Raw genomic sequence first — 72,089 nt, 5'->3', positions numbered from 1 at the left:
TGAAGAGTCCTGATATCCTGTCAGACACATCTTTAATTTTTGCACCTGGAAGACAGCACATTTCTCTTGAAGTTATATCCGGTCTGCAGATAGCAGCCTCTGTTCCTCTCAGCAGGGAATCCCCCATGACCACCACTCTCCGTTTCTTCTTCACAACATTTTTCTTTCTCCATCCAGGAGGACTCTGAGGGCGTACAAGGTTGCTGTTTGTTGGCAAAGTCTTATCCTGATGTATTATATATAGACTGATGCACGCTCAGTGTCTGGTGTAATGCTGCTGCCCCTCATTATATATAGACTGATGCACGCTCAGTGACTGGTGTAATGCTGCTGCCCCTCATTATATATAGACTGATGCACGCTCAGTGACTGGTGTAATGCTGCTGCCCCTCATTATATATAGACTGATGCACGCTCAGTGACTGGTGTAATGCTGCTGCCCCTCATTATATATAGACTGATGCACGCTCAGTGTCTGGTGTAATGCTGCTGCCCCTCATTATATATAGACTGATGCACACTCAGTGACTGGTGTAATGCTGCTGCCCCTCATTATATATAGAGTGATGCACACTCAGTGACTGGTGTAATGCTGCTGCCCCTCATTATATATAGTATATAGACTGATGCACGCTCAGTGACTGGTGTAATGCTGCTGCCCCTCATTATATATAGACTGATGCACGCTCAGTGACTGGTGTAATGCTGCTGCCCCTCATTATATATAGACTGATGCACACTCAGTGACTGGTGTAATGCTGCTGCCCCTCATTATATATAGAGTGATGCACGCTCAGTGACTGGTATAATGCTGCTGCCCCTCATTATATATAGACTGATGCACGCTCAGTGTCTGGTGTAATGCTGCTGCCCCTCATTGTATATAGACTGATGCACGCTCAGTGTCTGGTGTAATGCTGCTGCCCCTCATTATATATAGACTGATGCACGCTCAGTGTCTGGTGTAATGCTGCTGCCCCTCATTATATATAGAGTGATGCACACTCAGTGACTGGTGTAATGCTGCTGCCCCTCATTATATATAGTATATAGACTGATGCACGCTCAGTGACTGGTGTAATGCTGCTGCCCCTCATTATATATAGACTGATGCACGCTCAGTGACTGGTGTAATGCTGCTGCCCCTCATTATATATAGACTGATGCACACTCAGTGACTGGTGTAATGCTGCTGCCCCTCATTATATATAGAGTGATGCACGCTCAGTGACTGGTATAATGCTGCTGCCCCTCATTATATATAGACTGATGCACGCTCAGTGTCTGGTGTAATGCTGCTGCCCCTCATTGTATATAGACTGATGCACGCTCAGTGACTGGTGTAATGCTGCTGCCCCTCATTATATATAGACTGATGCACGCTCAGTGTCTGGTATAATGCTGCTGCCCCTCATTCTATACAGACTGATGCACGCTCAGTGACTCGTGTAATGCTGCGGCCCCTCATTATGTATAGACTGATGGACGCTCAGTGTCTGGTGTAATGCTGCTGCCCCTCATTCTATACAGACTGATGCACGCTCAGTGTCTGGTGTAATACTGCTGCCTCATTATATATAGACTGATGCACGCTCAGTGACTGGTATAATGCTGCTGCCCCTCATTATATATAGACTGATGCACGCTCAGTGACTGGTATAATGCTGCTGCCCCTCATTATATATAGACTGATGCACGCTCAGTGTCTGGTGTAATGCTGCTGCCCCTCATTATATATAGACTGATGCACGCTCAGTGTCTGGTGTAATGCTGCTGCCCCTCATTATATACAGACTGATGCACGCTCAGTGACTGGTGTAATGCTGCTGCCCCTCATTATATACAGACTGATGCACGCTCAGTGTCTGGTGTAATGCTGCTGCCCCTCATTATATATAGACTGATGCACGCTCAGTGACTGATGTAATGCTGCCGCCCCTCATTATATATAGACTGATGCACGCTCAGTGACTCGTGTAATGCTGCGGCCCCTCATTATGTATAGACTGATGGACGCTCAGTGTCTGGTGTAATGCTGCTGCCCCTCATTATATATAGACTGATGCACGCTCAGTGTCTGGTGTAATGCTGCTGCCCCTCATTATATATAGACTGATGCACGCTCAGTGTCTGGTGTAATGCTGCTGCCCCTCATTATATATAGACTGATGCACGCTCAGTGACTCGTGTAATGCTGCGGCCCCTCATTATGTATAGACTGATGGACGCTCAGTGTCTGGTGTAATGCTGCTGCCCCTCATTCTATACAGACTGATGCACGCTCAGTGACTGGTATAATGCTGCTGCCCCTCATTATATATAGACTGATGCACGCTCAGTGACTAATGTAATGCTGCTGCCCCTCATTATATATAGACTGATGCACGCTCAGTGTCTGGTGTAATGCTGCTGCCCCTCATTATATATAGACTGATGCACGCTCAGTGTCTGGTGTAATGCTGCCGCCCCTCATTATATATAGACTGATGCACGCTCAGTGACTCGTGTAATGCTGCGGCCCCTCATTATGTATAGACTGATGGACGCTCAGTGTCTGGTGTAATGCTGCTGCCCCTCATTATATATAGACTGATGCACGCTCAGTGTCTGGTGTAATGCTGCTGCCCCTCATTATATATAGACTGATGCACGCTCAGTGACTGGTGTAATGCTGCTGCCCCTCATTATATATAGACTGATGCACGCTCAGTGTCTGGTATAATGCTGCTGCCCCTCATTCTATACAGACTGATGCACGCTCAGTGTCTGGTGTAATGCTGCTGCCCCTCATTATATATAGACTGATGCACGCTCAGTGTCTGGTGTAATGCTGCGGCCCCTCATTATGTATAGACTGATGCACGCTCAGTGTCTGGTGTAATGCTGCGGCCCCTCATTATGTATAGACTGATGTACGCTCAGTGACTGGTATAATGCTGCGGCCCCTCATTATATATAGACTGATGCACGCTCAGTGACTGGTATAATGCTGCTGCCCCTCATTATATGTAGACTGATGCACGCTCAGTGACTGGTATAATGCTGCCCCTCATTATATATAGACTGATGCACGCTCAGTGACTGGTGTAATGCTGCTGCCCCTCATTATATATAGACTGATGCACGCTCAGTGACTGGTGTAATGCTGCTGCCCCACATTATATATAGACTGATGCACGCTCAGTGTCTGGTGTAATGCTGCTGCCCCTCATTATGTATAGACTGATGCACGCTCAGTGTCTGGTATAATGCTGCTGCCCCTCATTATATGTAGACTGATGCACGCTCAGTGACTGGTATAATGCTGCTGCCCCTCATTATATGTAGACTGATGCACGCTCAGTGACTGGTATAATGCTGCTGCCCCTCATTATATGTAGACTGATGCACGCTCAGTGACTGGTGTAATGCTGCTGCCCCTCATTATATATAGACTGATGCACGCTCAGTGACTGATATAATGCTGCTGCCCCTCATTATATATAGACTGATGCACGCTCAGTGACTGGTGTAATGCTGTTGCCCCTCATTATATATAGACTGATGCACGCTCAGTGACTGGTATAATGCTGTTGCCCCTCATTATATATAGACTGATGCACGCTCAGTGACTGGTATAATGCTGTTGCCCCTCATTATATATAGACTGATGCACGCTCAGTGTCTGGTGTAATGCTGCTGCCCCTCATTATATATAGACTGATGCACGCTCAGTGACTGGAGTAATGCTGCCACTACCCATTATATATAGACTGATGCACGTTCAGTGACTGGTATAATGCTGCTGCCCCTCATTATATATAGACTGATGCACGCTCAGTGATTGGTGTAATGCTGCTGGCCCTCATTATATATAGACTGATGCACGCTCAGTGACTGGTATAATGCTGCTGCCCCTCATTATATATAGACTGATGCACGCTCAGTGACTGGTGTAATGCTGCTGCCCCTCATTATATATAGACTGATGCACGCTCAGTGACTGGTATAATGCTGCTGCCCCTCATTATATATAGACTGATGCACGCTCAGTGACTGGTGTAATGCTTCTGCCCCTCATTATATATAGACTGATGCACGCTCAGTGACTGGAGTAATGCTGCCACTACCCATTATATATAGACTGATGCACGCTCAGTGTCTGGTGTAATGCTGCTGCCCCTCATTATATATAGACTGATGCACGCTCAGTGACTGGAGTAATGCTGCTGCCCCTCATTATATATAGACTGATGCTCGCTCAGTGACTGGTATAATGCTGCTGCCCCTCATTATATATAGACTGATGCACGCTCAGTGACTGGTGTAATGCTGCTGCCCCTCATTATATATAGACTGATGCATGCTCAGTGACTGGTATAATGCTGCTGCCCCTCATTATATATAGACTGATGCACGCTCAGTGACTGGTGTAATGCTGCTGCCCCTCATTATATATAGACTGATGCACGCTCAGTGACTGGTGTAATGCTGCTGCCCCTCATTATATATAGACTGATGCACGCTCTGTGACTGGTATAATGCTGCTGCCCCTCATTATATATAGACTGATGCACGCTCAGTGACTGGTGTAATGCTGCCACTACCCATTATATATAGACTGATGCACGCTCAGTGTCTGGTGTAATGCTGCTGCCCCTCATTATATATAGACTGATGCACGCTCAGTGACTGGTGTAATGCTGCTGCCCCTCATTATATATAGACTGATGCACGCTCAGTGACTGGTGTAATGCTGCTGCCCCTCATTATATATAGACTGATGCACGCTCAGTGACTGGAGTAATGCTGCTGCCCCTCATTATATATAGACTGATGCACGCTCAGTGACTGGTGTAATGCTGCTGCCTCTCATTATATGTAGACTGATGGACGCTCAGTGTCTGGTGTAATGCTGCTGCCCCTCATTATATACAGACTGATGCACGCTCAGTGTCTGGTGTAATGCTGCTGCCCCTCATTATATATAGACTGATGCACGCTCAGTGACTGGTGTAATGCTGCTGCCTCTCATTATATATAGACTGATGCACGCTCAGTGTCTGGTGTAATGCTGCTGCCCCTCATTATATATAGACTGATGCACGCTCAGTGACTGGAGTAATGCTGCTGCCCCTCATTATATATAGACTGATGCGCGCTCAGTGACTGGCATAATGCTGCTGCCCCTCATTATATATAGACTGATGCACGCTCAGTGACTGGTGTAATGCTGCTGCCCCTCATTATATATAGACTGATGCACACTCAGTGACTGGAGTAATGCTGCCACTACCCATTATATATAGACTGATGCACGCTCAGTGTCTGGTGTAATGCTGCTGCCCCTCATTATATATAGACTGATGCACGCTCAGTGACTGGAGTAATGCTGCTGCCCCTCATTATATATAGACTGATGCGCGCTCAGTGACTGGTATAATGCTGCTGCCCCTCATTATATATAGACTGATGCACGCTCAGTGACTGGTGTAATGCTGCTGCCCCTCATTATATATAGACTGATGCACGCTCTGTGACTGGTATAATGCTGCTGCCCCTCATTATATATAGACTGATGCATGCTCAGTGTCTGGTGTAATGCTGCTGCCCCTCATTATATATAGACTGATGCACGCTCAGTGACTGGAGTAATGCTGCTGCCCCTCATTATATATAGACTGATGCGCGCTCAGTGACTGGTATAATGCTGCTGCCCCTCATTATATATAGACTGATGCACGCTCAGTGACTGGTGTAATGCTGCTGCCCCTCATTATATATAGACTGATGCACGCTCTGTGACTGGTATAATGCTGCTGCCCCTCATTATATATAGACTGATGCATGCTCAGTGTCTGGTGTAATGCTGCTGTCCCTCATTATATATAGACTGATGCACGCTCAGTGACTGGTGTAATGCTGCTGTCCCTCATTATATATAGACTGATGCACGCTCTGTGACTGGTATAATGCTGCTGCCCCTCATTATATATAGACTGATGCACGCTCAGTGACTGGTGTAATGCTGCTGCCCCTCATTATATATAGACTGATGCACGCTCTGTGACTGGTATAATGCTGCTGCCCCTCATTATATATAGACTGATGCACGCTCAGTGTCTGGGGTAATGCTGCTGCCCCTCATTATATATAGACTGATGCACGCTCAGTGACTGGTGTAATGCTGCTGTCCCTCATTATATATAGACTGATGCACGCTCTGTGACTGGTATAATGCTGCTGACCCTCATTATATATAGACTGATGCACGCTCAGTGACTGGTGTAATGCTGCTGCCCCTCATTATATATAGACTGATGCACGCTCTGTGACTGGTATAATGCTGCTGCCCCTCATTATATATAGACTGATGCACGCTCAGTGTCTGGGGTAATGCTGCTGCCCCTCATTATATATAGACTGATGCACGCTCAGTGACTGGTGTAATGCTGCTGCCCCTCATTATATATAGACTGATGCACGCTCTGTGACTGGTATAATGCTGCTGCCCCTCATTATATATAGACTGATGCACGCTCAGTGTCTGGTGTAATGCTGCTGCCCCTCATTATATATAGACTGATGCACGCTCAGTGACTGGTGTAATGCTGCTGCCCCTCATTATATATAGACTGATGCACGCTCAGTGACTGGTGTAATGCTGCTGCCCCTCATTATATACAGACTGATGCACGCTCAGTGTCTGGTGTAATGCTGCTGCCCCTCATTATATATAGACTGATGCACGCTCAGTGACTGGTGTAATGCTGCTGCCTCTCATTATATACAGACTGATGCACGCTCAGTGTCTGGTGTAATGCTGCTGCCCCTCATTATATATAGACTGATGCACGCTCAGTGACTGGTGTAATGCTGCTGCCTCTCATTATATATAGACTGATGCACGCTCAGTGACTGGTGTAATGCTGCTGCCTCTCATTATATATAGACTGATGCACGCTCAGTGACTGGTGTAATGCTGCTGCCCCTCATTATATACAGACTGATGCACGCTCAGTGACTGGTGTAATGCTGCTGCCTCTCATTATATATAGACTGATGCGCGCTCAGTGAGGTGAACAGAGTTCATCAGCTCTGAACTCCGCTCACCATATTCACGTTGAGACACTGATGTTTCTCTATCACGTGAAGCTCAGTGTCTATTACTTGATTTGGCCTTTTTGAAGTGTCCTTTACTAGTTTCATCGGTTTCTCGCTCAGTTCGCTATTCTGGGCGCAGTTTTCCCAATCCAGATGTTTTAGCTTCATTTATTATTTGCGACTTTTTGAAATTGGGCAATTTTGTTTTCTGCATTTAAAAATGTGCAAGAAAGTAAAGAGGAAGAATCTCTTGATTTTGCGTAAAATTCACTAACCCTCATCAGCCATTTAGACCAATTTGTCTTAAAGTGGCAACAAATACCAAAAGAGAATAAAAGTCACTTAGAAAACCTCTGTTGTGTTTGTGATCATCCTTTAAAATGCAAAAATAAAAGTCCACGGATTTCGGGCTCCTCTGGAATAGTGGAGGGGAAATGCGCAAACATTGAGACTCTTTTAATCACAAATGATGAGTTAGGTAAAGACATCTCGCTAAGAAACAATCTATAAAACCAAATGAAGGTGCAAATTAAAACAATGAATAAGGCGCAAACTTAAAAGTTGCCATTAGATCTATTTTTACTCTGCGCCTTTTTTCCAGACGATGAAATGAACCAATAAGGTTATACATGATTTTGGAGGAATCTGCGCAGCGACTTTTCTCGTGGGCAATTCTCCTCCTCATTTCCCTCGTTTTTAACATTTGCGATTTGTAGACCTTGGGCCGAGCGCTCTGCGACTACTGTCTCACATCTTGATATTACCTGTCCCAGGTTGTTGGCCCCCCTTGCAACTATTACACCACCGCCTTCTCCCAAAAAAGGGATCAGATCAGATCAAAAACATGTGAACGCTTCCTCCTCCTTCTGGTGACAGGTGGTATTGCAGCCTGTGCGAGACTACATGAATATGAGAGTTGTCACGTGGCGGCAAACAAAACGTGGATTATGGTGGCAGCTGTGGTGGCAGCAAGTGTCCCAACTTCTCACTCCTAGCAAACCGTGGTGCAAAGATGAATAATCTCCTGACAGAGAACAACTGAAGCTAATATTATACCATTTATACAGGAGCTTCTCACAAAATTAGAATATCATCAAATAGTGAATTTATTTCAGTTCGGCAATATCAAAAAGTGAAACTCATACTGTATATTCTATAGAGTCATTACACACAGAGTGATCTATGTCACGGGTTTATTTCTGGTGATGGTGATGATTATGGCTTACAGCCAATGAAAACCCAAAAGTCATTATCTCAGGAAATTAGAATAATTACCAATAAACACCTGTAAAGGCTTCCTAAGTGTTTATAAAGGTCCCTTAGTCTGTTTTCAGTAGCTCCACAATCATGGGGAAGACTGCTGACCTGACAGATGTCCAGAAGGCAGTCACTGACACACTCCACAAGGAGGGGAAGCCACAAAATGTCATTGCTTCAGAAGCCGGCTGTTCACAGAGTGCTGGATCCAAGCAGATTAAGGCTATGTGCACACATTGCAGATTCTCCTGCGGATTTTTCTGCACAAAAACCGCAGCTGCTGGCAGAAGCCGCAGATGCGGTTTTGCTGCGGATTTCATGCGTTTTTAAGTGCGGTTTTTTAAGCAGGAATTGTCTGCGTTTTTCACAGCATCACATATCAATAAAGTTTGACAAAAAAAAAAAAAAGGAATTTCTATGTCCAACCCTTTTCTTTTCAATTTTCCTTGGTGCTTTGCTAAATATTGTCACACGCATGTACACACACACTCACACGTACTCACACACGTACTCACACAGCGTACACACGTACTCACACGCGTACACACGTACTCACACATGCACTTCACATGTACTGTACACACACACATGTGCTTAGATACACGTACTCACACACGTACCGTATTTTTCGGACTATAAGACGCACCGGACCATAAGACGCACCCCAATTTTCAGTAGGAAAATAGGGGAAAAAAAATAATGTGTCAAATGGGGGTCCGTCTTACAGTCTGAATTCAGCTTACCTGGGAAGGGATCCGGCACAGGTAGAGAAGTAGTCACAGGGGTCATTCAGTGGTCCAGGCTCGTGCGGTGGCGGCTCTGTGCTGGGGCAGGGGCAGCTGTGCTGGGGCAGGTTGGTTGTGCTGGGGCAGGGGCAGGTGGGCTCTGCGGTGGTGACAGCGGGCGGCGCTCTGCGGTGCGGTGGTGACAGCGGGCGGCGCTCTGCGGTGCGGTGGTGGCAGCGGGCTGTGCTCCGGTGCAGGGGCGGCGGCTCCACCGGCATTTCTTCGCAGCCCGGAGGCCCCCGCACTTCCCTTGCTGGCCGCCGCCATGTTGCGGTGGCCTCCGGGAGCATGGACGCCGGTAAGATGGCCGCCGGTCCGGGGACGGCGCATGCGCGGGATCAGATCTCATCCCGAGAACTCGCGGGACGAGATTCAAATCTCGGCAACAAGATCTCGTCCCCCGAGATCTCGGGACGAGATCTGAAGCTGCGCATGCGCCGTCCCTGGACCGGCGGCCATCTTCCCGGCGTCCATGCTCCCGGAGGCCACCGCAACATGGCGGGGGCCTCCGGGCTGCGAAGAAATGCCGGCGGAGCCGCCACCCCTGCACCGGACCACAGCCTGTTGCCACCACCGCACCGCAGAGCCCCGCCCGCTGCCACCAGCCACCAGGTTAGTACCGTGTATTGCGACCATAAGACGCACCCCCCACTTTCCCCAAAAATTTTGGGGGAAAAAAGTGTGTCTTATGGTCAGAAAAATACGGTACTTCACATGTACACACTCACACACGTACTTAAACACATCCCATAGTCCGGCGGTCAGGTTACTGTGACGGACTCAGATTTTGCTGTTGACGCTCTGGGTTGTGGCACACACTCAACCAGGGAGAGTTGATCCCGTGACGAACCACCACCTATACATGTAGTGTCAGGGGCAAGAAAAATGGTGTGAGCCACTACGACTGCTGTAACTAGAAGGCCGGCTCAAGGAAGACACAAGTGTGTCTGACAAAAGGGTACGTGCAGGATACAAGACGAGACAAAGTGTGGTCACAGACTATCCTCATTAACGCGTGTTTTCAAGGGTAATAACTATTTAAATACTTAATTATGAGGACAAAGTGATACACATCAAGGTGCATGCGACTACACGCCAACATCCAAGGCATGTTATGTGCTAGGTGGCACGCCTGGGTTCAGACAAGGGTTAGGTGGCATCTGACTCCTGACATCTGGCAACGATCAACGGGTTCAGGACATCATGATGTGGACATCATCTCCGGACATCAGGCCGCAGTCATCAGTCTCTGGACCTATGTCAGCCATCGGCAGACTATGGCCATCCGCCAGGCAAGCCAGGGTTCAGTCAAGGAGGTGCGTCAGTTCCAGACATGGTCCAAGGCAGGATTCAACACAAGGTCCTGCACGTGAAGAGAGACACACCAGGGGCAGGGTTCAAGACAAAGAGCAGAACATAGGCAGTAACAGAGAGGTGGGTACGGACAACGGTTCAACTCAGGTCATACAGATCAGAACACAACAGACATAAAAGGTTCAGGACAGAGCAATAATAGAAAAAGACTTGTGATAAAGAAGCACGAAACGCACAGTGCGAGAAACAGTGTGGGTGCAAGAGAGCATGGAAAACACGGCTGAGGCACAGAGAGGAGGGCACGGGTGCCACCAGGCGCGTGCAAGGGGCATGCCGCAACAAGGCAGGGGTAAGGTACAGAAGACGCGTGCAGGACGTCACAGCAAAGCCTGGTAGAAAAGGTGAAAGGGAAACTGCACGCGCCTTCAAAAACAGACGCAAAAAGTGCGCTAGGAACACAGGCAAGGTACAAGAGCTGGAGAGTGGAACGGAAGCTGAAGAACAGAGCAGAGTCAACGACAAATAAGCGTAACGTAAGCTAGAGACTGGAAAACACAGATCATAGGAAATACCAAGAAGGACACCAAAATAATTTGTTGAACGTAGAAATTTATTTTGGGATAAACAACATTTGACAAACATGTCAACCTCTTTATTTTGAATGTGAAAGAACGTTATGGACACATAAGTCCATTTCAGCAAAAATGAACAAAAACTGATCAATCAAAAAGATAACTTTAAATTATAGCACTGGGGGTAATATCCATACCCAGTACTGCAATCTGATGCGGAGTCTCCCACTCTTTCATTTGATGCTGCCTGCAACTGCTGGGTGAAGCTGTGGTGTTGACTCTCTTGGCGCACAGGGGCTGTCGGTTGCTGACCCTGTTGTCTGGGCCTGAATAGGCCAAAAAGCCCCATCCAAATCTCTTCGTAGTTGAAGATCGGAGCAGGGTCCTCTAGAGCCGTTAGGGACATCTGGACCATACTCATGAAAATCGATTGCCTGTCCGGTGGCAGTGATCGCGTTTTGCTGGCAATTTGCAGCGCAAAAAAATCATACTGGTCCTCTGAAGTGGATTTTTTAATCAACTCCACAGTATCAGCCTTGACACTGGGATCTTCATTTTTTTTTTTTTTGTCGGCTCTCCTGCCACCGGACAGGCAGGTTGTTGCCGGACGAGATGTTCCTGCAGCTGGTGTTGCAGATGTTCCATCAGATGCAGAACAGGTGGCAACGGCAGAAGCTGGTTCCACACATGGTGAACAGATGTCCCCAGCTCCAGAGGACCCTGCTCCATCTTCTGACTCTTGTCCGGTCTGTTTAGGCGGTTCAATGTACCCTTGAGTGCTGGAAAAAAACAAAAACATTAGTATGGTATTTGTCAGGAACACCGCACTGTACTTGCTCACTGAGCCAGTGCGCGTGTCCTGAGTGTCAGCGCCGGCGTGCAGCCTCCGCTGAGCAGTGACTCACCCGCAATGTAGGGGTACCGGGGTCAGGTACAGCCAGAAAGTACCGATGCACAGGACCTGTGGATGCTGAAGTTTAGGAAGCCAGCATAGGACCTATGGTCATGTGACTGCAAGGGGGCGGGGCTTAGCGTCCTGCACACAGAGAAGGAAGAGAACTCAGAGTCCAAGCAAAGCAGAGGTTATGCACAGTACAGACCAGCGAGGTACAGGAGGGATAAACATACGGGAGGTCAGACAAAGCCAAAGGTCATACACAGGATCACAGTACAGTACCAGGGATGAGACAGAGCGGATAATCAGGGCCAAGCAGAGATCAAAACCAAACAGACATATAAGGTACCAGGCAGAATCCAAAGCGATATCCAGAGAACAGACCGAGTCATACACAGAGAATCAAGTAACCAGAACACAGCACAAACACACTCAGGGGTCACCACACAATGCCAAGGGCGAAAGTATAACTGACGGGGATGGGAGCGTCCTGAAGCTATAAGAAGCCTCCCCCAGAACCAGGGAGAGGCCACAATCATAGCCCCAGGTGTGCAGGTAAGCCTGCATCGGGATCACAACCTTTAACCCCAGAAATGCCAGTCATCAGCACTGGTTCCATACATTAACCCCACGTGTGCGAGTCAAACCCGCACTGAGATCATGACAGTACCCCCCTCTCAACGGGGGGCCTCTGGACCCCCAGGCTTGCCCGGGTACTTAGCATGGAAAGCCCGCACCAGGCGATCAGCATGCATCAACCGGGCCGGTACCCAGGACCTGTCCTCCGGTCCATACCCCTTCCAATGAACCAGGTACTGTACCGACCGCCGTACCAACCTGGAATCTACGATATGACCAACCTCGTACTCCACCTGCCCCTCGACCAAAACCGGAGGAGCAGCAGACTCGGAGTCTCCCCGGACTGCTTCAAATGGTTTCAATAGAGATTTGTGGAAGACGTTAGGGATCTTGAAAGAGGGTGGAAGGCACAGCCTATACGCCACTGGATTGATTTTTTCCACAATCTTGTACGGGCCAATGAATTTGGGTCCCAACTTGGCTGACGGCATCTTTAACTTAATGTTTCGCGTGGAGAGCCAAACTTTCTCTCCCACCCGAAACATGGGACCAGGTGTTCGTTTCCTGTCCGCGAAAAACTTATACCTGCCTTGAGACCTAGATATACGCCGCTGGACTTCTGCCCATGTATCTTTTAACCGCTGAACAGAATCCTCAGCCCCGGGACACCCCGAATCCAGACGAGAAAACTCACCGAAATGAGGACTGAACCCATAGTTAATCAAGAAAGGGGACCTACCAGTGGATTGACTCACCCGACTATTGAAGGCAAATTCAGCCAACGGCAGTGCATCGCACCAGTCTAGCAGAGGTTAGACACCTGAGGATCGGTTCCAGGGACTGGTTAGTGCGCTCCGTCTGCCCATTGCTCTCAGGATGGTATGCAGACGAAAAGGACAGAGACATACCTAATTTTTTGCAGAAAGCACGCCAAAACTTAGCCACAAACTGCACACCACGATCAGACACCACATTCAGGGGTACCCCATGCAACCGGATCACATGCTGCACAAACAACCTGGACAACGTCTCAGCTGACGGTAGTGCGGACAGGGGTACGAAATGAGCCTGCTTAGAAAACCTGTCCACCACTAGCCATACCACTGTATTACCCTTAGATGGAGGGAGATTGGTAACAAAATCCATGGATAAGTGAGTCCATGGCCTTTCGGGCACTGCCAAGGGTATCAGCTCCCCTGCCGGCTGGCTATGAGAGCTTTTAGAACGAACGCAGACCTCACAACCAGCAATGAATTTTTTTATGTCCGAACCAAGGGTAGGCCACCAAAAGATCCTAGCCACCGCCAGACGCGTGGCTGAAATACCAGGGTGAGCACTCAGCTTGGATTCATGGAACTCCTGCAAGAGTTTCAGGCGAAGTTGCTCTGGGACAAACAACTTCCCCTCCGGCTTGGCCGCCGAGGCCTGCGACTGGGCCCCCTGAATCTCCCGTTCCAATTCAGATGAGACCACTGCTATCACAACCCCAGGGTGAAGAATGGAGGACGGTGGCTCAGGGGGCGACACCGGCTGAAAACTGCGTGATAAGGCGTCAGCCTTGACATTCTTAGACCCTGGACGAAATGTAATCGTAAACTGAAAACGGGAAAAAAAAAGTGACCAACGGGCCTGTCTGGGCGTTAGTCTTTTAGCAGACTCAATGTACGACAGATTTTTGTGATCCGTGATCACTGTAACCGGGTGACTGGCCCCCTCCAAAAAGTGCCTCCATTCTTCAAACGCCAATTTGACCGCAAGAAGCTCTCTATTGCCTGCGTCGTAATTTCTTTCCGCAGCAGAGAACTTCTTGGAAAAGAAAGCACATGGCCTGAGGTTGGTTAGAGTGGCAGGCCCTTGGGACAACACCGCCCCCACCCCCACCTCAGAGGCGTCCACTTCCACGACGAATGGTTTGGACGGATCTGGCTGCACTAACACAGGAGCAGACATAAAACATTTTTTCAGCGTTGCAAAGGCCTCTTTTGCGAGCGAGGACCAATTTCTCACATCCGCACCTTTGCATGTTAGATCCGTGAGAGGTTTGACCACTTGCGAAAACCCCCGGATAAATTTGCGGTAATAATTGGCGAACCCCAAGAAGCGCTGAAGACCCTTAAGATCTCGGGGTTGCACCCAATCCGCAATGGCCTGCACCTTCTTGGGGTCCATTTGAAAACCCTCACCGGATACAATTAACCCCAAAAAGGACAACTCTTGTACACAGAATACACATTTCTCCAATTTGGCATACAAATGATTTTCTCTAAGCCTTTGGAGCACAGTTCGTACATGTTCCAAATGAGAATACTTGTCGGGGGAATATATCAAAATATCATCTAAGTAGATAACGACAAAACGACCAATGAGATCGGAGAATACCACGTTGATGAAATTCTGAAATATGGCAGGGGCGTTGGTAAGACCAAACGGCATGACTAAATTTTCAAATAGTCCCTCGGTCGTGAGGAACGCGGTTTTCCATTCATCCCCCTCCCGGACCCTTATCAAATTATATGCCCCCCGAAGGTGAAGTTTAGAAAACCACTTTGCCCCTGATAGCTGGTTACATAAATCGGGAATCAACGGAAGGGGGTACGTATTCCGTACAGTAATTTGATTAAGCTCCCGGAAGTCGAGACAGGGACGTAACCCGCCATCTTTTTTCTTTACAAAAAAGAAACCTGCCGCCACAGGTGAGACTGAAGGACGTATGTGTCCTTTGTGCAGACTTTCAGTAATGTACTCCTTCATAGCCAAGCGCTCAGGACCAGACAAATTAAACAGACGGGCTTTGGGTAATTTAGCCCCCGGGACCAGCTCAATAGCGCAGTCAAAGGGTCTATGTGGCGGTAACGTCTCGGCCTCGCTTTCAGAGAATACATCTTCGAAGTCCTTCAGGCATTCCGGAATACCTTCCAGCTCGACAGATGATACAGACACAGATTTAACAGGTTCAACCAGCAGTGCGGATTTATCACACAACTCAAAATCATTAAACCCCCATTGAACAATCTCCCCTGTTTTCCAGTTAATAACTGGGTTATGGTGTTGTAACCAGGGCATGCCCAACACCAACCCTGCAGGTAGATTGTCCAGCACAAAACAATTTATGTTTTCCACATGAATAGCGCCCACTCTGAGCGAAAACACATCAGACATAAAGCGAGTTCCCTCCTTAATGAGGGGAGATGAGTCAATGGCCATCACCTTGATCGGAACCTTGAGCCTAACTGTCCCTATCTTGCAGTGTGTGACCAATTGGGAGTCAATGAGGTTAATAGATGATCCGCAGTCGACGAAGGCTGTAGAGGAAAAAGAACTACCGTCCACAAATAGTTCCACAGGCAGTAATACTTTAGAAAACGAGGAAAATGGTACCTGAGGGTCTGAGCAGCCTCCTCGTTGACTACCCAGACCTAGTCGTTTCCCGCCGACCGGGTTTGAAGACGGGCAATTCGGGCACTCCCTTTTCCAATGTCCCGTTTTACCGCAGTAAAAGCATAACTGCTTGTCCTTCCGGCGTTTCCTCTCCGTATCCTTCAGGGAGAGGGCGCCTACATCCATGGGCTCAGGGGCAGTCTCTTTTCCACTGGGGAATAATGGAGTATCCACCTGCATCACCCCTCTGGCCCGCAGCCTGCGGTCCATCCGGACGGCCTGGGTCATGGCGTCCTCGAGAGAGTTAGGTGGGGGATGTAACGCCAAGGCATCCTGCAGCCGCTCGGACAAGCCTCTGCGAAAGAGTCCTCGGAGTGCGGCGTCGCTCCAAGAGACCTCTGCCGCCCAGCGGCGGAACTCAGAACAAGCACACTCAGGGGTCACCACACTATGCCAAGGGCAAAAGTATAACTGACAGGGATGGGAGCGTCCTGATGCTATAAGAAGCCTCCCCCAGAACCAGGAAGAGGCCACAATCATAGCCCCAGGTGTGCAGGTAAGCCTGCACCGGGATCACAACCTTTAACCCCAGAAATGCCAGTCATCAGCACTGGTTCCAAACATTAACCCCACGTGTGCGAGTCAAACCCGCACTGAGATCATGACAGTATTTAGCCATGCGGCATAGAAGCTACACTTTGGACACAGCCAACATCCCACTCATCTAAAAGCGCTGCTCCCTTTTTTTGCACCTTGCTGGTAAAGCATGTTTTGAGCAAAGACATGCGAAATCACCTGAGGCTATAATTACACGTTGAAACTTAGCTTGCGTAGCAAGAGCGCCTACGCCAGCTAAATAGACATGCTGCGGTGTACAATAAAGGTGCAACACGTCGTGCTAGGTAGGCCTCACCCCTACATCTTTGGACGCATTGTGTCGAGGGGATTTAAGGAAATCCACTTCAATTTGCTGGAACATCTGTATCCTGGCAATTGAAAGATGGAACATGACGCAGCGTTCATTACGCAACGCACCCAATTTGTACTAGACACATGGCAATTCTTGGTTGTTATTTGTAAAAAAAATTACGTCCGCACATTCCGGCTTGATATCAGAAATTGGAATTCTTCGAAAAAGGGGAAGTGGTTCTTGCTTGGCGACGATCCACTTTTGGAGCAGTTGACCATAAACTTGGTGAAACGGTCCCTTACAGAGCGCCACCGCTGCTTGACATCTCTCTCTACATCACAAACCAAAAGACAAAAATTTTGAAATTTTTGAAGATATAAAATATTGCACATCGTAAAAAGTATGCAAATTACCAATTTGCGACTGTACGCCATTGGTGAATTGATCCCAGTCGGGATACATCTGGCGGCAAGTTTTGGTCCAACAAAGGTCCCTATAATATCGGTCCTTGTAGGTCTCCTCTGCCTGGTCCCAGATAGCTGGATAGTCCCGGACCTAAAATGTATACACAGTAATGTCTTAACATGCTGTAACCGACACCAAATTTTTGATTAGTTAAATTTAGGGAATATGCCACCGATTTTTAGTGCGATCACCTGCCTGTACCGCCATCAGGGGATTATCTACAGCATTCTGCCATGCTCTAGATATGCCAACAATGTTAGATTACACCAACGAGTTAGATAATATACTAAACACAATCCGGTTACAATGGGTGTTGCAGTCCGGTAGGGGGGCCTCACATTTTCTACTGAAGCCGTCCTGCTTTGTATATCTCTGTGACAATTCCCGGTAAGTGTAATATAAATAGTCGGGCCATTATCTACAGCATTACAGAATGCATTACAGAATGCGATAGATAAGCCCCTGATGGCGGGGACCACAGCAGATAGGTGTACAAATAGGTGACATATTCACTTTTCATCGAACCACAAACCAAATCCAAGCCCTATGCCAAATCCCAGCAAAAATGACTACCATAAAGATTATTTCAATTCTTAAAAAATGATTTTGGGGTACCCTCTTTCATATTCAGACAGGCTACGCAGACAGCTGCAGGATGATCTGCATAGCCTTGGATGGGGCCGTGGATATTGATCCCCCCCCACCTGGAGGTAAATATGATCCCGCATCTGCAAAAGATAGTCCGCGTCTATAAGATACGTAAATTCTTGCGCCTACCCACTCTCTTCCCACTCCCGTGTAGTGCCGGGATATGGGGTAATATAGGGGTTAATGTCACCTTTTAATGATAGGTGACATTAGGCCCGGTTAGTAATGGAGAAGCGTCAATAAGACGCAGATCCATTTTGAATCTAAAAGTGTGAAAAAGTAAATAACCACTAAAAAAAAAAATAACACAATGGAGGGCCAGGAAAAAAAACGCTCAAACATAGAGTACAATCTTTACAGCCTTGGAAGGGGTTAATATCCGTGCCCCCTTTCACAGGCTATAAAAATCATTCCGCACCTGTCTGCGTAGCCTTTATGGCAATCACAATCAGGGTACCCCACCTAAAAAAAATTACGTGGGGTGCCCCTATATTTTATGGCTAGAAAGACTAGCAGACAGCTGAAGTTTGATATTTATAGCCTTTGAAGGGATTAATATCCAGGTCCCCTTTCCCAGGCTAGGATTATCTGCCAGCAGCTGTCTGCGTAGCCTTTCTGGCTCTAAAAAAAGGGGGACCCCAAAAAAAAAAAGACGTGAGGGTCCCTCATATTTTAGGGCCAGAAAGGCTAAGCAGACAACCGCGGGCTGATATTCATAGCCTAGGAAGGGGTCATGGATATTCCCCCCCCCGGCTACCAATATCAGCCCGCAGCCGCCCCAGAAATGGCGCATCTATAAGATGCGCCAATTCAGGTTAATGCCACCTTTGATTGTAAGGTGACATTAACCACGGTTAATAATGGAGAAGCGTCAATAAGACGCCGATCCATTATTAATCCCATAGAGAAATTTTTTTTTTAAAAAAAAAGCACACAATTGAAAAAAAATTTTTTAATTAAATAAAACACATTGTTTTTGACCATGTTTTCATTACACTCCTAGAAAAAAATAGGAAAAAACAAACCAAATTTATACAACCTGGTCCGACGCAGTCCATAAGCGAGGGTCCCACGACGATCTGCCATGGAGAACAGTCACTTCTGGAGATGTGACCATTCTCCATGGTTGCATAAACACACTGACAGGAGCTCTGCTCCTGCAGTGTGTTACTGCGCATGCACCAGAGTTTACCAGAGTTCAGTGACTCTGGTAACCTTTACGGCATTGCTGCGTGGGAAAGTTCTCACGCAGCAAGAGAGCCGTAAAGCGATGTCCCGGAGAGCCCGAACACCGGGAAACTTGGCGGTACACTGCAGGAGCACCGCTCGAACACAGCCAAGATCGTCGTGGGACAATCGATTATGGATTTCTGCGGACAGGAAGTATAGATTTTGTTTATTTTTTTCAATTTTTTTTTAGGGGAGCAATGGCTTCGGGGAACAAAATGTGCTGTATGGTGAGTATGTAATGTATGTTGTATGTCGTGTTATGTCATGTAATGTTACATGTATTGTATATGTCCTTTTCTGTTTTTTTTTTTTACATGCACAATTGTGCTCGGTCACCGCAGGGACTACTCTCCCATCCTATAGCCGGATGGGGGTAGCAGTCCAATACGGCAACTGAGCACAATTGTGGGGCTACTGTCGCATGGGGACTGATGCACACAGACTGACGCACACAGACAGACACACACATACAGACACAGAAACATACATACATGCATACATACCAAATCGATAAGACACCCCACATCGATCCCCATGCGACGGTAGCCTTCCATGACGGCGACTTCCTTCCCTACATTACACTCCGCCCACACACTTCCTCCCGCCTGACATCACTTCCCTATGCAGCGGTTTTCACACCCAAATCCGCAGCAAAAACCGTACATATGCGGTATTTGCTGCGGATTCAAAGACTCAATACAAGTGAATGGGTGCAGAACCGCTGCAGAATCGCTGAAATAATTGACATGCTGCGGATTGTATTCCGCAGCGAAACCGCGCGTTTTTTTCCGCACCATGTGCACAGCGGTTTCCCATACACGTTTTTCCATACACTTTAAGGGTACTGTACTTTGTTGCGGAAACCACAGTGGTTCCGCAGTGTAAAAACCGCTGCGGAATCGCGGCTGATTCCGCAACGTGTGCACATAGCCTAATGGAAAGTGGAGTGGAAGGAAAAAGTGTGGTAGAAAAAGGTGCACAAGCAACCTGTGAGGCGTCGGATTCCTGGCACTGCACAGCGGGAGTCCAGAGCCAGACATCCTGCGGTCTCCCATTCTTCCTCGACCGCTCCGGGTGTTGCTCAGCAAACACGGCGAGCCAGGCTTGCTGCTCAGACTCGCTCTGACTCGCTCTGACAGCCTGGATGTTGCTGCCACCTCTGGTGCAGCAATAGCAGCGCAACCTGCTCTGCAGGGAACTGCTCCTGAGGCTAAGTCCTCATGCCGTGCTACTGGGCATGCCCGCAACGTGCCCTCTCAGTGGAGAGCAGGGGTCACATGCTCAGGTCCTACGTCGGATCTGATTGGTCCTTCCCAAGCTAATAGAAGGTCCCGGAAGCGCATCGCTATAAAAAGCCCGCATGGCGGCTCAGCGATGCGCTAGTGTAGCATATTATGCTGTGTGTGGACTGGTGACTGACGCATTATGAAACCCCTTCCCTCGGATATTACGAATGGTGACAAAGAGTTGGATAGTCAGTCTCAGCTTGTGGCAAGCTACACGCCACGTGATCCTCGCCTACACTAGCGTCCGTCGGCGCCCGTGTCTCAGCGCCGACTTCTGCGGCTTTACCTGCCGCTGCGCTGCACTAACCGCAGCTACTCTTGGTCGCTGTTGCGACGCCACACGCAGGCCTCTGTGACATTAACAGAGCCGCGTCTCGGCATCACATTGCCTCTTGCGATTCTGTGCCAGAACAGAGCCGTCCTTAGCGTTCGGGTGACGTTAACCCGAGCGCAGTACCTCATTGATTAGGTGCATCTGCCATTGTTCAGCAGCGGTCTTGTCACCTACCGCACGGTGGACTCCAGGCGGCGAACGCACCTCCTGTTATTTTATATTTGGTGCGTTCCGCCATCCTAACACAACCGGGATAACCGCAGCCTGGAAAGGATTGTTAAGAAAAGGCCATTCAAGAATATGGGGGAGACTCACAAGGAGCAGACTGCTGCTGGAGCCATTGCTTCACACCACACACCGACGTATCCAGGACATGGGCTACAAGTGTCACATTCCTTGTGTCAGCCGCTCATGACCAATAGACAACGCCAGAAGCGTCTTACCTGGGCCAAGGAGAAGAACCGGACTGTGGTCAGTGGTCCCAGAGTCTGGAGGAAGAGTGGAGGGGCCACAATCCAAGCTGCTGAAGGCCTAGTGTGAAGTCTCCACCATCAGTGATGGTTTGGGAGCCATGTCATCTGCTGGTGTAGGTCCACTGTGTTTTATCAAGATCACAGTCAGCGCAGCCGCCTACCAGGACATGTTAGAGCTCTTCATGCTTCCCTCTACCGACAAGCTTTATGGAGATGGAAATGTCATTCTCCTGCAGGACTTGGCCCCTGTCCACACTGCCAAAAGTACCAATACCTGGTGTACAAACAACAGTATCACTGGGCTTGATTGTCAGCAAACTCATCTGACCTTAACCTCATAGAGAATCTATGGAGTAATGTCAGGAGGAAGACGAGAGACACCAGACCCAACAATGCAGACGAGCTGAAGGCTGCTAACAAAGCAACCTGGGCTTCCATAACCGCTCAGCAGTGCCTCCATGCCTCAGAGGGTCTTCTAGGCCCATTAGAGTAATTGATGATCCCCCTAGACCATCAGGGACAATGAGGCTCCTAATGAATTATAAATAGAAACTATCAATGTCCCTGCAGCATCCAGGGCACAGAGGGTCTTCTGAGACCACTAGAGTAATTGATGATCCCAGTAGACCATCAGAGTCAATGTGTTCCCCATCAAGGAGTTCAGGAAGGATTGAGGCTCTTGCTGGACTATAAGAAAGACTTTCAGAGACAATGAGGCTCCCATTGGACGATTAGGAACGACAGTGGTGATCCCACTGGATCATCAGGGACACTAAGCCCCCCATCAAGGACTTTGAGGCCATACCAGAAGTGATGTGGTTCCTGCTAAACTATAAGGAAAGGCTGTCAGAAACGATGAGGCTCCCACTAAAGCATCAGGGGCAGTGAAGATCATTCTTGACAATTAGGAACATTGAAGATCCCACTAGATCATCAGGGATGATGAGGCCCATATTAAATACTATTAGACAGTATCAGGATGAAACATAAAGAATATCAGAGGCTCCCACTAAGGACTAGGGGAATAAAGATTCCTACGGATATAAATAATGAGATCTGTCGTGGATCTTCATAGCTAATAATAATAATAACTCCTTTCATATGTTAAAATTTCAAACACCAGACCACTGGGGAAAACGAGTCCCTCACTAGACCAATGGGTACAATGAAGCCAATGCGGTTCCTACTGGGATATTGGGAAAGAAGAGTGGTTTCTGGTCCACCAGGAAGAATAACATTGGTGCTCAGGATGTCCGCTAGCCCATCAGGAATGAGGAAGCCCCCACAAGAAGTTCTGGGGGAACCTACAACCATCTATAAAAGAAGACACTAATTTTAGCTGATGCTACTTGTACCCCTCTCGCCTCGGTTTGGAGGCGCTGTTTTAATGTAGGTTATTTGTAGAACACAAAGACAAACGCATTTTGGTTCATTAGTTTTATTGAATTCAGGTAACTTCACCATATGACACAGAACTCCACAGATCGGACATCACAGTCCCACGGCCTCCTGCACCGATATGCTGTACTCCACACACATCCGGAGCTGCACTCACAAAAATGATGGCTACTGTCTGGAATCTGACAGGCGTCCCCTGGTGGGCGATGGTGTTATATCATGTCACTGTGGATACATCATTGCTAAACCAGCAGGGGGCAGCAGTAACATCCAGCAATGAATGTGGAACCAATACATTGGAAATGCAGATTGAGTGGTGACTGGAGTACAGCATATAGTAACTAGGGGGGCAGATGGTATCAGGGCTTTACAGAAAAAAGACTGGCTGTCATCTACTAACGTGATGTCTACCATCCTTATCGGCTGCTGCCCAACGTGGGCAGAGGGTCTGTAGCTCCTTCCTTCTATGAACCGTATGGTAATCATAGTTTTTAATAGCACCATTTCATTAATGAATTATTAATGTGAAAAAAGTAACATTTTTGTTGGGTTGAACTTGTTTTCATTTTCTTTATCATTATATATGTATACACACACACATATGGGGTTTTGCTGCTTTTTATTGTATAATTGTTCTTTTTATTGTTTTTGCAGCCTTCAGTGTGCAGTATACTGTAGATGTAAAAAATGACTTACCCTCTCCGGGTGCACTGTGCTGATTGTCTGCAGCAGTGACTTCACATCAACAGCGCTGCAGCCAAACAGCTTAGTGGCTTGTGCTGTTTACATCTGCAGAACTGCTGAGCTCAGTGATTGGATGCAGCCGAACAACAGACCCGGGGGCCGTGGTGAACATTCAGCACTGGACCCAGGGAGGGTGAGTAACGCTCAGTTTGGTTAGTTTTTTTAACATATAATTGAAGCAACAAGCAAAACTTTATTTAGGGTATGTGCACACGCTGCGGATTCCGCTGCGGTTCCGGCCGCTGTGGACCCGCAGCAGTTTTAGCTGCGGTGTACAGTACCATTAAAATGAATGGTAACCAAAAACCGCTGTGTAGACGGTGCGAATAAATCCGCGCGGATTTGCTGCGGTTTTGAAACCACAGAAAGAATTGACATGTCAATTCTTTCTGCGGAATCCGCAGCGGTTTCCTATCTCCACCATTGTGGAGATGGTGAAACCGCAGGACCAAACCGCAGGCAAAACCGCAGATAATCCGCAGGTCTTTTGGTTTTTGCAAAATCCGTGCGGATTAATCCGCAGCGGATTCCGCAGCGTCTGCACACACCCTTAGAGTCGACAACTCCTTTAATTCTCCGAATTATTACAATTATGGCTGTGAAAAAATATTTGTTGTAAGTCTTGTTACTTTTTCACTCTAAACCAGCATTTTTTTATTTTTTTTTTAAATAAAAAGTTATTTGTTTTTCTTTCTGTAACATTTTATACTTTAATCTGTCAGGGATTGTTTTAGTGGGATAAGTTCAAGCTTTCATTGTCGTAAAATAACAAATCTTTTCCAATTATTTATTCTGTTTTCTAAGACTCAAACTATTTTTTTTTTAGGAAGTTTCTCATGAAGGATAAATGTGATAACTGTATAGTTTGTGCATCTGCAGAACTTCTTTTTTTCTACTAGCATTTTGTAAGGGGTAAAATATTCTTTTTATAGTTTTCTAAAAACTTTAAAAAAAAAAAAAGTTTTGTAAAGTTCCGCTATGGAACCTGACTATGAAATGATATGATCGCTTCTATAAAACCCTGCAGAGAGAAGTAGCAGAATAAAGCCCTTTTCTGACCATTGTAAAAACCTGCAAAACCACCTACTCTTTTTAGGCTTTTAATAACGTTTTTACTTTTGTGCCTTTCTGACTTTTACCGTAGTTTTTTTTATTGCTGTTTTTTTTAATTTATAGACATAATTTCACCTTTTTTTTAGACTGTTTAAGGTGACAGTTTATTAAAAAAAAAGTTACAAAAAATAATTTCCTTTTTGAATATTAGTTGATATTTCTGGTAATTATAACCTTTCTGTATTCACTTTAATTTTCAGTTATTTTATGTGCATTTTTTAATTTATGCTCTTAACTTTTTTTTGTTTCTGGGCTATACCTTTAAAAAAAAAAACACTATAAAACTTTATTATTTTACACTGTAGTTTTTTCACACATATATGTGATCCTGGAGATCATATGATCAATCATATAATCAGTATACAAAAAAAACACGGCACTCCAGAGAAAAACAGAGGAGAATTGGTGCTCAAGTAAGGTTTCCAACCCATAGACATATACAAAATTACTTGGCACTCAAAATCGGAGAAGCAATTTTTTCTTTATTGCGCATCCAGACAAAATGTCTGGATGTACAATAAAGAAAAAAATTGCTTCTTCAATCATATGATCAGTCATATGACCAATACAGTAAACCGCTCTGTTTCTGTCGTTAATCCATAAGTGGTTATGAAAATACACAGGACGGAGAGCGTGAAAAAGACTTCTGTCTTTAAGATCCCGGCAGCCACTGACCATAAAATTACAATCACAAAATGCGAGGTATTCGAAAATAAAAAACAAATTAAAAAAAAAAATCTCTTAATTTTTCATCCAGTAACCACATTCTGTCCTGCAAATCAGAAGACAGTAAAATTCCTTTTATCCAGAATTTGATAATCTGGATCTTTCATTACAAGTAGCCCCAAACTCCATTTTATCCGTAAACAGATTTGTATTAGTTTGCAGAATTCAAAGTGCCAGAAGTGCAATGTTTCGCCTCCTTTGGAGGGTGCTGGAGTTGGCGTCCGCTGTGGTCCAATTTTACACATTTTTATTAGTAATGTCCAAATCCTGGAGAAGATTGTCCAATTCTTATTCTTATCGATTCTGTCGTGTCATCAGCAGTTTATAAATCCACCACAAGATGGCGCCACTGAAACATCGCTGCATAGACCAGAGGTCTTGAGATCCCCTCTGATATCAATCCAAACAGTCCAGAGTTCCCAGATCTCCCTACTGTATCCCCGGCGGATTACTGGAGTCCTCTGGTAAACCATAGGAAAACTGAATGTGGCGTCCGAAGGACAGAATTTCAGCTCCGTGGGCGAGACAGCAGGTCCAGAGCTGTATATAGGAAGATACAGGGTTAACAGACATTTAGACCATCACCACAAATAACTATTGCACCAGACAATCCTCTGTGAGCTAAACAGCCCAGACTGACACATTGTACCAGACTTGTATCTGCGGCTGCCGATTAGCTCACAGAGCATTGTCCACACCGGACACAATGTTTCCACTTCTCAGCTGAGATCAGAACTAAATATGTGCAGCTGTTCTGCCTCTGAATGGAAACTTCATTCAGTAACAGCAGAGATCTTGAGGCTATGTGCACACGTCCGGAATTCCCGAGGAAATTTCTACCGGAATTCCATGCCACGGGAAATATGCGAGAACTCCGCATTTTAAATTCCTGCGATTTTCCCGCGGAAAAACTAGCATTTTCCAAGCGATCTGTAGCATCACTTGGAGAACTGATTGACAGGTTGGTCACACTCGTCAGACATAGTGTTTGACGAGTGTAACCAACTTTTTACTATTCAGGCTGCCTATGCTGCATCAGTAGTAAAAAGATCTAATGTTAAAAATAATAAAAAAAAAAAAAAAATGGTGTTATTCTCACCTTCCGGCGTCCCTCGCAGCGTTCCCGATCCACGCGATTCTCCCGGCAAGTCCCGTTCCCAGGGATGCCTTGTGACAATGACCCCAGATGACGTCCGCGACGTAATCAAAGGTCATTGTTGCAAGGCATCCCTGGGAACGGGACTTGCCGGGAGCATCGCTGAGGCCTGGTGACGCTGCGAGGGACGCCGGAAGGTGAGAATATCACCATTTTTTATTTTAAGGCTGGAGTCACACACAACCATTAAAAAATCGGTCCCATTTTAACGGTACGAAATCGCACAAAGAATTCTTGGCCAGGGATCCGTCTGTCATCCCATTTTCCGGCAAGGAACCAATTTTAATCGCATCTAAGCATCAAATTGACATCCAATGCCAATGCCTGATGCCCTATCCTGTAGACCTGGAGAAGTTGTGCGATTTAATCGCAAGTCACACGTTTGGTGCCTTTTCCATGCGTTTTTTTATCGCATCCATAGACTTGCATTGGGGAATCCGATCCGAAAATCGGTGACAATCGCAGCATGCTGTGATTGTCTCGGTCCGAGGATCGGATGCGATAAAAAATCGCATGATGTGAGCTGCCCCATAGAATAACATGGGTTCGAATGCAATGCGATTTTTTATCGCATTGCATTCGACCGTTTTAATCGCTAGTGTGACTCCGGCCTAATTCTATTTTTTTACAGGGATATGGTACCCAGAGCCCGGAGGAGAATCTCCTCTCCTCCAGACCGTGGGTGCCATCCGCAAATTTTCCACTTACTTTTCACATGGTGGGCATAGCCACATGCGGAAAGTAAGCGGAACAATGCATTCCTATGTGGGCGGAATCCCCGCGATTCCACACAAAGAATGAGCATGCTGCGTATTTTTCCGTGATGCGATTCCATCATGTAGAAATACGCAGCATTAGCACAGCATGTGCGGAATCATATAGGATTGCACGGGATGCTTTTTTTTTGCGTTTTCGTGGCAAAAACAAAAAAAACGCTACGTGTGCACACAGCCTGACAACGACTACTAACATAACTGTTAGGCCGGGGTCACACTAACCGACGCAAAATACGGTCAGTATTTTACATGCGTAATACGGATGAATGGCCCCTAAACAGTGCTCCGTGTGTCATCCGTAATCAAGGTGTGGTCACGTATTTTGCGCGTGTCAGCATCTGTATGTAATCCGTATGGCGAGATTTTCTCGCCGGCTTGCAAAATGGACATATAATGGAGCCCTATGACAGGGTTTATAACAGAAACCAAAGAATAGATATAGACACATAGAATGCGTATATAATAATAATAATATTCTTTATTTATATAGCGCCAACATATTCCGCAGCGCTTTACAGTTTAACAGTTTCAATGTGTCTATATCTATTCTTTCTTTCTTTATTAAACCTGTCAGTGTGAGTTTACTGTATCGCGCACTGAATTGCCGGCTTTGCTAAAAGACACCGGGTGCGTATTTCTCGCAAGTCACATGTGTGGTCCGTGTGTAATCCGTATTTTTTGCGCACCCATAGACTTGCATTGGCGTGCTACGGGCGTAGTACGCTGACAGTCCCAGCATGCTGCGAGTGGCACGGAGCGGAGGATACGGAGGAGAAATATACGGCTGGTGCGAGGGACCCCATAGAGAATCATTGGTCCGTGTCTAATGCGGGCTTTTAACGCCTCTCACTCGCCCGTATTCCTCGCCAGTGTGACTCCGGCCTTAGGCCGGGATCACACATGCGAGAAACATGGCCAAGTCTCGCATGCTAATACCCGGCACTGCCGCCGGCACTCAGATCGCAGCGTTTGGCCGCATAACAATACATGGAGCCACACGCTCCGCTCCCGAGTGCCGGCGGCAGTGCCGGGTATTAACATGCGAGACACGGCTGTGTTTCTCGCATGTGTGATCCCGGCCTTACATTTCACGTCAGGATCGCTGCTTGCTGTCAGTAAATGGAGCATTCATTCTTCTTAGTATCTAGAAGCAGAAAGCCCTCCATAGATCTAACACATCTCACAGCTGGAGCTTTGCTTCTAATGTATCCAGTGTGTATCAGGAAAGATAAAGTAAATTATTCTGGGGTCCAGGCTGTTTAAGTCAGAAAGGATTGTACAGATGGGATACAATTGTAGCAAACCATCAGCCGTGAGAAGGACAGACTTCAGGCACAGTATAGCAACAAGAATATTCCAACCACTGACTGCAAGCAGGGATCTTGAAAATGCCTAGGAATTGAAATGCACAGCTACCGTGCCTGCGCTCAGCCCACGTTAGCGGAGAGTGCAGAGATTGGAGTAAAAACACCAAAAGTCACATTGCGTTACTCAAAAAATGTTACAACTCTTTAAATGTTTTATGTCAGAAATCTTCCATAAACAGATTGATGAATCGGCCCCAAAGATTCTGCGTCTTACGTTCTACCACCTCTTTTACTCACCAGGTAAAGTGTGAAGACTCCATAAAACAAGAGAATTATCCCAACCACCACATACAGCGCGGTGTAGTACACAGACGGGATATACACGACCACAAAGTACAGGTTAATAACGATGATCAATGCAGTGAGCAGAATGGCGATTATTTTACTGACTCTGCAGAGACAAAAGGCACAAAGATCAGAAAAGACAGAAAGTATGCAGCTGTCTAATATATCTACACAGAGACTGCACCAGCAGAATAGTGAGTGCAGCTCTGGAGTATAATACAGGAGGTAACTCAGGATCAGTAATGTAATGTATGTACACAGTGACTGCACCAGCAGAATAGTGAGTGCAGCTCTGGGGTATAATACAGGATGTAACTCAGGATCAGTAATGTAATGTATGTACACAGTGACTGCACCAGCAGAATAGTGAGTGCAGCTCTGGAGTATAATACAGGAGGTAACTCAGGATCAGTAATGTAATGTATGTACACAGTGACTGCACCAGCAGAATAGTGAGTGCAGCTCTGGAGTATAATACAGGAGGTAACTCAGGATCAGTAATGTAATGTATGTACACAGTGACTGCACCAACAGAATAGTGAGTGCAGCTCTGGAGTATAATACAGGAGGTAACTCAGGATCAGTAATGTAATGTATGTACACAGTGACTGCACCAGCAGAATAGTGAGTGCAGCTCTGGAGTATAATACAGGAGGTAACTCAGGATCAGTAATGTAATGTATGTACACAGTGACTGCACCAGCAGAGTAGTGAGTGCAGCTCTGGAGTATAATACAGGATGTAAGTTAACCCAGGATCAGTAATGTATGTACATAGTGACTGCACCAGCAGAATAGTGAGTGCAGCTCTGGGATGTAATACAGGATGTAAGTTAACCCAGGATCAGTAATGTAATGTATGTACACAGTGACTGCACCAGCAGAATAGTGAGTGCAGCTCTGGGATGTAATACAGGATGTAAGTTAACCCAGGATCAGTAATGTAATGTATGTACACAGTGACTGCACCAGCAGAGTAGTGAGTGCAGCTCTGGGGTATAATACAGGATGTAACTCAGGATCAGTAATGTCATGTATGTACACAGTGACTGCACCAGCAGAATAGTGAGTGCAGCTCTGGAGTATAATACAGGATGTAACTCAGGATCAGTAATGTAATGTATGTACACAGTGACTGCACCAGCAGAATAGTGAGTGCAGCTCTGGGGTATAATACAGGAGGTAACTCAGGATCAGTAATGTAATGTATGGACACAGTGACTGCACCAGCAGAGTAGTGAGTGCAGCTCTGGGGTGGAATACAGGATGTAACTCAGGATCAGTAATGTAATATATGTACACAGTGACTGCACCAGCAGAGTAGTGAGTGCAGCTCTGGGGTATAATACAGGACGTAACTCAGGATCAGTAATGTCATGTATGTACACAGTGACTGCACCAGCAGAATAGTGAGTGCAGCTCTGGGGTATAATACAGGAGGTAACTCAGGATCAGTAATGTAATGTATGTACACAGTGACTGCACCAGCAGAGTAGTGAGTGCAGCTCTGGGGTGGAATACAGGATGTAACTCAGGATCAGTAATGTAATGTATGTGCACAGTGACTGCACCAGCATAATAGTGAGTGCAGCTCTGGGGTATAATGCAGCATGTAACCCAGGATCAGTAATGTAATGTATGTACACAGTGACTGCACCAGCAGAGTAGTGAGTGCAGCTCTGGGGTATAATACAGGACGTAACTCAGGATCAGTAATGTCATGTATGTACACAGTGACTGCACCAACAGAATAGTGAGTGCAGCTCTGGAGTATAATACAGGACGTAACTCAGGATCAGTAATGTATGTACACAGTGACTGCACCAGCAGAGTAGTGAGTGCAGCTCTGGAGTATAATACAGGATGTAACTCAGGATCAGTAATGTAATGTATGTACACAGCGACTGCACCAGCAGAATAGTGAGTGCAGCTCTGGGGTATAATACATTACATTATTGATCCTGAGTTACATCCTGTATTATACCCCAGAGCTGCACTCACTATTCTGCTGGTGCAGTCGCTGTGTACATACAGGACGTAACTCAGGATCAGTAATGTAATGTATGTACACAGCGACTGCACCAGCAGAATAGTGAGTGCAGCTCTGGGGTATAATACAGGATGTAACTCAGGATCAATAATGTAATGTATGTACACAGTGACTGCACCAGCAGAGTAGTGAGTGCAGCTCTGGAGTATAATACAGGATGTAACTCAGGATCAGTAATGTAATGTATGTACACAGTGACTGCACCAGCAGAATAGTGAGTGCAGCTCTGGGGTGTAATACAGGATGTAACCCAGGATCAGTAATGTAATGTATGTACACAGTGACTGCACCAGCAGAGTAGTGAGTGCAGCTCTGGAGTATAATACAGGATGTAACTCAGGATCAGTAATGTAATGTATGTACACAGTGACTTAATTTTGCATGATTTCCAGTGCTGCAAATTTATGGAATATTGTGTAATCTGAGATTTTCAACTGCTTTTCTTATTAGATTGTTGCACATTCATGTTTGTGTTAAATCCACATGATACTTACATGCCATTGGTGAAATCGTGCATCAGGGGGCGCATGCTGGTGAACGTCAAAATCGGGAGCAGAGCAAATGGGAGCTGGAAAAAAATAAATAAAAAAAAATGACCCGTAGTCCATCATCTCCAGCTCTACGCTCTGCTCTCCTGCCTGTCTCTGCTTACTTTCCTGCAGCGATGACATCACGTACAGCCACACAACTGCTGCAGCCAATCACTGGTCTCGTGCGCTCTATGCGGGCACAGTGATTGGCTGGATGTATCTGATGTCATCGCTGCAGGGAATTAAGCAGAATGTCAGGGATTGCAGCAGGACTGCAGGATATAACAGGCAACGTCTAGGAATAATATTACAGCAGCACGAGGCATTAAGTGCCTCAATATCTGGTGATATCCTCATTTACCAAGATGCTTTGCAGAACGTTAAGCAAATCGTTCATTTTCGACAGGTACGAGATATCTTGAAACAAAGCCACAAATATGGTGGGTATAATGGCGCAGGACCTGGTGAAAAGGACTCGGTAGAAACGTGACCATTTCAGGTTCAAGAATCCCTGGATATAATAAAAATGTAGGTTATAAAGTGCGAAGATGGAGGAGGAACAACAATGACATCACAGCTGAACCGTTATACCGCTATAATCTACAGTGTCTCCGTACGTGACGCAAAGGGCAAAATCTGCAGAAGAATCTGCAAGGAATCGCGGACATTTCCTTCACCTTTCTAAGATATTTTCCATTCGGTTTCTTCTTATTTTCAAGATCTCTACTTGCTGTCAGTGAATAAGAACAATCCAGCAAGTAACAACCTAAATAGATCTAATACTTTTCTGAGGGTTCGCTGCAGTGTAGATATTAATACCCTTCACCCATCGGTGGTGGTCCTGAGGGTGGGATTGCACTTTGATTTTGAAGATAGTCCAGCAATGTTAAACCCCTTTAAGTCACAAAAATAACACATAGGGGACAGGTATCGACGACCAATATATTCACCTCCATCACAAACTGCCCGGCGTACGTCCCCGTCATCGTGGAGCTCTGCCCAGCCGCCAAGATGCCCACTGCCCAGATGTAGAGGGCGGCAGGACCAAAGAAGCAGCCGAGGATAATGCCCTGTGCAGAGGGAGAGGCGGCATCAGAAGGGGCACAATGGGAACAGTGGTCAGATATATACAGACAGTGATCATCATTAAGGAGGAGTACACCCCGACTTATTGGTCAAAAAACTATATATTCACTTCAGATTCAATATTTTCTATTAGAAAACAAACAAAATTGATTGAAGACAAGATTTGATATTTTGCACCCCACCAAAAAAAGTTATTTTTTCAAACAAATTCACTCAAGACCATGTTGCAAAAATGAGTGCACCCCAATGAAAGCATTAGGCGTAAAGCTAAAGTTTAGACTACAAAATTCTAATCAACAAGAATTCAACGACAGGAAAATCTAATTCTTCATTACACTGATGACCAGCAGACGGGTGACTGTAAGAGGGCAATACTTAAAGAAAACCCCTTCCCACTTCATGTTGTCAGCAATGGCACCACATGGAAGAGAAATGTCACAAAAGCAGAGAAAGAAAATTTATTTTCACAAGAAAGGTGAAGGATGCAAGAAGATCAGGAAAGGCTTATAATTGTGAATACTGGAGCAAAAGTGATACAAAATGTAACAAAGATGGAAAACTGCAACATCTCACAGAGACATCCTGGCAACCACAGAAGATACCACCTAAACCGCAGCGAATACTGAAATGAAGGGTGGAAGAAAGTCCACATGAAGGCTCACTGCCGTCATATAAAGAAGCAGAAAGCCGAACCGGGTTGAGTGGTTGAGTGTTTCCCGTGACACAATATGGCTTACACCGCAGAGAAATGGTATGCCCAGGCAAAAAAAAGCCGCCTAAAATGTGCCGGAGCCCATACTGAGAAATATGAAGCTAATGTCTGAAGAGTCCAGTTGTCATCACTCTCCCGGCATCCCGGCTCTAGGACAGATCGGTGTTGAACAATCAAAAAAGATCGATGTTGTAGTATGTCGCCAACTTGTTCATTCTAGGTCTAGAAGACTGTGCCATCCGTACAGATCATGGTTGCTCATTCAATACACTAGATGCAGTGTTTTTTTTATGAGGGGTGTACTAAATTTGCCATCAACTAATTTGAGTAAAACTGAAGATTTTGTGATTCAACTTACAGTATATTATTCACCTTATCGTCATGTTATGGGGTAAAAAATGTTCTATGAAGCTCAGTCTTGTCAAAAGTTTAGAAAATATTTAGAGACCTAATGTTTGCCCTCAAGTTACTAGATTGTAATACCCCATAATATGTTTGTGCAGATTTGGATGTGAATTGTGCAGTTCTTTTCCACTTACCCCTGTGTAAATGTCCACAGTTAAAGTATCGTTATCATTTGGGAACACGCCGGCATGTGGGCTGCTACTATTCAGACAGACTTCGTACTGGAAAACAAAAGGGGAATAGAAGTCACAAACTAAAATAGAGCAAATAAAGATTACGAGTGGCAGGATGAAAGTGTATTTACAGTTAATTGTACTTGTGCTCCCTGTATATAGAAATACATGACAATATTTGTCTGCAGCCACCACTAGGGGGAGCTCAATGTATACAGAGATACATGATAAGATTCTGTCTGCAGCCACCACTAGGGGGAGGTCCCTGTATACAGAGATACATGATAAGATCCTGACTGCAGCCACCACTAGGGGAAGCTCCCTGTATACAGAGATACATGATAAGATTCAGTTTGCAGCTAGTGGTGGCTGCAGACAGAATCTTATCATGTATCTCTGTATACATTGAGCTCCCCCTAGTGGTGGCTGCAGACAGGATCTTATCATGCATCTCTCTATACAGGGAGCTCCCCCTAGTGGTGGCTGCAGACAGGATCTTATCATGTATCTCTGTATACAGGGAGCTCCCCCTAGTGGTGACTGCAGACAGAATCTTATCATGTATCTCTGTATACAGGGAGCTCCCCCTAGTGGTGGCTGCAGACAGGATCTTATCATGCATCTCTCTATACAGGGAGCTCCCCCTAGTGGTGGCTGCAGACAGGATCTTATCATGCATCTCTGTATATAGGGAGCTCCCCCTAGTGGTGGCTGCCGACAGGATCTTATCATGTATCTCTGCTTATAGGGAGCTCTCCGTAGTGGTGACTGCAGACAGAATCTTATCATGTATCTCTGCATACAAGGAGCTCCCCCTAAAGCCCCCGTTACACATAGCGATATCGCTACATGTGACACTTACCTCCACCCGGCTCCCCCGCTGATTATCGCTGGTCGCGCGAGAAGGTCCTGGATCATTTCTCGTCATCAGCTTCCTGCTGGGTTTCCTGTGGCGCCGACGAGCGACGTGGGCGGGAGGACGTCAGGTTCGCCGCGTCTGACAGGTAAGTAGCGACCCCCGACCCCTGCTATGTCGCTGGTGAGATCTGCCTGTGTGGCAGCTCACTAGCGACCACTTAGCGATGCACCAGCGATCCTGACCGCGTCATATCGCTGGTCGGGATTGCTGGGGCATCGCTAAGTGTAACGGTACCCTTATGGTGACTGTAGACAGGATCTTATCATGTATCTCTGTATACAGGGAGCTCCTCCTAGTGGTGGCTGCAGACAGGATCTTATCATGTATCTCTATATAGGGAGCTCCCTCTAAAGGGCCCGTCACACTAAGCGATATCGCTAGCAATATCGCTATAACGTCACTGGATTTTGTGACGTAGCAGTGATATTGCTAGTGATATCGCTATGTGTGATTCTTACCTCCGACCGCTCCCCCGCTGGTTATCGCTGATCGCATAAGAACATCCTGGACCGTTTCTCGTCGTCAGCTTCCTGCTGGGCTTCCTGCTGTGGAAGCGACGCGTGGACGAGGGCGGGAGGACGTCAGGATCGTCTCATCTGACAGGTAAGTAGCGACCCCCGACCCCTGTGATGTTGCTGGTGAGATCTGCCTGTGTGGCAGCTCACTAGCGACCACTTAGCGATGTACCAGCGATCCTGACCACGTCATATCGCTGGTTGGGATCGCTGGTGCATCGCTAAGTGTGACAGTACCTGAATGGTGGCTGCAGACAGGATCTTATCATGTATCTCTGTATACAGGGAGCTCCCCCTAGTGGTGACAGCAGACAGGATGTTATCATGTATCTCTGTATACAACTACAGACCAGTCTCCAATCTCCCCTTCATCTCTAAACTTTTGGAGCGCCTAGTTTACTCCCGCCTTACCCGTTACCTCTCCATTCACTCCCTTCTAGACCCTTCACAGTCCGGCTTCCGCCCCCTACATTCGACTGAAACTGCACTCATCAAAGTGACCAGTGACCTTCTGACAGCAAAACGTAACGGTGACCACTCACTGCTCATTCTTCTTGACCTATCTGCAGCTTTCGACACTGTTGACCACCATCTCCTACTCTCTAGGCTCCAGTCACTAGGCATTAAGGACACTGCTCTCTCCTGGTTCTCTTCCTATCTCTCTGACCGCTCCTTCAGTGTTTTGTTCTCTGGCTCCACTTCATCTCCTCTTCCTCTTGCTGTTGGGGTACCTCAGGGCTCAGTCCTTGGCCCCCTTCTATTCTCTCTCTACACGGCCCCAATTGGACAGACCATCAGCAGATTTGGCTTTCAGTACCATCTTTATGCTGATGACACACAACTATATACGTCTTCCCCCGACCTTACCTCCGCTGTACTACAGAACGCCAGTGACTGTCTGTCCGCAGTCTCCAATATCATGTCCGCTCTCTATCTGAAACTCAACCTCTCCAAAACTGAACTTCTTCTGCTCCCGCCGTCTACTAACCTCCCTAAATCTGACATTTCCCTCCCCGTGGGTGGTACCACAATAACACCCCGGCAGCAGGCGCGCTGTCTGGGTGTTATGTTTGACACCAATCTCTCCTTCACATCCCATATACAATCTCTTGCCGCTTACACCTAAAGAACATCTCTAGAATCCGCCCTTTTCTCACTATGGAAACAACAAAAACCCTCACTGTTGCATTGATCCACTCTCGCCTGGATTACTGCAACGCTCTATTAATTGGCCTCCCCGTCACTCGACTATCCCCTCTCCAGTCCATACTCAATGCAGCAGCCAGGATCGTCCATCTGGGTAATCGGTACTCGGACGCGTCCGCTCTTCGCCAGTCCTTACACTGGCTGCCCATTCATTATAGGATCCAATTCAAAGTACTTGTTCTCACCCACAAAGCTCTCCACAGTGCGGCACCCCCTACATCTCTTCTCTCATTTCTGTCTATCGGCCTAGCCGATCGCTGCACTCTGCAAACGACTTTCGACTAACCTCTGCACTAATCCGTACCTCCCACTCCGGACTCCAAGACTTCTCCCGTGCTGCTCCTATCCTCTGGATTGCTCTACCCCAAGAAATCAGGACTATCCACAATTTGCATAGTTTTAGGAGCTCCCTCAAAACACACCTGTTCAGAGCGGCCTATCACATTCACTAATCAAAGTCATTCTCTGTGTAAGTGTGCGTGTGTAGCCCATTCACTATCTCCATCCTTCACTCCCGCAAGATGGCTGGACCTTCATTGTAAATACACCATTGTAAATACACCCCTGTACTCTGTATCTCCCTCACCTCATTGTAGATTGTACGCTCTCACGAGCAGGGGCGGCTTATTTCATCTTATTTTGCTTTAATTATTGTATTGTTAGCGTTGTTACTTATGACTTGTGTTTTGAAACTGGTAAACTGTAAAGCGCTGCGGAATATGTTGGCGCTATATAAAGATTATTATTATTATAATACAGTTTTAATCTAAGCCTATAACCATGTAACAGCTATGATCACTCCTGCAGCATTGTGACCTCATCAGGCCCAGGGCTCCATATCACCTACTTATACACCAAGGGTATCAGCACATATGCGAGATACTAAATTTGTGGCCAAAAGTTTTGAGACTGTCACATACTTTGGTTTTCACATTTTGCCTCTTCAGTGTTTTTGCTCTTTTAGTTGGCTGTTGCTAGGGTTACTGATGGACAATTATAAACATTCCATAAGTTTTTACACTTTTATTCACACATACATGAAGTATATGTAAAGCCTCAGTATTTCCACTCTGTATTGGGGACCGGTCTGATTCACTGAAAATAGACTCACCGCGTCATGATTGGTTTTCTTATAAAAAGCTTCTGCAAACACGGACATGACGAAGAGGTTGATGATGAAGGAGATGAGCAGTGCAATGGTGGACTCTATCAGGAAGTACATGTTGGCTTCTTTCACCTCCTGCTTTTTCTTGCGGTCAATGTTCCTAGACTGAGGAAATGAAAGAGCATCAGTGATAAACCTGACATAGAGGACGGCACTGTATGTGGAGGGGTGTGTGTGTGTATATATATATATATATACTGCTGAAAGAAATAAAGGGAACACAAACAGCCTGTTGCAAATGGAATAGTGTTCCCTTTATTCTTTTGAGCAGTGTATATATATATATATATATATATATATATAGCAGGTGAGGAACAAATGCTGAGACGTATGGAGTTTTCACAAATAGTCTTTACATTTTGTCAGTTGATAAAAATAAATTATTAGAACTATTAACACTTCTAATTTTTAAAGCATCGATACAATGCAGCCACATTTACAAAACGTAAAGACTATACACAGGTCTACAAGAAAATATTTTTTGTAATCATCGCAGGTGACTTTGTACTTTTCTGAATCATCTTTTTGTCCTGATTTCAGAAATGTATATAGTTTTTCTGTAGCACGTATCGTTTCCATGGAGCAGCATCGTTATTATGAGGTATAGGAAATATACTGGCAACATTAAGGGTGTGTGCACACGCTGCGGATTCTGCTGCGTTGTACAGTACCTTTATTTCCTATGGGAAAAAAAAAAAACCGCTGTCGTTTTGCTGCGGGTTACAATCCGCAGCATGTCAATTCTTTGTGCGGTTTCACACCTTATCATTATGAGGTGTGAAACCGCAGGCTAATCTGCAGAGAAACCGCAGGACTTTTGTCCTGTGGATTTTCCAACAAAATCCGCACAACTAAAAAACTACGTGTGCATTTACCCTAAGAAAACAGTAATCTACATATCAGAAAAAAAAGCTTCACCTTACAAAATAGTTTTTATTGAATCATAATAATTTCACATGCAAAACAGAAACCAAAATATGAGCAAAAATTAAAAGTGCTTGACATTAGACTGTCGTCTATACGATTTTTCAGGGTTGTCCCTATATAACATCCAACAGTAATCTGCCATCATTGAGTCATTCCGAAATCCCTGGTAGCGGTGATCCATTACTTTAATGTCCTGGTGAAACCGCTCGCCTTGTTCATCGCTTACATCCCCAAGATTTTGAGGGAAGAAATGTAAATGTGAATGCAAAAAGTGCATTTTCAGAGACCTGCGACATCCAAGACACTGGCATGCATTTAGCAGCTCCTCAACACCTTCAACAGGTTCTGGAGATTTTTATTTTCCTAAGAAGTTTTCACAGATCCACTTGAAGCTTTCCCAAGATCTCACTTCCTTATCACTTAGAGTTCCTCCAAACACATCATCTCTCTTAAGCTCTCTGATCTGAGGACCCACACATCCCCCTTCCTTCAGTTTTGCTGGTGAAATGCTGGAGGATTTCTGTGAAATGTATTGGATCCCTTGTGAATTTGTCTTTGCCGTGGCTTTCACAAAATTTTTAATCAATCCCAACCTTATATGCAGTGGGGGGGGGAGAAAGATTTTTGTTGGAGCAACTAAAGGATTCTGCTGAACATTGTCTCTACCTGGAGCATAGATGCTTCTCGGTCCCCAATCACGATGAACATAACGCTCTACTGTATTTCTACTGTCCCATAAACACAAGAAGTAACAATATTTTGTGAAACCTCCTTGCATTCCCATTAGCAGACCAATCACTTTCAAATCTCCACAGATATTCCATTGATGATGCTTATATTGTATAGAATCCAAAACAACTGACAGATTTTCATAACTTTCCTTTCGATGACATGAGTGAGCAGTAGGGATTGATGGTTTCATGGTTCCACTGTGAAGCAGCACTGCTTTCAAACTTCTCTGGGATGAGTCAATAAACAATCGCCAATCTGCAACAAAATATTCTTGATTCCGTTCTTCAAAGAGACCGTTCACATTGTTCCATCAGCTGTGAAAACTTGTGTTACAGGGTTACTTCTGTTTCAGTAATAACACTTTGACATCATCATGAAGAAGATTCTTCTGTTTCAACCTAGATGCCAGAAGTTCATCTTTATCTTTTGACAGTGAACGGTCTCTGATGAGATCATTTATTTCATGTTGAGTAAAGCGTTCCGGCTGCTCGGCTGCTCCATCAGGTACATACTCATCTTGACCTGAGGTCTCCATGTCTTCTCCAGTAGCTTCAGCTCCATAGTCTTCATATTCTACTTCATTTTCAACCAATCCAGACAACGGTGGTTCAGGAACTGGCAAGGCACCATCAAGTGGAACTGGCCTAATCGCAGATTCAAGTTCAGGGTAATTAATTTTATGGTTCTTCTTTGTAGAAAAGCCCTTCAGTGTGACAAAACAAAAGTAGCATTCATCACTATGATTTCTGGGTTCTCTCCAAATCACGGGAGCAGCTAGTGGCGTCGCCACTGTCCTCATATTCAACCAGTCACAGAGACTATTTGAACATCTTGAGCAAATCAGTACATTATCTTAACATCATGAGTGATTGACATACTTGGCCTTTTGGTGTAAAAGAACCACACACATAGCAGAATCTGTTCGGATGATTGATCCACCGTCGGGGCATTTTTATCCTTTAAATCAGATTAAACAGTAGAGTAAGTTCAGGTCAATGGTGGCGACAAACTCAAAAAACACATGTGATGAGCCGAGCGACTGTATGTAGATGTGTGACAGAGGCCTGTTCCTTACAGATGAACATTAGCAGGCAGGCAGCTTCTCTGTGTGATATCGGCTGCTCTCAGGTTCTCTCTCTGATGAGACCCTCACTCAGTGACACCTCAGTGGAGACCCTCACTCAGTCACACCTCAGTGGAGACCCTCACTCAGTCACACCTCAGTGGAGACCCTCACTCAGTCACACCTCAGTGGAGACCCTCACTCAGTCACACCTCAGTGGAGACCCTCACTCAGTCACACCTCAGTGGAGACCCTCACTCGGTCACACCTCAGTGGAGACCCTCACTCGGTCACACCTCAGTGGAGACCCTCACTCGGTCACACCTCAGTGGAGACCCTCACTCGGTCAAACCTCAGTGGAGACCCTCACTCGGTCACACCTCAGTGGAGACCCTCACTCGGTCACACCTCAGTGGAGACCCTCACTCGGTCACACCTCAGTGGAGACCCTCACTCGGTCACAACTCAGTGGAGACCCTCACTCAGTCACACCTCAGTGGAGACCCTCACTCAGTGACACCTCAGTGGAGACCCTCACTCAGTGACACCTCAGTGGAGACCCTCACTCAGTGACACCTCAGTGGAGACCCTCACTCAGTCACACCTCAGTGGAGACCCTCACTCAGTCACACCTCAGTGGAGACCCTCACTCAGTCACACCTCAGTGGAGACCCTCACTCAGTCACACCTCAGTGGAGACCCTCACTCGGTCAAACCTCAGTGGAGACCCTCACTCGGTCACACCTCAGTGGAGACCCTCACTCGGTCACACCTCAGTGGAGACCCTCACTCGGTCACACCTCAGTGGAGACCCTCACTCGGTCACAACTCAGTGGAGACCCTCACTCAGTCACACCTCAGTGGAGACCCTCACTCAGTCACACCTCAGTGGAGACCCTCACTCAGTCACACCTCAGTGGAGACCCTCACTCAGTCACACCTCAGTGGAGACCCTCACTCAGTCACACCTCAGTGGAGACTCTCACTCAGTCACACCTCAGTGGCGGAGCCTCACTCAGTGACACCTCAGTGGAGACTCTCACTCAGTCACACCTCAGTGGAGACCCTCACTCAGTCACACCTCAGTGGCGGAGCCTCACTCAGTGACACCTCAGTGGCGGAGCCTCACTCAGTGACACCTCAGTGGAGACCCTCACTCAGTGACACCTCAGTGGCGCAGCTGTTTTCTTCCCTCTGAGGCGACTTGCCCTCCCAGAACTGCAGTGAAAATCCTCTCACAATGGCGGCTGTCCGCTGCCTTCCCTTCTATCTCCCTGTGGCCGGGCTCAGATCCCTGTAGAGGCCGGTCTCCTCTCAGTCTCACACACCAGTCCTTGCTGCCATCACCAGCCTTTCCTGACTGACTCAAATCTTACCGACTAATAAGTTAGCGCCTCCCCATAACATGTGACTTTCCGAGAAGCCGTCATTGACTGACTGCGCTGTCAGTGCTCCCTCCATAAAACTCACTAAAACCTTTACTGAAATCATCCCGGAAAGAAAATTCACAATTAAGTAAGAGAAGCAAAGAAATGGGAATAACGGAGGAAAAACGACGTCCATTGAAAATGCAGAAATAATGTAAGAGCAAAAATACTTCTATCTCAGAAACTTCATGTGATAGAGAAAAACTGAGCAGATTTATAGAATCAGCGCGTCACACTCCATAACAGCCACAGATCACCTGTACTGATTTTTTGTGTTGACCAGTGATTGGTGAAAGCTCCTCACCTGCTATATATACACAGTGTATACAGAATATATACAGTTACCATGCCACGATGGAGAATGCAGTGGCTATATGACACCACGCAGAGGACTAGATACACGGCTCAGCAGTCAGTATCACACAGGAGAGGATTAGATACACGGCTCAGCAGCCAGTATCACACAGGAGAGGATTAGATACACGGCTCAGCAGTCAGTATCACACAGGAGAGGATTAGATACACGACTCAACAGTCAGTATCACACAGGAGAGGATTAGATACACAGCTCAGCAGACAGTATCACACAGGATAGGATTAGATACACAGCTCAGCAGACAGTATCACACAGGATAGGATTAGATACACAGCTCAGCAGTCAGTATCAAACAGGATAGGATTAGATACACGGCTCAGCAGTCAGTATCACACAGGATAGGATTAGATACACGGCTCAGCAGTCAGTATCAAACAGGATAGGATTAGATACACGGCTCAGCAGACAGTATCACACAGGATAGGATTAGATACACGGCTCAGCAGTCAGTATCACACAGGATAGGATTAGATACACGGCTCAGCAGACAGTATCACAGGATAGGATTAGATACACGGGTCAGCAGTCAGTATCACACAGGATAGGATTAGATACACGGCTCAGTAGTCAGTATCACACAGGATAGGGTTAGATACACGGCTCAGGAGACAGTATCACACAGGATAGGATTAGATACACGGCTCAGCAGACAGTATCACACAGGATAGGATTAGATACACGGCTCAGCAGTCAGTATCACACAGGATAGGATTAGATACACGGCTCAGCAGTCAGTATCACACAGGATAGGATTAGATACACGGCTCAGCAGTCAGTATCACACAGGATAGGATTAGATACACGGCTCAGCAGTCAGTATCACACAGGAGAGGATTAGATACACGACTCAACAGTCAGTATCACACAGGATAGGATTAGATACACAGCTCAGCAGACAGTATCACACAGGATAGGATTAGATACACAGCTCAGCAGACAGTATCACACAGGATAGGATTAGATACACGGCTCAGCAGACAGTATCACAGGATAGGATTAGATACACGGGTCAGCAGTCAGTATCACACAGGATAGGATTAGATACACGGCTCAGCAGTCAGTATCAAACAGGATAGGATTAGATACACGGCTCAGCAGACAGTATCACACAGGATAGGATTAGATACACGGCTCAGCAGTCAGTATCACACAGGATAGGATTAGATACACGGCTCAGCAGACAGTATCACAGGATAGGATTAGATACACGGGTCAGCAGTCAGTATCACACAGGATAGGATTAGATACACGGCTCAGTAGTCAGTATCACACAGGATAGGGTTAGATACACGGCTCAGGAGACAGTATCACACAGGATAGGATTAGATACACGGCTCAGCAGACAGTATCACACAGGATAGGATTAGATACACGGCTCAGCAGTCAGTATCACACAGGATAGGATTAGATACACGGCTCAGCAGTCAGTATCACACAGGATAGGATTAGATACACGGCTCAGCAGTCAGTATCACACAGGATAGGATTAGATACACGGCTCAGCAGTCAGTATCACACAGGATAGGATTAGATACACAGCTCAGCAGTCAGTATCACACAGGATAGGATTAGATACACAGCTCAGCAGACAGTATCACACAAGAGAAGATTAGATACACAGCTCAGCAGTCAGCATCACACAGGATAGGATTAGATACACGGCTCAGCAGACAGATGATATTTCTTACTGTGATGATTTTACCAATGGAAAATGTGAAAAATAAAAAAGAGGACGATAATAACTCAGACACTTCCCCATCGTCCTTGTCTATTAGGCGCATTATCAGCGATTTCCCAGTATGCTGCTGGCGTTGATTTTAGGTGCGGTAACGTCCCCCCCTCCGAGTCCAGGTTTGTCCATGGGGAGTGATCTAGATAACAATTCCTACAATCCGGCATTTATTCCCCCAATAATTCTCATCTGTCCTGCAGGCGATGTGCAGAACCGTTATAATCCGGATTATCACACAGCAGCAGAGAGGTCGTCATCCGTGACTGTCGGATGATGCAGGACATTTGATAATGTGCACATTATATCTGTGATAAATGACATCTGTGTTCTGATCGAAGTCATGAACCGGGAATGTCTTGTAACTGAGCCCCCCATTTATAGAGCATGAAGCCCCCAGTGTACAATGCCAATGATATGACAATACCTTGACGAGTGAGGAGTGCAGGAAGATGTTGTGTGGCATGATGATGGCGCCAATGATGCCAACAGCTTGGAGTAACTCGTCAGATCCGCAGCCGGAGCAGTACGGGTAGAACATGCCCTTTATCACCTCTCTCTGGTCCGGACGCACGACCACGTACTGCAACACACAGGGAAAAAAGTCACTATGAATGTAGGAGAGCAGGGGCCGTGCAGATCTACGGAGCCCGGTGACTGCGGGACAAGTGACGGCTGCCACAGATCACGGGGGCGATGTCCGACAATGTGATCCCCGTCCTCACCTCATAGCCGAACGTCACCGCCATTGTAGTAATAAGTAAGGCGAAGAAAGCCTCCAGCTTCCTGAGACCTGGAGGAAACACAGGACAATGATAGGACGGAGAATACAGGATCACAAATAATCTGGATTATATTCCCGTAATCTCACCGTATTTATCCAGGAAGAGGAAGAAGAGCGTGTCAATGATGGTGATAAGAACACCGCCCCAAAGGGGAATCCTGCAAAACATGCAAGAGATAGTGAGCAGGGTCTTCATATTACACAGACCCCCATAATAGTGCCAGCTATAAGAACCAGTCTATCTATAAAGAAGTCCTGCAGTATATAAGTACAGTCTATATGGCAGTAATGCGGTATATAAGTACAGTCTATATGGCAGTAATGCGGTATATAAGTATAGTCTATATGGCAGTAATGAGGTATATAAGTACAGTCTATATGGCAGTAATGCGGTATATAAGTACAGTCTATATGGCAGTAATGCGGTCTATAAGTATAGTCTATATGGCAGTAATGCGGTATATAAGTACAGTCTATATGGCAGTAATGCGGTATATAAGTACAGTCTATATGGCAGTAATGAGGTATATAAGTACAGTCTATATGGCAGTAATGCGGTATATAAGTACAGTCTATATGGCAGTAATGCGGTATATAAGTACAGTCTATATGGCAGTAATGCGGTATATAAGTACAGTCCATATGGCAGTAATGCGGTATATAAGTACAGTCTATATGGCAGTAATGTGGTATATAAGTATAGTCTATATGGCAGTAATGCGGTATATAAGTACAGTCTATATGGCAGTAATGTGGTATATAAGTATAGTCTATATGGCAGTAATGCGGTATATAAGTACAGTCTATATGGCAGTAATGAGGTATATAAGTACAGTCTATATGGCAGTAATGCGGTATATAAGTACAGTCTATATGGCAGTAATGCGGTATATAAGTACAGTCCATATGGCAGTAATGCGGTATATAAGTACAGTCTATATGGCAGTAATGTGGTATATAAGTATAGTCTATATGGCAGTAATGCGGTATATAAGTACAGTCTATATGGCAGTAATGTGGTATATAAGTACAGTCTATATGGCAGTAATGCGGTATATAAGTATAGTCTATATGGCAGTAATGCGGTATATAAGTACAGTCTATATGGCAGTAATGTGGTATATAAGTACAGTCTATATGGCAGTAATGCGGTATATAAGTACAGTCTATATGGCAGTAATGTGGTATATAAGTACAGTCTATATGGCAGTAATGCGGTATATAAGTATAGTCTATATGGCAGTAATGCGGTATATAAGTACAGTCTATATGGCAGTAATGTGGTATATAAGTACAGTCTATATGGCAGTAATGCGGTATATAAGTACAGTCTATATGGCAGTAATGCGGTATATAAGTACAGTCTATATGGCAGTAATGCGGTATATAAGTACAGTCTATATGGCAGTAATGCGGTATATAAGTACAGTCTATATGGCAGTAATGCGGTATATAAGTACAGTCTATATGGCAGTAATGTGGTATATAAGTACAGTCTATATGGCAGTAATGTGGTATATAAGTATAGTCTATATGGCAGTAATGCGGTATATAAGTACAGTCTATATGGCAGTAATGTGGTATATAAGTACAGTCTATATGGCAGTAATGTGGTATATAAGTATAGTCTATATGGCAGTAATGCGGTATATAAGTACAGTCTATATGGCAGTAATGCTGTATATAAGTACAGTCTATATGGCAGTAATGCGGTATATAAGTACAGTCTATATGGCAGTAATGCAGTTTACATTCCCTATAGTGATTGCTCGCACACAGAAGCTGCTGCAGCCTCTGGTTTGTTTCTATAGGGAGAGACAGATATAGGTATGTGCGGATCTTACCGTCCAGCTGACAGCAGGCTAAAAGCAATGGCGGTACCAATGACTTCCTGCATATCTGACCCAATAATGGCTATTTCCACTAAGATCCACAGTAACCATCGAGGAGCCTGAGGCATGAAGAATATGGATTAAATATCAGAATAAGTCAGTCTGCTGAAATCAAAGCAATGAGGCGTAACACAAGATCTGCCCTCAAAATCCAAAAATCCCAGGAAAGAGCTCTGCAAACACTTTTGTACTTATTTCAACTTTCATTGACATTCAAAGCTGATTTCATAATTCTCCTGGTCGTCCTTGGAAACAGACATTTTAGCTCCTTCCTGTTATCAGACATGTAATCTACCAGATTAATGGTGCCCACACACAATCGAGCAGTGGCAGCCGCTGATCTCCTGTGGATGGGACCTCCTGCCTCTCCCCCATCAGATAGAATCACGGGAGAGGAGGATTGGAAATGTAGAATCTCAATGCCGATCCTCTAATCTCAGCGATGTGGCTGGTATGACCTTACCTTTGGGTAATAAGAACGGCAAATCTGTGCCAAGTCTCTACCAGTGACCACACCGAGCCGTATGGCCAACCGCTGGCATATAAGACCAAGGAAGGTAGCGCCAAGGAGAACCCACAAGAGCTGGGAAGATACAGAGATAACGCCATTAGTGTGGGCCCGATAGCAGAATGCCCCGCAGGTGATGAGGATCTCACTATACATTGAGTTTGGGTAAAATTTTTGGTTCCCACCTTAAATCCAGCAATTGCTCCGCACTGCAGGTCAGACTCAATGTTCCCAGGGTCCAGGTAGGCGATGCTCATAAGGAACCCGGGTCCTGTAAACGCCCAGAGCTTGCGGAAGCTGAATCCAGGCTACGGGGGATTCAGAGACACAGGATGGAAAACGGGTCAGATACAGGGTAAGGTGTAAATTAATTCAGCCATCAAGCCACATAAATCAGAGGGGTAAGGTTAGGAAGAATCGAGCTGGAACCATGGCATGACTTTAGGAGGAAAAATGTGGGATTTGAAACTCTGAGCAGAAAAAAAAAACAGGTGAAACAAACAAATAAAAAAAATAAGCCTTTTATTACTCTTCACCACACATAAGAATATTAACCCATTCACTCTCCTAAACCACCAGAGATATTAGATGTGCATCAGTACCATTTGGTATTCACCTATATCCACATCAAATCACCAGGGTCATTTGGCATCCACTTATAAGGCATCCTAGATCACCACTAATAACAATATTAACCCCTTCACTCGGATAATAAATACTAAATATTAACGCCTAAACTTCTCTAGACCACCAGGAATATAACCAGGCTCAGCATTACTAACCAATAAACCATCATATTTAAAAATGTATGTTGCTGTTACATTTTAGCAAAAAATCCTTAGGTTTATACATCTCATTTACATGTTGACGTTAATAACCTTGGTTTGCGCCCTATCCGTACCCGATACCCTTATTACCCCCATAAATCCTAGTAAGATACAGTGGGGCAAAAAAGTATTTAGTCAGTCAGCAATAGTGCAAGTTCCACCACTTAAAAAGATGAGAGGCATCTGTAATTTACATCATAGGTAGACCTCAACTATGGGAGACAAACTGAGAAAAAAAAATCCAGAAAATCACATTGTCTGTTTTTTTTTCATTTTATTTGCATATTATGGTGGAAAATAAGTATTTGGTCAGAAACAAAATTTCATCTCAATACTTTGTGATATATCCTTTGTTGGCAATGACAGAGGTCAAACGTTTTCTGTAAGTCTTCACGAGGTTGCCACACACTGTTGTTGGTATGTTGGCCCATTCCTCCATGCAGATCTCCTCTAGAGCAGTGATGTTTTTGGCTTTTCGCTTGGTAACACGGACTTTCAACTCCCTCCAAAGGTTTTCTATAGGGTTGAGATCTGGAGACTGGCTAGGCCACTCCAGGACCTTGAAATGCTTCTTACGAAGCCACTCCTTCGTTGCCCTGGCGGTGTGCTTTGGATCATTGTCATGTTGAAAGACCCAGCCACGTTTCATCATCAATGCCCTTGCTGATGGAAGGAGGTTTGCACTAAAAATCTCACGATACATGGCCCCATTCATTCTTTCATGTACCCGGATCAGTCGTCCTGGCCCCTTTGCAGAGAAACAGCCCCAAAGCATGATGTTTCCACCACCATGCTTTACAGTAGGTATGGTGTTTGATGGATGCAACTCAGTATTCTTTTTCCTCCAAACACGACAAGTTGTGTTTCTACCAAACAGTTCCAGTTTGGTTTCATCAGACCATAGGACATTCTCCCAAAACTCCTCTGGATCATCCAAATGCTCTCTAGCAAACTTCAGATGGACCCGGACATGTACAGGCTTAAGCAGTGGGACACGTCTGGCACTGCAGGATCTGAGTCCATGGTGGCGTAGTGTGTTACTTATGGTAGGCCTTGTTACATTGGTCCCAGCTCTCTGCAGTTCATTCACTAGGTCCCCCCGCGTGGTTCTGGGATTTTTGCTCACCGTTCTTGTGATCATTCTGACCCCACAGGGTGGGATTTTGCGTGGAGCACCAGATCGAGGGAGATTATCAGTGGTCTTGTATGTCTTCCATTTTCTAATTATTGCTCCCACAGTTGATTTCTTCACTCCAAGCTGGTTGGCTATTGCAGATTCAGTCTTCCCAGCCTGGTGCAGGGCTACAATTTTGTTTCTGGTGTCCTTTGACAGCTCTTTGGTCTTCACCATAGTGGAGTTTGGAGTCAGACTGTTTGAGGGTGTGCACAGGTGTCTTTTTATACTGACAACAAGTTTAAACAGGTGCCATTACTACAGGTAATGAGTGGAGGAAAGAGGAGACTCTTAAATAAGAAGTTACAGGTCTGTGAAAGCCAGAAATCTTGATTGCTTGTTTCTGAACAAATACTTATTTTCCAACATAATATGCAAATAAAATGAAAAAAAAAACAGACAATGTGATTTTCTGGATTTTTTTTTCTCAGTTGGTCTCCCATAGTTGAGGTCTACCTATGATGTAAATTACAGACGCCTCTCATCTTTTTAAGTGGTGGAACTTGCACTATTGCTGACTGACTAAATACTTTTTTGCCCCACTGTATATTTAAAGGGGATTTCCACAGGATCCATTTAGGACATAAATTGGAAAGTTTAAAAGGAAATTGCATCTTTTTAGCGATTTCCCACTATTCCTTATGGTGAATTTTGTAATAAAAATATTTGTACTCCCCCCCCCTCAGCCCCTTGGTATCTAAATGATTCCTACGTCAGTTCCAGCAGTTCTTGTTGGGAACAAGGCCTGTGTATCCGGATTCTTTATATGCAGCAGAGTCACATGGTTACAATGTGTCTATTGTGACGTAGCGATCACTAAGCCGGTTGGGGTACACTACTCACTTGGCGGCGACATTTAAACAAACAGCAACCGCTTCTTCCTTTACATAAGTCCATTCTTGGTTTACTGCACCACCATAGGCCATGTGAACATCACGGATCTGACATACAGCGGATACATCTGCGCACTCTACAGACACGTATCTGACCTATTAGTCCATCTCATTTACTGTTACGTTCGCACAATTCAATACTGACACCCGTCCGTTCACAATTCCCCAGGCTCTGGGTTCCCTGCTTAAAGTGCACCTGTCAGCTGTTTTTGCCGCTATAAGATGCGGCCATCGCCTTTTAGGGCTTATCTACAGCATTCTATAATGCCGTATGTCTGCCCCCGGTCCGACCTGAATGATACGAAAAATAAGTTTCATTATACTCACCCGGGGGGGGGGTAGGTACGATTGGTGTTGCACGTCCGGATCCGGCACCTCCCATCTTCTTGCGATGCCGCCCTCCTGCTTCTTTATCGCTCCCCGGCATCGCGCTCCTCCGCAGGCGTACTTCTCTGCCCTGGTGAGGGCAGAGCAGAGTACTGCAGTGTGCAGGGGGGCCAGGAAAGGTCAGAGAGGTCTGGCGCCTGCGCACTGCAGTACTTTGTTCTGCCTTCAACAGGGCAAAGTGCGCCTGCGCAGGAGCCGCGGCACGAAGCGAGCAGGAGGACAACATTGCATGAAGATGGGAGGCGCCGGACCCGGACCTGCGACACCCATCAGACCGGACCGCCCCCGGGTGAGTATAGTAAAACATATTTTTCTTATATTTCAGGTGGGAGCGGGGGCAGATATACAATATTGTAGAATGCTGTAGATAAGCCCCTGAAAGGCAGTGGCCGCATCTTGTAGCGGCCAAAACAACTGACAGGCTTCCTTTAAGGCCTCTTTCACATTTCAGTCTTTTGACGTGAGTCGAAATCCGCCGTTTTTAGGAAAAAAGGATCGTTTTTTTTTTGTGGAATCTGTTTTTTTTCTCATAGACTTGCATTAGTGATGGATTGCGACGGATCCGTCAGAATTTCAGCGTCCGTCGTCTGGAGTAACGTTTGTAAAGTTTTTTGTCTGCGGCAAAAAGATGGATCGTGACGGATCCTGCGCCATCCGTCGTTGGCTATAATGGAAGCCTATGGGCCCAGGATCCGTCGCTGTCCGTAAAAAACGGAATCCAGTGACGGATTCCGTCTGTAGAAACTGAGCATGCCCGTAAGATTTTCTCTGTCTTTATTTTAACCCCAACGACTGTTTTTTCCATTCTGGAATCAAAAAATTCTCTCTCTCTCCTTCAACGGATCCGTAAAAAAAAAACGGATCCCGTGCATCAGTTTTTTGCCAATCTTCACTGGATCCACTGTTTTTTCACAGTTTGACGGATTTTGACTGATGCCAAAAGACTGAAGTGTGAAACAGGCCTAACAGATTCTCAGGTTTTCCAGACTGGCTTTATACTGGTCCTGTCAGCAGTCCAGACCCTCAGCAGCTTCCTGGACTTTCAGGAGCTCCAGCCAGCTCCAGTCTGACACATGGCCACCTTCCTCCTCCCCATGTGGCGCAACCAGGAAGCATATAGGACCTTTCTGACATCACAGGAGCACACCTCTGGGAGGTATGTGGTTAACCAGTCCCACCCATCACTCTCTGGTTAACCCTTAAACCCAGCCCAATATACAGGTTTGTGGGACAACAAGACCCAGCAACCTGTCCTGGATTCAGATTGCAGCAGACCCCTGTCTGTGCGATACATACAGTACAGACCAAAAGTTTGGACACACCTTCTCATTCAAAGAGTTTTCTTTATTTTCATGACTATGAAAATTGTAGATTCACTCTGAAGGCCTCAAAACTATGAATTAACACATGTGGAATTATATACAGTGCCGGCAAAAAAAAATCTTTACAATTTCAATGAAACCACAAAATCTTAATATTCAAGTGGATTTAAGTGTTTTATTGTGGATATTTTATTACAATTAGTATTTTGTCATGTCACCCTTACATTTTATCACCATCTGCAGTCGTTTAGGCATGGATTCAGCAAGGCTGGCTAAGTATGTGGAGACCATGTTTACCCACAGTGTCTTCAGCGCCTCCTTTAGATTGTTGATGTTGCTGGGTCGTGTCTCTTGAACCTTGTTTTTCATTAAATTCCAGGCATTTTTTATGGGGTTAAGGTCAGGGGAATTACCTGGCCACTCTAAAATGTTAATGTTATGGTCACTGAGAAACTTTCTCACGGCCTTGGCTTTGTGGACAGGGGCGCTATCATGCATAAAGTAATCACACTGATGTATGACCCAAAAAGTAAGCATGTGTTCTTCCAAAGCAGTAATATAATTGCTTGCTTTCATAGTTACATTCTTGGGAAGGAAGTACAAACCTGCCCTGCCCATGCTTCCACTGAATGCACCCCACACCATCACACTGTCAGGGTGTTTAACAGTCTTAACTGTACATTTTGGGTCATACCGTGACACGGTACTCGGACGACGCACAACCTTTGAGCCTCCCCTGACCAGCCTGAGAGTGGTCTCATCACTAAACATCACTAAACATCACTTTCCTCCACTCTTCAGATGTGGAATCTTGATATTTCTTACACAAGGCAAGCCTTTTCTTCTTCATTGCTGCTGTGAGCAGGGGCTTCTTTGCGGCACGGCAACTTGGTAGACCCAGGTCCTTCTGCAGGCGGTGACGAATTATCCTAGCTGCGATGTTCTGGAGGAGCACAGGGTACTTGTTTTTTAGTTCAACAGCAGTTATAGAAGGATGTGACATCACTTCACGCTTCAGAAGCTTATCAGTCCTTGGTGAAGTCTTCTTAGGTGCGCCAGAGCCTGACTTCCTCTGCGGTACCATCCCAGGAGGCAATGATGCCGCCGACCGCTTCAGCTGATAAATTGCTTCTCTTCACACTCCCAGATCTCTAGCTACAGCAATCACCGAATCCCCCTTCTCGAGCAGAGCCAAGGCACGGGATTTCTCTTCCATTTTAAGCTTCTTTCGACCCATTGTGGGAGATAATAAAAAACTGAGGGAGATTATAAAAGACTGCCTAATAGCAAAACCGGCTGAGCTGCACACAACAACCAATCAGAGTGCAGAGAAGTGAAAACTGAGCGTTGATTGGTTGATATTTGCAACAAAGCCAGCTTTAATATTAGACAGTTTTTTATTATCTCCCCCATTGTATACACTTTTAAAAAGTGAAATTATGATGTGGATTTTATATGTAAAGTTTTTTTTTGCTGCGCAAGTGTAAAGATTTTTTTTGCCGGCACTGTAATTAACAAAACAGTGTGAAACAACTGAAAATATTGTATTACTAGCTGAAGAGCTCGGCATTGCCTGGGCAGAGTAACCATAGTAAACAAATTATAATGATTATATTGCACATAAAAACAGTGCATCCAATCCTATCCAGTGTGATACTGACTGCTGAGCTGTGTATCTAATCCTATTCTGTGTGATACCATCTGCTGAGCCGTGTATCTAATCCTATTCTGTGTGATACTGTCTGCTGAGCTGTTATCTAATCCTCTCCTGTGTGATACTGACTGCTGAGCTGCGTATCTAATCCTATCCTGTGTGATACTGTCTGCTGAGCTGTGTATCTAATCCTATCCTGTGTGATACTGTCTGCTGAGCCGTGTATCTAATCCTATCCTGTGTGATACTGACTGCTGAGCCGTGTATCTAATCCTATCCTGTGTGATACTGTCTGCTGAGCTGTTTTCTAATCCTCTCCTGTGTGATACTGACTGCTGAGCCATGTATCTAATCCTCTCCTGTGTGATACTGACTGCTGAGCTGCGTATCTAATCCTATCTTGTGTGATAATGTCTGCTGAGCTGTGTATCTAATCCTATCCTGTGTGATACTGTCTGCTGAGCCGTGTATCTAATCCTATCCTGTGTGATACTGACTGCTGAGCCGTGTATCTAATCCTCTCCTGTGTGATACTGACTGCTGAGCCGTGTATCTAATCCTATCCTGTGTGATACTGTCTGCTGAGCCATGTATCTAATCCTCTCCTGTGTGATACTGACCGCTGAGCTGCGTATCTAATCCTATCCTGTGTGACACTGTCTGCTGAGCCATGTATCTAATCCTATCCTGTGTGATACTGTCTGCTGAGCCATGTATCTAATCCTATCCTGTGTGATACTGTCTGCTGAGCCATGTTTCTAATCCTCTCCTGTGTGATACTGACTGCTGAGCCATGTATCTAATCCTCTCCTGTGTGATACTGACTGCTGAGCCGTGTATCTAATCCTATCCTGTGTGATACTGTCTGCTGAGCTGTGTATCTAATCCTATCCTGTGTGATACTGACTGCTGAGCCGTGTATCTAATCCTCTCCTGTGTGATACTGTCTGCTCAGCCGTGTATCTAATCCTATCCTGTGTGATACTGTCTGCTGAGCCGTGTATCTAATCCTATCCTGTGTGATACTGTCTGCTGAGCCATGTATCTAATCCTATCCTGTGTGATACTGTCTGCTGAGCCATGTATCTAATCCTATCCTGTGTGATACTGTCTGCTGAGCCATGTTTCTAATCCTCTCCTGTGTGATACTGACTGCTGAGCCATGTATCTAATCCTCTCCTGTGTGATACTGACTGCTGAGCCGTGTATCTAATCCTATCCTGTGTGATACTGTCTGCTGAGCTATGTATCTAATCCTATCCTGTGTGATACTGACTGCTGAGCCGTGTATCTAATCCTCTCCTGTGTGATACTGACTGCTGAGCTGTGTGTCTAATCCTCTCCTATGTGATACTGTCTGCTGAGCCGTGTATCTTATACTATTCTGTGTGATACTGACTGCTGAGCCGTGTATCTAATCCTACCCTGTGTGATACTGACTGCTGAGCTGCGTATCTAATCCTATCTTGTGTGATAATGACTGCTGAGCTGTGTATCTAATCCTCTCCTGTGTGATACTGACTGCTGAGCTGTGTATCTAATCCTATCCTGTGTGATACTGACTGCTGAGCTGTGTATCTAATCCTATCCTGTGTGATACTGACTGCTGAGCCGTGTATCTAATCCTATCCTGTGTGATACTGGGCTCCCCCTGCAGTCTGTGTCAGAGGGTGGTCTGTGTTGGCACGGTAATAAATTGTGTTATTTCCAGCTGTACAGAAGGACGATAACACCATAGAAATGATAAGAATAATCGGCCTCAGTTACCACAACTGTCTACAAAGAAAACTGTTGCTGATAGCAGCCAATCACAGCTCAGCTTTCATCTGTTAAACAGCTCTGGGACAGCGTAGCGAGTTTTGAATGGTGACTTTTGTGTTTCGACTTTTGTGTGGCGAGGTTGGTGTATGTGTGGTGAAATGTGTGCTGAGGGTGGTATATGTGGTGAAGCACGTGGTAGTGTGTGGCGCATTTTGTGTGTGTGTTCATATCCCCGTGTGTGGTGAGTATCCCATGTCAGGGCCCCACCTTAGCAACTGTACGGTATATACTCTTTGGTGCCATCGCTCTCATTCTTTCAGTCCCCCTTGTTCACATCTGGCAGCTGTCAATTTGCCTCCAAGACTTTTCTTTTCACTTTTTCTCCATTATGTAGATAGGGGCAAAATTGTTTGGTGAATTGGAACGCGCAGGGTTAAAATTTTGCCTCACAACATAGCCTATGACGCTCTCGGGGCCCAGACGTGTGACTGTGCCAAATTTTCTGGCTGTAGCTGCGACGGTGCGGATGCCTATCCTGGACATACACACACACGCACATTGAGCATTATATATTAGATATTCTAGGTTCTTCAGAGTAGCCACCTTTTGCTTTGATTTCTGCTTTGCACACTCTTGGCATTCTCTTTGTGAGCTTCAAGAGGTAGTCACCCGAAATGGTTTTCACTTCACAGGTGTGCCCTGTCAGGTTTAGTAAGTGAGATTTCTTGCCTTATAAATGGGGTTGAGACCATCAGTTGTGTTGTGCAGAAGTCTGGTGGATACACAGCTGATAGTCCTACTGAATAGACTGTTAGAATTTGTATTATGGCAAGAAAAAAGCAGCTGAGTAAAGAAAAACGAGTGGCCATCATTATTTTAAGAAATGAAGGTCAGTCAGTCCGAAAAATTGGGAAAACTTTGAAAGTGTCCCCAAGTGCAGTGGCAAAAACCATCAAGCGCTACAAAGAAACTGGCTCACATGAGGACCGTCCCAGGAAAGGAAGACCAAGAGTCACCTCTGCTGTGGAGGATAAGTTCATCCGAGTCACCAGCCTCAGAAATCGCAGGTTAACAGCAGCTCAGATTAGAGACCAGGTCAATGCCACACAGAGTTCTAGCAGCAGACACATCTCTATAACAACTGTTAAGAGGAGACTTTGTGCAGCAGGCCTTCATGGTAAAATAGCTGCTAGGAAACCACTGCTAAGGACAGGCCACAAGCAGAAGAGACTTGTTTGGGCTAAAGAACCCAAGGAATGGACATTAGACCAGTGGAAATCTGTGCTTTGGTCTGATGAGTCCAAATTTGAGATCTTTGGTTCCAACCACCGTGTCTTTGTTCGACACAGAAAAGGTGAACGGATGGACTCTACATGCCTGGTCCCCACCGTGAAGCATGGAGGAGGAGGTGTGATGGTGTGGGGGGGCTTTGCTGGTGACACTGTTGGGGATTTATTCAAAATTGAAGGCATACTGAACCAGCATGGCTACCACAGCATCTTGCAGCGGCATGCTATTCCATCCGGTTTGCGTTTAGTTGGACCATCATTTATTTTTCAACAGGACAATGACCCTAAACACACCTCCAGGCTGTGTAAGGGCTATCTGACCAAGAAGGAGAGTGATGGGGTGCTATGCCAGATGACCTGGCCTCCACAGTCACCAGACCTGAACCCAATCGAGATGGTTTGGGGTGAGCTGGACCGCAGCGTGAAGACAAGGGCCAACAAGTGCTAAGCATCTCTGGGAACTCCATCAAGACTGTTGGAAGACCATTTCCGGTGACTACCTCTTGAAGCTCATCAAGAGAATGCCAAGAGTGTGCAAAGCAGTAATCAAAGCAAAAGGTGGCTACTGTGAAGAACCTAGAATATAAGACATATTTTCAGCTGTTTCACACTTTCTTGTTAATTATATAATTCCACATGTGGTAATTCATAGTTTTGATGCCTTCAGAGTGAATCTACAATTTCCATAGTCATGAAAATAAAGAAAACTCTGAATGAGAAGGTGTGTCCAAACTTTTGGTCTGTACTGTACCTGTCTCTCAGTATACCACTAGCTGGTACATCACACTATCTAAGAGATGAGACATTTTCTGAGTCAAGCATTAATTGCAAGGTGGAAAGGTTCTAAACTCAATATCTGTTTATTAGGTCACATTGGAGGGAGGGAGCTAATCATGGCGCCCCACGATTATTTATTACACCCCTAGTTATCGTATTTTATCATGATAAATAAATGCATTTTAATACAATCAGTACTGAACTATCAGATACTTGTGATTTTAGGACGGTGATTAGACAGCCAAGATCAGATTCATAACTCACCCTCCCTGCGGACGGTATAGATATCTTCTCGTCCAGATAAGTGGATCCTTCTTCATTACTGTGTCTTTCGATGGCTCCATATCCTCGATTCCTTGGTGAATCTTAAGGAACAGAAGCTTCACTTTAAAATAATGTATAACTGTGTATTTGGCCATATCAGGTGAGAAGGGTCATGGAGGCTTTTCTCTGTTATCACTCGCCCCAATCTTGTAGATTTTGTCCCAAGTTTTAAAGAAGAACTTGCTTACAGCTGTCTAGGTTAGATACAGGAAAGATGTATATCTTTGCACCGTGTTAGCCAGTAGATAGAAGAATATTTAGAATTGAGAGTCCTCAGTGGGGGAGACCTTCACACTGCTTATCTATGAGCTGCTCCAATATTTATACTTATCTCTCTCCCGTAATGACTATTCCGCTTTGCATCACTTGTCTTAGCTATTGGGTTATTTCGGTGCTGTCTTGTGTATAAATATGTGATTCTTCAGATTTTGTATTAGTCTTTGCCTGATGAAGAGACCTGCGTTGTCTCGAAAGCTGCAATGTGTTACCATCTTTTCAGTTAGCCATTAAAAGGCATCAAACACTGAGGACTCTCAATTCTGAATATTCTTCTAGGTTTGATACAGTAATCTAAGACAACTGCTAGAGTATCAATTCCCCAAAATAATATTGAAATGGACCCCTTCAGCTGAATATTCAGATTCCCCACTGTCCAATGTGTCGGGTCATGCCTGAAATGAATGGAACGAAGCAAATGATCGCAATGTATCCAGGGATTGATATTATCTATTGTCTGATATTTGAAAGGGTTTAAGAAGATTCAGCAAAACTTAGGCCTCTTTCACACATCTGTTTTTCGCCGTCAGGCGAGATCCGGCTTTTTTTTTGTAAAACCGGATCCGACTAAATGCAATGCCGGATCTGGCTTTTCCCCATTGACTTGTATTAGCGCCGGATCGCACCGGATGGCATTGCGGTTCGTCCGTTTTTGCCGGATCCGGCTATTTGTCTCATTCCGGCGTCTGGAAAAAACGGCTACTGTAACGTTTTTTGTCTCCGGCGAAAAAGCCGGAAGTGCCGGATCCGATGCTTCCGGCTTTTTGCCACAATGAAAGTCTATGGGCGCCGGAATGCGCCGGATCCAGAAAAAGACAGATCCAGCCACCGGATCCGTTTTTTTTAAGTCTGCGCATGCTCAGATCCAATTGGCCAGCCCCCAGGAAACAGATATAACCTGCTAGATGGATCCGGCAGAAAAACGGATCCGTTTCTACAGTTCTCCAAAATTTACGCCGGATCCGTTTTTTCTAAAAATAGCCGGATCCTGCCTGACGGCAAAAAACTGATGTGTGAAAGTAGCCTTAAGGAAATGTGAAATTCCACAATGTTTATTGCATGCACTACTGGAATTTAGGGGTGGGAAAAACAGGACGTGCAGCGGGGGTCAGGAATCGGTGTTTAGGGGCGGTGTGACCTTAAAAAAAAAGGGGGGGGCATGCCTATCGGTAAACATTTTTGGTTGAATAAAGAATTAAACTTCTTGTAAAGTGCCTGTAAAAGTTGGCAAGTATGAGTACGTAATGAATAAATGTGTGAGATGTATATGGCCATATGCACAAAGGTTTGTTTCTATTTTGCACGACTTTCCAGTTTTCCGAATGCAGCCAGCAGTGTAAACAGTGGAGGATTCTGCGGCTACTGTAATTATGTTTCCTTTTCTTTAGATTTATTTCCTAAACACCTATCAGATATCTGACCTAGAAATACACTTTCGTCTCCAGTCTATGTAACAATGTGATTAGGCACACAAAATGACATCCAGAATTTAGGCCTCCATTCTTTGAACTGCAGGCTGCATTCACAGAACTGGAAACTGCTGCTAAATGGAAGGTTTATGTTACAAAGTGACTGGAGTCATGAAGTGATTCTCTAATCTCCAGCACACTGGGCCTGTTACACCGGTGCTGCAGGATAAAGGGAGAGATTCAGCCCCCAAGCCCAAACCCTTCCAACTGTTTGGCCGGTCCCACAAGTCACAATGTCATTTCCAGTTTGGCAGCCGCAGCCCGGGAGCTCCACTATGGTGCAATATTCTATATGTCACCACGTTTCATAACTCCTGTGTCGCCTGATCACAACAGATGACCGGTTCTGTAAGACGACACTTGCGGAAACTTCTCATGTGCTTGGTGTTAATTGACAAAGGCATCTTGAAATTAGATGATTTGAGCATTTTCTGTTCCTTTTTTTTTCCATTTCAATTAATGTGAGGAGTTGCTAGTAAACCATAAAATAACTAATGAATCTAAAGTAACATGTCTGAAAAAAATGGAAAGCATGCAAAAAGTGCTGCACATAGAGATCGATGAGATAAAGTAATGATCAAGAAAGACCGGGAACTTCCTGCATTTCCTGTCATATATCCCACGGAAATATTCTATAGCCTTGCTTGAATTTGACCTGGCAGATAACAGGGAGCAAGACATTATACCTAAATGTACAGAAAACAGAGAAAACACAAAATTTAGATACTGTTCTTTTACCTTTATAATTTTACAGTGGTTAATGAAGCACGACGTTCACATAGGTGAGTATAAACTCCAGAGACAAAATGTCGAGTTTTAATTCATTGTGTGCACAAATATTACATTACTGATCATGTACTGTTCCTGAGTTATAACCTGTATTATACTCCAGAGCTGCACTCACTATTCTGATGGTGCAGTCACTGTGTACATACATTACATAACTGATCCTGAGTTGCCTCCTGTATTATACCCCAGAGCTGCACTCACTATTCTGCTGGTGCAGTCACTGTGTACATACATTACATTACTGATCCTGAGTTACATCCTGTATTATACTCCAGAGCTGCAGTCACTATTCTGCTGGTGCAGTCACTGTGTACATACATTACATTACTGATCCTGTGTTACACCCTGTACTATCCTCCAGAGCTGCAGTCACTATTCTGCTGGTGCAGTCACTGTGTACATACATTACATTACTGATCCTGCGTTATATCCTGTACTATGCTCCAGAGCTGCACTCACTATTCTGCTGGTGCAGTCACTGGGTACATACATTACATTACTGATCCTGAGTTACATCCTGTATTATACTCTAGAGCTGCACTCACTATTCTGCTGGTGCACTCACTGTGTACATACATTACATTACTGATCCTGAGTTACATCCTGTATTATACTCCAGAGCTGCAGTCACCATGTACATACATTACATTACTGATCCTGACTTACCTCCTGTATTATACCCCAGAGCTGCACTCACTATTCTGCTGGTGCAGTCACTGTGTACATACATTACATTACTGATCCTGCGTTACATCCTGTATTATACTCCAGAGCTGCACTCACTATTCTGCTGGTGCAGTCTGTTATGAACGGGTAGCCGAGGAGGAAATAAAAAACACAAGCTAAGTCTCAGAAAACCAAAGAGGTTGGTAACTATGCAGACTGCAGACCCCTGATCCTAACACGCAACTAGCAGCAGTCGTGGAGCGTTCCTACGGTGGTCCTAGAAGCCTCGTCACAGCCGGAGAAACTAAATAAGCCTAAAGCAGGAAAAGGGGAAAACTAACTGCCCCAGGGCAGACCCCAAAGGAGAGACAGCCCCCCCCACATGTATTGACGGTGAAAAAAGATGAAAACACAAACAAAGGCAGGAAAATAGGCTGAGCAAATGATGGGGCCCGACTAACTAGAAAGGACAGAAAAGGAAAGACACTGTCTGCAGTCTGCCAATAAACCCTACAAAATGTCCAACACAACTGATGGCAAAATTAACCCTGAAGTCACTAGACTTCTCCCACTATATCAGCACTCTGAAATATTCTGAGACAGAGCAAAAAGAGGCCAATCTAATAAGGGACAAAAAAAAGGCAATTTGGCAAATAAGAGTGGAAATTCAGCACAGCCCAGCCGGGATGGCTGAACACACAAAAAACTGAAAAGACCAACAAGAGCAAGTGTGAGCATTAGCAAAAAACAAACTTATCTCTAGAAGACTGGAACAGCAACAGGATAGGGCGTCGGCTGTCTTATATCCAGTCTGATACTCCAGAGATGCAATCACTATCTTCCTCACCAGGTGGCAGATCACTACCACTCAAACCAACCTCACCACCTCCCGTCACCACCAGAGGGAGAACTGAAGGAAAACTCTCAACTGGTGGAGCAGAAAATGAGCTCATAACAGCAGTCACTGGGTACATACATTACATTACTGATCCTGAGTTACCTCCTGTATTATACCCCAGAGCTGCACTCACTATTCTGCTGGTGCAGTCACTGTGTACATACATTACATTACTGATCCTGAGTTACCTCCTGTATTATACCCCAAAGCTGCACTCACTATTCTGCTGGTGCAGTCACTGTGTACATACATTACATTACTGATCCTGTACTGATCCTGAGTTACATCCTGTATTATACTCTAGAGCTGCACTCACTATTCTGCTGGTGCAGTCACTGTGTACATACATTACTGATCCGGAGTTACCTCCTGTATTATACCCCAGAGCTGCACTCACTATTCTGCTGGTGCAGTCACTGTGTACATACATTACATTACTGATCCTGAGTTACATCCTGTATTATACTCCAGAGCTGCACTCACTATTCTGCTGGTGCAGTCACTGTGTACATACAGTCATGGCCAAAAGTATTGACACCCCTGCAATTCTGTCAGAAAATACTCAGTTTCTTTCTGAACATGATTGCAAACACAAATTCTTTGTTATTATTATCTTCGTTTAATTTGTCTTAAATGAAAAAACACAAAAAGAATTGTCCTAAAGCCAAATTGGATATAATTCCACACCAAACATAAAAAAGAGGGTGGACAAAAGTATTGGCACTGTTCGAAAAATCATGTGATGCTTCTCTAATTTGTGTAATTAACAGCACCTGTAACTTACCTGTGGCACCTAACAGGTGTTGGCAATAACTAAATCACACTTGCAGCCAGTTGACATGGATGAAAGTTGACTCAACCTCTGTCCTGTGTCCTTGTGTGTACCACATTGAGCATGGAGAAAAGAAAGAAGACCAAAGAACTGTCTGAGGACTTGAGAAACCAAATTGTGAGGAAGCATGAGCAATCTCAAGGCTACAAGTCCATCTCCAAAGTCCTGAATGTTCCTGTGTCTACCGTGCGCAGTGTCAAGAAGTTTAAAGCCCATGACACTGTGGCTAACCTCCCTAGATGTGGACGGAAAAGAAAAATTGACAAGAGATTTCAACACAAGATTGTGCGGATGTTGGATAAAGAACCTCAACTAACATCCAAACAAGTTCAAGCTGCCCTACAGTCCGAGGGTACAACGGTGTCAACCCGTACTATCCGTCGGCGTCTGAATGAAAAGGGACTGTATGGTAGGAGACCCAGGAAGACCCCACTTCTTACCACAAGACATAAAAAAACAAGGCTGGAGTTTGCCAAAACTTACCTGAAAAAGCCTAAAACGTTTTGGAAGAATGTTCTCTGGTCAGATGAGACAAAAGTAGAGCTTTTTGGGCAAAGGCATCAACATAGAGTTTACAGGAGAAAAAAGAGGCATTCAAAGAAAAGAACACGGTCCCTACAGTCAAACATGGCGGAGGTTCCTTGATGTCTTGGGGTTGCTTTGCTGCCTCTGGCACTGGACTGCTTGACCATGTGCATGGCATTATGAAGTCAGAAGACTACCAAAAAATTTTGCAGCATAATGTAGGGCCCAGTGTGAGAAAGCTGGGTCTCCCTCAGAGGTCTTCTAGCAGGACAATGACCCAAAACACACTTCAAAAAGCACTAGAAAATGGTTTGAGAGAAAGCACTGGAGACTTCTAAGGTGGCCAGCAATGAGTCCAGACCTGAATCCCATAGAACACCTGTGGAGAGAACTAAAAATGGCAGTTTGGAGAAGGCACCCTTCAAATATCAGGGACCTGGAGCAGTTTGCCAAAGAAGGATGGTCTAAAATTCCAGCAGAGCATTGTAAGAAACTCATTGATGGTTACCGGAAGCGGTTGGTAGCAGTTATTTTGGCTAAAGGTTGTGCAACCAAGTATTAGGCTGAGGGTGCTAATACTTTTGTCTGGCCCATTTTTGGAGTTTTGTGTGAAATGATCAATGTTTTGCTTTTTTGCTTCATTCTCTTTTGTGTTTTTTCATTTAAGACAAATTAAATGAAGATAATAATACCAAAGAATTTGTGCTTGCAATCATTTTCAGGAAGAAACTGAGTATTATCTGACAGAATTGCAGGGGTGTCAATACTTTTGGCCATGACTGTACATTACATTACTGATCCTGTACTGATCCTGAGTTACATCCTGTACTATACTCTAGAGCTGCACTCACTATTCTGCTGGTGCAGTCACTGTGTACATACATTACATTACTGATCCTGAGTTACATCCTGTATTATACTCCAGAGCTGCACTCACTATTCTGCTGGTGCAGTCACTGTGTACATATATTATTACATTACAGAACCTGTACTGATCATGATTTATCAGTAGGGTAGTGGTGTAATATTGTGTAATGTGAATTGCGACATGTATGTATCATGTTGGTAATGTGTGTAACTCAATGGTAGGGAGAGTTAGCATTGATTGGGACTTGTTATGATTGAGTCACCGAGGAGGAAAAAACAAAACACAAGCTCAGCCCAGAAAATCAGGTTGGAAACTAGCGGATTGCAGACCCCTAATCCTATCACACAACTAGCAGTAGCCGTGGAGTGTTCCTACGATGATCCTAGACACCTCGTCACAGCCGGAGATCTACATAAGCCTAAAGAGAGAAAAGGGAAAAACTAACTGCCCCAGAGCAGACCCCAAAGCAATAGGCAGCCCCCAACATATAATGACGGTGAAGCAAGATGAAAACACTAACACAGATAGAAAGATAGGTTGAGCAAACGATGGGGCCCAAGCTAGCTAAAAAGGACAGGACAGAAAAGCTGCTGTCTGCAATCCGAGAAAACCCTGCTAAAAATATTACCAACACAACTGATAAGCAAAAAAGGACCCTGAAGTCACTAGACTTCAAACCCTATATCAGCACTCAGAATATTCTGGAAGCAGAGCAAAAGAGAACACTGATCAAGGAAAAAGAATCCAGCACACCCCCGGCCGGGGATGGCTGAACTCCAAAAAGCAAGGTAAACAATACCAAAACTAATTGTTCAATAGCAGAGCAAAAACTTATCTTTGGGAAGCAGGAATCAGACTGGTCTCCAAGAATCCAGCAGAGAAATCACCAGCCACTCAGAAGGGCGTCGGCTGCCTTATATCCAGTCTGAAGTTCCCGTTACCCAGTCACCATCCACCTGATCAGGTGTTTGGTAATCAGCCTCACTACCTTCCTTCACCAGAAGAGGGAGATCCTCGGACACAAAAGATGAATGAACAGATGAGCTCACAACAGGGACTAGCCCAGGGTGAAAGGGGCTATAGTAAAGCTAAAGACAGTTTCCTGACAGAACATCAGATAGGGCCCAGTGTGTGGGTAGAAAGCAGACCTAAAAATTGAACTGAGCAGTGTCGCGTGACATTGGTGTCCCTAACGTGTTAGGAGACTGTGACAGAGGATAGAGAGATCCAAGCGGGAACTAGGAATGAAGTGACCGGAAAGCAGAGTGATGAATTGGAGATGGATCCAGGGGAAGGACGCCTAGCAGTACAGCCTTGAGTTTATAATGGGCAAAGACGGGACAGACTACGTCAGATGAAGAGACTGCCCGGGGTAGGAGTTCCAGAGCGTCAGAGGCAGAGAAGATAAGTACGGGCCATACTGGAAGCATAGTTCACTTTAAGAGAAAGACACAGGACCATGGGCTGAGAGTAGGACTGTCACTAACTGGGCTGTAATACTGAGCCGGGCTGTGGGGAAGACAGAGAACAAGCGAGTAAAGAGGAATTGAAACTGTGTGTGGAAAATGCTCCGTATTGTGAAGGAAACGTTCATCAAGCTGTGTACCCGACATCTTCTGTATTTAATCCCCGCCAAGTTATCGTTCAGTAAAAAGTTTATTTTCAACTAGTGGTCTCCCTCATTGACGTCTTGAACATCTGGTCCGGGCCGCCAACCAAAGTCACCGGTAATATGCGCCCTACTCGGGTGTAGCACCCCCACAGCACAAGTCTACACACCCAGTCAGGACCCAGAGCTGCACTCACTATTCTGCTTGTGGTATGACTGTGTAGAATACATTACCGATCCTGTACTGATCCAGAGTTACATCCTGTATTATCCTCCAGAGCTGCACTCACTATTCTGCTGATGCAGTCACTGTGTACATACATTACATTACTGATCCTGAGTTACATCCTGTATTATACCCCAGGGCTGCACTCACTATTCTGCTGGTGCAGTCACTGTGTACATACATTACATTACTGATCCTGAGTTACATCCTGGATTATACCCCAGGGCTGCACTCACTATTCTGCTGGCGCTGTCACTGTGTACATACATTACAGTACTGATCCTGAGTTACTTCCTGTATTATACCCCAGGGCTGCACTCACTATTCTGCTGGTGCAGTCACTGTATACATACATTACATTACTGATCCTGAGTTACTTCCTGTATTATACCCCAGAGCTGCAGTCACTATTCTGCTGGTGCAGTCACTGTGTACATACATTACTGATCCTGTGTTACATCCTGTATTGTACTCCAGAGCTGCACTCACTATTCTGCTGGTGCAGTCACTGTGTACATACATTATTGATTCTGAGTTACATCCTGTTTTACACTCCAGAGCTGCACTCACTATTCTGCTAGTAAAGTCATTGTATTCTTACAATTATCCTTATAGTATGCAATAAATTTCTGATTTTTTGTGACCAGTGGGTTTTCCAGGACTTGGGCCTCAAGCATAGAGTTACTGAACCCCATTGACCTGAATAAAGGGGGTGACATGGTTGTGCATGATCGTTGTCTTTCCATTCATGTCCATGGGACAAATAAAACATTAAAATGATACCAAATATGAGAAATGTCGCAGTCACAGAATGCTCCGGGCCGCAAAGTGTTCAGATAAATATTGCCACGCAGCACCAGATTAATAGCATACAGTGCTTTTTAGTGATCCCACTTAGTACCAATGTCATCCTACAACGTCCATATGAATTACCTGTACCAGGATGTAATGTTCTAAATGTCTGATCTGAATTTAAGGGGGTTATCTTTATTGCAAAAAAAAAAATTCTGAATACTTGTTTAGGAAATTCTGAGTTAATGGATCATTTATTAGCCAGAATTGAGTGTGGCGGCAAAGAGCGACTTATACACTGGAGGACAAAGTCTATGGAATTAATGCAGGGAAACCGATCACCTGCCGGCAGATTCCTGTGCTGGTTACAACAGGTAAAGGCTGGGAGGCGTGGAGAGGCTCTAGCACTGGGATCTTATAAAAAAAAAAGACTGTCCGCAAGGGAAGAGGACTCACTCACTTATTAGTGGTAGTAATGTTCCCGTCTCAGTGTCCATATGATACATATAGTTATATAGAAGACTGAGCCTTAAGAGCTGAGAGAAGCTGGAAACACGTAAGCGATGCCGGGGCCACAGGTTTTGTGCACCTTTGGATTTTTAATATTTAAATATATTGAACGTTTTATCCAAATGCCGGAATTATTCTATACAACTATATCTAGCACTGGGATACCCTGTGATCACCTCGTCACAGCCCGGGACCCCTTTAAATACAAAACTGCATCAGTTGTATCAAAAATGACATCAGCGTTCATTGTCTAAAAACAAGAAAATCTCTCCATTTGCTATTTTTTAGAATTTCATAAACTCTATGATGTGTAACTGTTGCAAAACAGTATCAGATTGCAAAGTAGCTGTATCAGCTGTTACGTGTGATGAGCATTACACCAGGAGTCCAGGGTGTCCAGGCGCATCGCTGCACAGGCTGAGTCACACTGCAACCACAATCTACCGTATAGGCTGTGTCATGGCTCCAGAATACTCTACTGTATAGGTTGTGTCATGGCTCCAGAATACTCTACTGTATAGGCTGTGTCATGGCTCCAGAATACTCTACTGTATAGGTTGTGTCATGGCTCCAGAATACTCTACTGTATAGGTTGTGTCATGGCTCCACAATACTCTACTGTATAGGCTGTGTCATGGCTCCACAATACTCTACTGTATAGGCTGTGTCATGGCTCAACAAGACTCTACTGTATAGGCTGTGTCATGGCTCAACAAGACTCTACTGTATAGGCTGTGTCATGGCTCAACCAGACTCTACTGTATAAGCTGTGTCATGGCTCCACAAGACTCTACTGTATAGGCTGTGTCATGGCTCCACAAGACTCTACTGTATAGGCTGTGTCATGGCTCAACAAGACTCTACTGTATAGGCTGTGTCATGGCTCAACCAGACTCTACTGTATAGGCTGTGTCATGGCTCAACAAGACTCGACTGTATAGGTTGTGTCATGGCTCAACCAGACTCTACTGTATAGGCTGTGTCATGGCTCAACCAGACTCTACTGTATAGGCTGTGTCATGGCTCAACAAGACTCGACTGTATAGGTTGTGTCATGGCTCAACCAGTCTCTACTGTATAAGCTGTGTCATGGCTCAACCAGACTCTACTGTATAGTCTGTGTCATGGCTCAACAAGACTCGACTGTATAGGTTGTGTCATGGCTCAAACAGACTCTACTGTATAAGCTGTGTCATGGCTCAGCCAGACTCTACTGTATAGGCTGTGTCATGGCTCAACCAGACTCTACTGTATAAGCTGCGTCATTGCTCAACAAGACTACTGTATAGGCTGTGTCATTGCTCAACAAGACTCTACTGTATAGGTTGTGTCATGGCTCAAACAGACTCTACTGTATAAGCTTTGTCATGGCTCAACCAGACTCTACTGTATAGGCTGTGTCATGGCTCAACCAGACTCTACTGTATAGGCTGTGTCATGGCTCAACAAGACTCGACTGTATAGGTTGTGTCATGGCTCAACCAGACTCTACTGTATAAGCTGTGTCATGGCTCAACCAGACTCTACTATATAGGTTGTATCATGGCTCAACAAGACTACTGTATAGGCTGTGTCATGGTTCAACCAGACATTACTGTATAGGCTCTGTCATGGCTCAACCAGACTCTACTGTATAGGTTGTGTCATGGCTCAACACGACTCTACTGTATAGGCTGTGTCATGACTCCAAAAGACTCTACCATATAGGCTGTGTCATGGCTCAACCAGACTCTACTGTATAGGCTGTGTCATGGTTCAACCAGACATTACTCTATAGGCTTTGTCATGGCTCAACCAGACTCTACTGTATAAGCTGTGTCATGGCTCCACAATACTCTATTGTATAGTCTGTGTCATGGCTCAACCAGACTCTCCTGTATAGTCTGTGTCATGGCTCCACAAGACACTACTGTATAGCCTGTGTCATGGATCCACAAGACTCTACTGTATAGGCTGTGTCATGGCTCAACCAGACTCTACTGTATAGACTGTGTCATAGTGCATTCATCCTCTATGTTGATAGAGGTCATTCTGCCCATGGTGTTTGCTGTTGAAATATTAGGCTGAATATACCATCTTGCATGGGTGGCGTTAGCTCTGGCTGAGTCTGCAGTGGAGATGATCTCAGCCTGGAGGGAGCCAAGAAGAGTTGGGTGGTGCTGATCTAAAACCTAATTAAGGGTTGTAACACATGCCAGTTCAGGAGAAAAGCTAGAATTGAGGCCTGGTATTTTTAGGCTTGAGGTTTGGTCTAGAGGCAAATTATGAGATGACAAGTGGCCAACAAATAGAAAATGAGTAATTTTTTTATTATTTATGGAAGGAATTAAAATATTTATGGGAGAAGTTTTGTTTATGGGTGGGGTTCTACTATTTTTCAGAAGAGCTTGGACAAGTCCGATATTAACTAACTTGACATTTTTCCAGTAATGGATACATAAACTAATAGATTCTTGTCTTTTTTGTGGTTTTTTTTTTAAGATGTGATATATTTTGTCTTTCTTTGGACACAAAAGAAGCAGCTGCCCTACAAAATTCCTCCAGTAAAGGACAAGTTTGCAAAGTTCATTGAACCTCAGGAGATATCACTCACCGGCATCACAAATGATAGGCTTACATATGGCATCTCAGCAGGTAGTATCACACATGATTGAATTAGATACACAGCCCAGCCATCAGTATCATGTAAATTAGGCTTAGATACAATAACTCAGCAAACAGTATCGCACAAGGTAGAATTAGATGCATAGATCACCAGACATAATCATGTGTGATATGCTTAGATGCAGTGACTTATCAAATGGCGTCGGACAAGTTATCCTTAGGTAAAATAACTCAGCAGATAGTATTGCACATGAAAGGCTTAGATACACTATCTCATCAGACAGCATCCTGCATGATGGACTTTCTTAGTCTTTCTTCCACCTGCATTGTGGTTTATCATTATATACAAGAATCCATGGCACAGTGTCGAATCTGTTACATGGGGAGCACCGATGCCGCCTTACAGACCCCCTCGACTTATGGGGTCTGATAAATTTGTTAATGTATTTAACATTTTCTTGGAAAAACAAAAAACAAAAAAGCACTCCAGCTGGAAGGTGCCATTAGGAAATATTACAACTGTCAATGGCTTAAAATATTTTTTTTCTTGACTAGAAAATAATATAAATATTTATATACATGTATAAAATGATTATTCTGAATGGCCATTTGGTAAATCCACAATTGAGAACAGGAGAGAAAAACTTGCTCTTTAGGGCAAACTGGATCATGCATTTTGGGTGTTCCTATTTTATTTTCTATCCCTCAGTTGGACATTTGTCTTTTTTTCAACAGTAATAATTATGGAAATATTTACACCAGGAAATAACGTTTAAACAGTTACAGAAATGTAAAATATCTCCAAAGTGAACTAGCACTGACCAAAGAAGGAATACATTGTTGTATGGGCACCTACCTTTCTCAGAAAAATCCCCCATCCTCGTGTCCTGCGACCCTCCACCCTACTCTGAAGCCTGGGGGTGATCAGGAGGAGAAAAGAGAGGACTGGACTGATCTGCGCCTCTTACTGAATTAGGAATTTCCAGCTTTCCAGTGTACATTTATCTCATAGTTTCACTAGTACCAACTTCCCGTTTCACTTTATTAAAAGGCTGACGGCAGAAGTAAGGAGGCATAGAGACTTCACAAAGAAAGTTCCCTGATTGTGAAATCACTTTTTAGTGCAGAGAGAGAGAGAGAGAAGCTTCATCTGAGAAGGAAGAGTCAACAGAAGTACTGTATACTGATACTAACAGGAATGATACAATAGATACAAAATATAGAAACTAGTATAATACTGCCCCTATGTACAAGAATAAAACTACTATAATACTGCTCCTATGTACAAGAATATAACTACTATAATACTGCCCCTATGCACAAGAATATAACTACTATAATACTGCTCATATGTATCCTATGTACAAGAATATAACTACTATAATACTGCCCCTATGTACAAGAATATAACTACTATAATACTGCCCTCTATGTACAAGAATATAACTACTATAATACTGCTCCTATATACAAGAATATAATTACTATAATACTGCTCCTATGTACAAGAATATAACTACTATAATACTGCCCCTATGTACAAGAATATAACTACTATAATACTGCTCCTATGTACAAGAATATAACTACTATAATACTGCCCCTATGTACAAGAATATACTACTATAATACTGCTCCTATGTATAAGAATATAACTACTATAATACTGCCCCTATGTACAAGAATATAACTACTATAATACTGCTCCTATGTACAAGAATATAACTACTATAATACTGCTCCTATGTACAAGAATATAACTACTATAATACTGCCCCTATGTACAAGAATATAACTACTATAATACTGCTCCTATGTACAAGAATATAACTACTATAATACTGCCCTCTATGTACAAGAATATAACTACTATAATACTGCTCCTATGTACAAGAATATAACTACTATAATACTGCCCTCTATGTACAAGAATATAACTACTATAATACTGCTCCTATATACAAGAATATAATTACTATAATACTGCTCCTATGTACAAGAATATAACTACTATAATACTGCCCCTATGTACAAGAATATAACTACTATAATACTGCTCCTATGTACAAGAATATAACTACTATAATACTGCCCCTATGTACAAGAATATACTACTATAATACTGCTCCTATGTATAAGAATATAACTACTATAATACTGCCCCTATGTACAAGAATATAACTACTATAATACTGCTCATATGTATCCTATGTACAAGAATATAACTACTATAATACTGCCCCTATGTACAAGAATATAACTACTATAATACTGCCCTCTATGTACAAGAATATAACTACTATAATACTGCTCCTATATACAAGAATATAATTACTATAATACTGCTCCTATGTACAAGAATATAACTACTATAATACTGCCCCTATGTACAAGAATATAACTACTATAATACTGCTCCTATGTACAAGAATATAACTACTATAATACTGCCCCTATGTACAAGAATATACTACTATAATACTGCTCCTATGTATAAGAATATAACTACTATAATACTGCCCCTATGTACAAGAATATAACTACTATAATACTGCTCCTATGTACAAGAATATAACTACTATAATACTGCTCCTATGTACAAGAATATAACTACTATAATACTGCCCCTATGTACAAGAATATAA

At 44.8% G+C, this 72,089-nt stretch overlaps 1 protein-coding gene across 1 annotated transcript; it reads right to left on the bottom strand.

Annotated features, from left to right (window-relative positions):
• Positions 1 to 22,631: 22,631 nt before the first annotated feature.
• SLC11A1 (solute carrier family 11 member 1) lies at positions 22,632 to 70,471 on the bottom strand. The gene is made up of 15 exons (XM_073545392.1): positions 70,301 to 70,471; positions 57,321 to 57,421; positions 47,158 to 47,280; positions 46,928 to 47,047; positions 46,417 to 46,523; positions 44,660 to 44,730; positions 44,514 to 44,581; positions 44,216 to 44,371; positions 37,481 to 37,639; positions 33,691 to 33,777; positions 32,304 to 32,423; positions 31,715 to 31,864; positions 31,318 to 31,391; positions 28,727 to 28,880; positions 22,632 to 25,730 (listed from the first exon to the last, which is right to left on the bottom strand). The coding sequence occupies exons 1-15, from the start codon at positions 70,320 to 70,322 to the stop codon at positions 25,620 to 25,622; spliced, it is 1,623 nt and encodes a 540-aa protein (XP_073401493.1). The 5' UTR covers positions 70,323 to 70,471; the 3' UTR covers positions 22,632 to 25,619.
• Positions 70,472 to 72,089: the final 1,618 nt, after the last annotated feature.

The sequence above is a fragment of the Dendrobates tinctorius genome, unplaced genomic scaffold (assembly GCF_039654945.1).
Source record: "Dendrobates tinctorius isolate UK_male_01 unplaced genomic scaffold, ASM3965494v1 ptg000143l, whole genome shotgun sequence".
Taxonomy (NCBI): domain Eukaryota; kingdom Metazoa; phylum Chordata; class Amphibia; order Anura; family Dendrobatidae; genus Dendrobates; species Dendrobates tinctorius.
The sequence above is the reverse complement of the archived record's forward strand: the minus strand, read 5'-3'. Positions and strand labels throughout refer to the sequence as shown.

Excerpts from the sequence above, each read along its gene's own strand:
- SLC11A1 (XM_073545392.1), bottom strand. The coding sequence starts at position 70,322 with ATGGGGGATTTTTCTGAGAAAG. Across the intron at positions 37,640-44,215 it reads TGCACTCCTCACTCGTCAAG|TCTAGGAACATTGACCGCAA; the intron begins GTATTGTCATAT and ends TCATTTCCTCAG. Across the intron at positions 25,731-28,726 it reads GAGTCTTCACACTTTACCTG|CTCTGGACCTGCTGTCTCGC; the intron begins GTGAGTAAAAGA and ends TCCTATATACAG.